General features: G+C 36.9%; 3 protein-coding genes, 1 long non-coding RNA gene and 1 pseudogene across 5 annotated transcripts; 1 reads left to right on the top strand and 4 right to left on the bottom strand.

Moving 5' to 3' along the window:
- Nucleotides 1-13,034: 13,034 nt before the first annotated feature.
- On the bottom strand, nt 13,035-14,306 carry LOC145086195 (putative F-box protein PP2-B12). The gene is made up of 3 exons (XM_079023940.1): nt 13,996-14,306; nt 13,715-13,833; nt 13,035-13,630 (listed from the first exon to the last, which is right to left on the bottom strand). The coding sequence occupies exons 1-3, from the start codon at nt 14,248-14,250 to the stop codon at nt 13,147-13,149; spliced, it is 858 nt and encodes a 285-aa protein (XP_078880066.1). The 5' UTR covers nt 14,251-14,306; the 3' UTR covers nt 13,035-13,146.
- Nucleotides 14,307-43,397: 29,091 nt separating this feature from the next.
- Nucleotides 43,398-58,131, top strand: LOC145089194 (uncharacterized). The gene is made up of 8 exons (XM_079027666.1): nt 43,398-43,647; nt 43,699-43,816; nt 43,862-43,920; nt 45,688-46,402; nt 46,515-46,906; nt 47,100-47,451; nt 47,513-48,288; nt 58,064-58,131. The coding sequence occupies exons 1-8, from the start codon at nt 43,398-43,400 to the stop codon at nt 58,129-58,131; spliced, it is 2,730 nt and encodes a 909-aa protein (XP_078883792.1).
- A 506-nt stretch (nt 58,132-58,637) lies between these two features.
- On the bottom strand, nt 58,638-63,000 carry LOC145086194 (TMV resistance protein N-like; annotated as a pseudogene). The gene is made up of 5 exons (XR_013700331.1): nt 62,342-63,000; nt 61,069-62,181; nt 60,239-60,500; nt 59,880-60,101; nt 58,638-59,752 (listed from the first exon to the last, which is right to left on the bottom strand). The product of XR_013700331.1 is annotated as a TMV resistance protein N-like (transcript).
- Nucleotides 63,001-64,799: 1,799 nt separating this feature from the next.
- LOC145090293 (uncharacterized) lies at nt 64,800-65,750 on the bottom strand. The gene is made up of 3 exons (XR_013701478.1): nt 65,659-65,750; nt 65,377-65,434; nt 64,800-65,083 (listed from the first exon to the last, which is right to left on the bottom strand). It is a non-coding gene; the product is annotated as an uncharacterized LOC145090293 (long non-coding RNA).
- Nucleotides 65,751-65,952: 202 nt separating this feature from the next.
- Nucleotides 65,953-66,921, bottom strand: LOC145089192 (uncharacterized). The gene has a single exon (XM_079027665.1). The coding sequence runs from the start codon at nt 66,919-66,921 to the stop codon at nt 65,953-65,955; it is 969 nt and encodes a 322-aa protein (XP_078883791.1).
- Between the last annotated feature and the right edge of the window lie 5,168 nt (nt 66,922-72,089).

The raw sequence follows: 72,089 nt of genomic DNA, 5'->3' as shown, positions 1-72,089 counted from the left end.
TGCCGCAGATGATCACTATGTTCCTCCTCACTTCTATAGTAGATAAGTATGTCATCGATGAAGACGATGACGAACTGATCCAAGTAAGGACGACATACACTATTCATTAAGTCCATGAATACTGTAGGCGCATTGGTCAATCCGACTGGCATCACCACAAACTCGTAGTGTCCGTAATGAGTTCGGAAGGCTGTCTTTGGAACATCCTCCTTTAGCACTCGTAACTGGTGATATCCGGGCCTTAGATGAATTTTGGAAAAGTAACTCGCCCCTTGCAGTTGGTCAAATAAATCGTCTATGCAAGGCAGAGGGTAATGATTTTTGGCCGTCAGTTTGTTGAGTTCTCTATAGTCGATACACATACAGAATGATCCGTCTTTCTTCTTAACAAACAAGATCGGTGCTCCCCAGGGTGAGAAGCTTTATCTAATAAAGCCCTTACTGAGCAGTTCATTAAGTTGACCAGATAATTCCTGCATCTCAGCTGGTGCTAATCGGTAAGGAGATTTGGCTACTGGGGTAGCTCCTGGAACTAAGTCGATTCTGAACTCGACTTGTCGTTGCGGAGGTAATCTTGGCAGTTCTTCTGGAAAGATGTCGGGAAATTCGTTTGCTATCGGAATGTTCTTTAGTTCTTTCGTTTCTAGGCTCGTATCGACAACGTGAGCAAGGAATGCACGATATTCCTTACGTAGATACTTCTGTGCTTGAATGCTTGAGATGATACTAAGACTCGTGTCGGCTTTGTCGTCGTAGATGATGAGAGTTTCGTTAGACGGGAGGTTTAGACGGACCGCCTTCTTGTAGTGCATGATGTCGGCACGATGAAGACTCAACCAATCCATGTCGATGATGACGTCAAAGCTTTTAATCGAGACCGGCATGAGGTCGATTGGAAATGAATGGCTATCTAAAGTTAGGGTACATCCTATGTATATGCTATTAGTGCTCTCAATTTTCCCATTAGCCATTTCTACAGTGAATGGTTCTTTAAGTGCATGTGGTTGTTGTTTAAGTAATCCTGCAAATTTCTAGTTTACGAAACTCCTTTCTGCCCCACTATCAAATAGTATGCATGCATAAGAGTTTTCAAGGAGAAACGTATCGGTCACCACCGTAGGGTCAGCAACTGCTTCCCCTTGGCCTATAGCCAGAACTCTTCCTGCTCCTCCTGCATTTCTTGCTTTGGGGCAGTCCCTTTTATAGTGGCCCACATCACCACATCCATAGCAAGCCTGGCCCACGCTAGTGCCGAGAACTTGGGTGATCGGCCTTGCCGGAGATTTGCAGAAACAGACAGTGTGTCCTTTCTTGTTGCAGTTGGAGCACTACATTTCTCGGCAGGGGCCGTTGTGGTGGAAGTTGTATTTGTTGCACTTTGGCAAACTTCCAGCGTACTGCTTCACCGGAACAGCAGCAGCAGCGGGAATTATCGTGGCATGAACCGCCACAATCTGCTACCTTTTGGCAGCTCGTTGTTTCTTCTTGTCATCCCAGAATTTCCGCTTATTGTTAGCGGGTTTTGGAGGGTTCGGAAATGGCCAGGGTTGTTGTTGATGATAGGGATTGGACTCCATGATCGATGAGTTGTTGTGCCAGTCGCTTGGCACTGTCGAAGGTAGTGGGGTTTGAGGCTAAAACATTCCCCTGCACCGGAGGCAATAGCCCCCAGATATACCTCTCTATCTTCTTTCCCTCCGTAGGAACCATGTTGGGACAGAGGGCCACCAGTTCACTGAATCTGGCGGTATATGCGACTATGTTGGAGCCCCTCATGGTTAGGCTACACAGCTCCTGTTCCAACTTCTGAATCTCGCCCCTCGGGCAATACTACTCAATCATGAGGTCTTTCATAGTTTCCCAGCCCATGTCGTTTTCCACTACAAGAGTGTATAACACCCATAAAATTTACGCCAAAATTTAAACTTTTAATACTAACAAAAAAGTCAAATAGTAATTGTTTTTAAAAAAACATTTCCAATTCATTTATCATCAGAGTGTCCCAAATAGATCATGAGGATGAGGAGCGGTACGGTCACGCCTTCGCCTTCCCTCGCTCTCCTGAAGTACCTGAAACAATAAGCTGAAAACTGTAAGCCCGGGGGCTTAGTGTGCTACCCCCAAAATACCAATACCACGCTGGTAGAAACCATAGCCATAACGATCAATCAAACAACATATATACTGGGCCATCGGCTGGACTGGTCCGCCCTACTAGGCCTACAGTCTATCTGTATCTATCCCGAGCCTTCGACATGACTGGTCCGCCGCGTGGGCCTACACTCTCCCCGGACCGCTCAGAGGATGTGTTGGCGTTCAGCACAAAGCAGGACCGCTTCAACCCAACCCACAAACAAATAATCATGTATGCATACTATCATATATGGGCACATACAAATAGCAAACATATCTATCTCACTGACCATTAATCATAGAGTTTCACTTGTAACTAGAGCATCGACCTAACAGGTCACTAACATACCAATCTTTACGGATCATGAAAGCATAACATACTATCTATCCTAATTCCAATCTAACAGATCAGAATCATATGTAGCATACCATGACAATCGATCTAACCGATCTCTAGCATAGCAACCATCCCTAACAGGATGAAATCTAACATGGCAATAACGAAGCAGCCATCCTAACCCAGGATGAAATCTAACATGGCAATAACAAAGCAACCATCCTAACCCAGGATGTAAATCATAAAGGGCTGGCCTTGGTGTCGTAGACCCTATCGATATAGTGAGGATAACTCACCTTGCAGATGTCGATTCGAAAGGTAAACTCCAACTATCGGATCACTTGACACCGGCTCCACCACCTACAACCATAGCACAATATACTCATAATTTCTTACACTTATGAGACACCTCATAACCTCCTAGTAAATTCCTGCTCAAGGTCAAAGTCCTCGGTTAAGGTCAACAGTCCATGTTGACCTCAACTCGCCGAGTACACTCGGCCACTTGCTGAGTCCATGGAGCACATTCCAACTCACCGAGTCATCGGAGTGACTCGTCGAGTTCCCTCGAATCCCGATCAATCCTTAAGGCCACCTGTCGAGTTTCCTCCTAGCAACTCGACGGGTACACACGCAACCATATCCTTGGTTAAACTCATCCGACTCGCCAAGTTTCATGGCCATCTTCATCTAACTCGCCGAGTTGTTCAAACAACTCGTCGAGTTCACGGCTTCCTTCAACTGACTCGCCGAGTTGTTCATCCAACTCGTCGAGTTCAGTGCACATCTTCATATGACTCGCTGAGTCTTTACAGTCATTTTAACATGCAGACGTCTTTAAGCCATGGCAAGGCCCCAAATTGCAGATCCAACTTCCTTAGGCCTGCTTATCACGTAAAGTTGCAAACTTTACATGCATGCATTGCTTCACAAGCTCATAATGCCAAAACCAAACTTTTAATGGGTGTTTATGGACCAAGGGAACCTTAATCTTGTCTAAAGCTGGGACTTTATGCTTGAATGCTCCAAAGAGGGTCCAGATCTGAAGTTACAACTTCATATCTAGCCCATAGATTGTCATACCAACTTGATACCCTCTTAAAACCCCTAAACTCATTCAAAGATAAGGTCTAGACTGCAATAACTGAGGGTAATGGTTTAATACCTTCCCAAGAGATGTCCACAGCAGAAGAATTCGGATCTCCTCCCAGCTCCTTGCTCCAAACACTTGTTTTCCCCAAACTTTTACACCAAAATCTTCTCTCAAAGCTTCAACACACAAGGCACACACACACACGAGTTAGAGATGCAAAGGGGGCTTCCAAGGAACTGAAAGAGGCTTGAGCTTCTTTAAATAGGGGTGCAACCCCGGGAATTAGGGTTTCACTTTCCAGCTCCTACTCGCCGAGTCCCACATGGACTCGCCGAGTAGATCACTTAACTCGCGATCCAACCCACTACTACTCGACGAGTAAGGCAACCAACTCGTCGAGTAGAGCCAAAACCCAAAAATATTATATTTAAAGTACTACCTAAGAGTCGGGGCGCTACAGAGTGAGTGACTTGGCATGGTTGTTCCACCACGTCAGGGATTTCTCCTCAAAGGTGCAAGCGGCAAACTTAACCTTACTCGTGGCAGGGCAGGAGCAAATCTCGAAGACTGAATCCATCTTCTCGAACCATTGCGAGAGGGAAATGACTTTGCCAGTCCCCTTGAAGGGTTTTGGCTTACAGTTAGTGAAGTCCTTGTAGGAGCACTCTCTCGACTCTCGAGCGCACAAGGATTTCACCTTGAGTAGAGTTAACAGGGGTTCCACCTCTGCTGGCATCAGTGGAGTGATATTGAGCCATGGCCGTAGCCACAGCCGCAGCCACTGCAGCATTCAGAGCTGCCGCATCGAATTGTGGAGGAGGTGGTGGTATTGGAGTTGGAGTAATTTGAGGATTACGCCTTGTTGATTTGCGAGGAGGCATCCTTCAACTATAAGTTTAATTGAAAGATGTACATGGTGGTTAGAATCAATTGTAAGCATGGTGAGAGTGATCCATGGGCTAAATCGCCATAGTCCAACAATTGAATGAGTGTATGTTTTGAAATAGAAGCACAGAAGAAAAGTAGAGGAAATACAAGAGTACTGATTTTTCCAACAGATTAGATAACTGTCAACATTACTGGTATTATTGATGTAACAAGTTCGGGAAAAACGACCTAGCAGTAGGTCTTACATCACACCATATGAGGGAAAATGTTGACAGATCTTAGATTCCTAGTTAGAGTACTTGGAAAGTAGGAATATTTCACAGACAAAAGCTTCATAGAGCACATTTCAGAAAGGCTATTCCTTGAATCAAAAGAAAAGATGTGCTAGACATCTTCTAACTACGATGGTAATTCCTCGCGCGAACCCTAAGATCTGCCACTTGACGAACCACTTCTTGAAGGTGTCGCTCATGAGCCCTCTGGCGAACTCGAAGTTCTATGAATTTAGCTCGGGAGGCAGCCAGTTGTTGCTGCAGAGTCTCATTGGTCCTTCTGGTCCTCTCCGTTGCTTCTTCAAGACGGCAAATGCGGACCGTGTTGACACCAGAGTTGGCATCAATTTCCATGATTTGGCTGATGGCTACTCGACCTTGCTCGACATTCTGAGCAATCCTACAAACCATGATAGGTAGGACTCAGTCAGCTGAGCCACCCTTGTTTATGTTGTAAAAGCTCTGGTCCCTGTCGTAGGGTAAAGTTTGACCATGTTCATTGCTCCAACGATTCAAGTTTGTTTCCCACAAGGGCGTGGGACCTTGAAACGCGGGTCAGGGGTTGAGATTTGGGGCTTGACCCACTTGGGGTAGGTTATTGACTTCAGGCTCGGAGTCAAAACCATCCGAGAAGCCTTCTGGTAGGTGATCATCCAAAAGAATTGGATGCTCATCTTCGGGCTCTTCTTCAAGCCATCCAGCATTGCCGTGGGGTGGAAAGTACGGGTCGCCATGATATCTATGCGAGAAAAAAGGGATAAGAATCTTATATAAATAGACGTACTACTTAAGATAATTATAAGATGATCTTTATCAGTTATGTCAATACTTGTGTAGTGTATACCAATTATATGAAGTCAAAGCAGGATAGACCTTCGAATAAGTGGCCCTAACTCCAAATCCACAACCAAAAAAGGACAAGAAGTAAATCAAAGGTCACAGATTCTGAGTCTATAGCACCTAAATTTCATATAACCTTATCGTATCTACTTAGCGACTATTGACCTACTTGATAGAGACCTTTTTAGTTCTCAAATATGTAATTATAGTAACACAAAATACTCCTATAGTATTTTAGACTTATGTTGTGTTCTAGTGTTTTCATTGTAGTAGTGTTGGTAAGTTTTTAGACTTGTTGCCATATCACAACCATTATTGGGCACATGCTAATCACTCCTCGGACCAGCATAGTTGATCAGGCTATGCCACTCCCAGGACTAACCATACATCCTCGAGCTTACTCCAGGAGCGGTACGATCACGCCTTCGCCTTGCCACGATCTCCTGAAGCACCTGAAACAATAAACCACAATTGTAAGCCCGAAAGCTTAGTGAGTTCCCCTAAAGTACCCATACACACATAATCATACACATACAACAAAGAACAACATACTATGGGTCCAATCAACCTTCCGGTTGGAATACTGTCGCACCCCAAAACTAAGAACGACGAAAACGTTCTGGGGCGGAGGACGTCATGTACGGTATCACAACACAGTATAATAGTAAGCAAGTAAACAACATCATCCATTGCATTAAATATATATATATATATATATATATATATATATATATATATATATATTTAATATAAGTGTGTTCTCTAGTATATAAGACACCAAAAAAATAAATCAAAATATAAGATGAGTCTTGTATGCGCTCCATCTTCTCAAAGGCTGGCATCGGTACCTGTCTACTGATGACCTGAGAATACAAGTTATTTTGAAAGAGTTTATCAGCATTAAAGCTGGTGAGTTCATAAGTATTTAGTGTCTATGTTTGTATCAAAATGATTGAAACGGTGTTTGATGTACGAATTTGTAAACGTTTGTAGTAAAAGTATGTGAAGGTTTGTAAGTGTTTGTAAAAGTTTGTAACTCCTAGAAAATCCTATATTTTCTACTAAATGTAGCCTTCTACCAAGGCACAACTGTTTTGTATGTTTGTTTCTTGTAAAAGTGTGTAATTTTCCCAAGTGTAACTATCATTATCAAAACATAGTTTGTACATTAATGTTTAAGTGAAGGAATCACCAAATAAATGTAAAGGGTAAATTAATGTAGTACTGTAGTGTTGTATTATAGGAACTATTGTTGTACTAACTACCTTAAACCGGATTTATATCAAGGTATTATGTGATTAATTGTACCATACTATCGACTGGGAAACACGACAATGTAAGTCGTCAAAAGGAATGACATTTGGCACCCGAAGACCTGCAGGTCCCGTTGTAGCTAGCAGCAAGGTGTATGATAGTCAATCTAGTATAGATTTATACGCAAATTCACGCTCTCCCTCCAGGAGATTCTAGTTACAACTCGGGCCATGACAACGAAGGCATGCTCCGATATAGTGGATCACATTGATGTTATAGTATACTTGTATATGTAATGTATGTACTTGTGTAATGAATGTATTGTTTCTCATCATAGTATCGTTGTATATGTTCTCATCATAGTATAGTTGTATATGTTCTCATCATAGTATAATTGTATATGTTCTCATAGTAGTAAGTAATGACTCATGAATGAACTGACTCTTGTGTGCTTCATTGAACTAGAAGTAGTAAGTAGTATAACCCTAAACTATACCTATTATATTTTATTAGTAAACTTGTTTGCATGACTGAATGTATTGAAGTAAGATCAAAGTCTTTATATCTATACACATATACATAATATATAAGTAAGGAATCAACGACACTCGGACAAACAACCGGATACTTTAAGACCACAATCAAACAAGGACAGGAAGTAAAGTGGGTTATGAGTTCTATGTCCTTCAAACCTTATTTATATAACTATATATGTAGTGGACATGGTTTTAACAATATATAAGTTTAAAAACTATAAAAGAAAGGTTTAGTATACAAAAGTGAATTTGATAAAGAGTTTGACATGTAAAGTAGTTTGATAAACCGTTTGGAGTCATTTGTTTGGTAAAACAGTTTAAAGTATAGAAATTCCATTTGTATGCTAGTTATTAATCACATGTGATTGATCTAATAACTAACATGACTCAACTTGTATCCCCCCCCCATAAAAGCATTTTAAAACATTTAATAACATTTCAAAGGTTGATTAAGGGGTATAAACTCACCTGTAGTGAGTGGTTTGGATGAACGGATGGTTTGGGATGCCAAGTGTCAAGTGAAGACTTGAGCAAACACACGAATCCTATTTATCATATAATAACACATATATGTATCCAATTAGTCATTTAAAAACTAATTAATCAAGTTAAGACACCCTAGGACATGGAAAAACTCTTTGATTCAAGTGATAAAAGTACCAAGGGTTGCATCTAACGGTTGTATAGCCACTTAAGGGAGTTTTCGGTCCAAGTGGTATGTTTCTTTTGGTTTTCGATCCATATGGATTTCGGTCCATATGGTTTTCAGTCCAAGAGGTTGGCCGAAAACTCTTGTTCTTTTATGCATAAGGTGATTTCCAAGGGCTTCCAACAAGAAAGAAGTGTTCTAGACTCAATACTTAGCATTAGGAAGGTTTAAAGTCATTTTGCACCTTTCAAAAGGGTTTTCGGTCTAAGGAGATGCACTAGACCGAAAACACCTTTGTTCTTGGATAAATGGATGTTTTCAAGGCTCTAAATTAAGTATCCTTACTAGATAACAAGCATAGGAGATAGATACTTACAATATGGAAGCAAAGAAGGGTGTTTTCGGCCCAAAACACTAATGTGTGTTCTTGGTGTTCTTGGTGTAACTAAGAACACTTGAAGATCTACATAAATGGAATGATTTCATGGATGAAATCATGTAAGATCACTAGATAATGGAAGAGATCAACTAAACAAGGAAGGAAACACTTACAAATCAAAGATTTAGAAGGAAAAATCGGATGATACTTGAGAGGATTTCGGTTCTTGTACTTGAAAGATTAAAAAGTCATAAATATGGCTAAGTGTCATATATATACTCATGGGGGTTTTCGGTCCAAACACCATTTGGGCCGAAAACTCCTAACTCTTGGAGTTTTTGCGAAAATGATGCACAATGAACCTAGGGCATCCTCTCTCCTTTGATTCCTTGAAGTACTAAGCTTTAAAACACTTAAACTAACTCCAAAATGCTTAACAGATAGCAGGAACAATCCTGATTTCTATTGAAGTGAATGATTGTTCAGAATAAAAATTGCGGGTTGTCACAAATTCCTCGGGCCCGCAACCATCAGGTTGGAATGCCAACATAATACGAGCCCAATCATCCTACCGGGATGGAATACTCTCGAACCACAACCATCGGGTTGGAATGCCCATACACCTATACGTACAACAATAACTATTATGGGTCCAATCATCTCACAAGATGGAATACCCCAGGCCCCTCAACCATCGGATTGGAATGCCAACACAATATGAGTCCAGTCATCCTACCGGGATGGAATACTCCTGGCCCACAACCATCGGGTTGGAATGCCCCACTCCCCATACCTACAGTAACTACTACTACTATGGGTCCAATCATCCCTCAGGATGGAATACCCCAGGCCCCTCAACCTTCGGGTTGGAATGCCAACCTACTATGAGTCCAATCATCCTACCAGGATGGAATACTCTTGGCCCACAACCATCGGGTTGGAATGACAACCTACTAGAAAATATACACACATAACAGGCAACCACATAATACTCTATAGAACCAACATACTAAGGCCCTATTATCCTACCAGGATGAAATACCGTCTACTACTGCTCAACATACATAACCCGCAGGTAACCTCCTACCAGCGTACATAAGGCAAGACCAACTATAGGTCTATAAATAACTACTACCCAACTACCAGGGCGCCGATCCAACAGAACTAGCCATCACTTAACTATCCATTTCTCTAAGATACTAAGCTAACAAGGCATATCCTCATATCATTATCCTATCTACCAGGATACTAGCATGCATATCATCACATAACATAACAAGCTGTAAACAACAATTCAAAGGGCCGGCCTTAGTGCCTTAGTGCCTTAGACCCTTAAGTACAGTGAGGATAACTCACCTGAAATGAAGAATCGAACCACAAAAGCACACACCCGAAGCACTGCTCCAAACTCCAACACCTATTGCCATCAATGGACCATTGACATAAATAACCGATCACCATAACACCCTTGGAGGTCAAAGTCAAAGTCCAGGCCAAAGTCAAAACTTCCTGACTGACCCTACTCGCCGAGTCAACTCGTTGACTCGTCAAGTCCTTAAACTCTGAAACTCTTAGTACCCAACTCAACTCGCCGAGTCACCCCAAGACTCGTCGAGTCCAACGACCTCCGAGTCCCATCCTGTTCAACTCACAGAGTTACCCTTCAACTCACTGATTCGGGGCTTTAACCAGAAGAGGTTAGGGTTCCGTGACCAGACTCGCCGAGTCCAAGAACAGACTCGCCAAGTTCAAGGCAATCTTCAACAGACTCGCCGAGTTGTTCTTCCAACTCGCCGAGTCCATGCACATGGTCATACAACTCGTCGAGTACGCCCATGTGACTCGCCGAGTCTCTCCAGTTCTCAATCCATTCAGAGGCTTTTTGAGCCATGCAGGGGCTCCAAACTGTAGATCCACTCTTCTAGGGCATGCCTCTCACGTAAAGTTGCAAACTTTACGTGAAAGCAAAGAGCTATAGGCCCAAATCACTCTAAGGCTAAGGTTTAAGACAAGGATGCTTCACCAACAAACCAAGGGCTGATACTTTATGAGGTTCTGGACCAATACAAGTCTAGATCTGTAGTAGCAACCTCAAATCTAGACCTCTAACCCGAAATAGATCCTTAACATGCCAAAATGTCCCCAAATCTCATTCAAGAAATAGATCTAGATGCAAAAGAGTCAAGGTAACAGCTTGTTACCTCCGAAATGTGCCCAAGCTGAAGTAGATTTTGGATCTACACCAATCCCTTGATGCTAGTCTCTTGATCTTCAAGTCCCATTCTCAAAATTCCTCCTCTAAAGCTCAATTCTCTTTATTAATGGAAGCTCACATGATTTCTAGGGTTTACTGACTCTCAAGGGCAATATTGAGGTTGAGGGGAGGACCTAAAGTGCTTTATATAGGGCACAACCCCTGGGATTAGGATTTTCTTTCTTTAGCACCAACTCGTTGAGTCCAAGCTTCCGACTCGGCGAGTTGATCACTTAATTCGCGACTCAAACCCGCTCCGACTCGGTGAGTAAGCGTACCTACTCGTCGAGTCCCTTCTTCGTAATTACACTTTTGCCCTTCATTGAACTTCTGAAATTTCGGGATGTTACAAGAGAGAGGGGCGGGGTATCCTCCCCTCCCTCCGTTCCCACACCCCCCTAAACCGCGGTGGCATTATAGTGTTCTGGTCGTGGATCCAGTTCCCGCACACCTCTTCCTGCCATATATCCTCCAACCTAATAATTAAAATTTAATTAAGGAATACGAATATTTGATTTTACCAAAATTTAACAATAAATATAAAGGTTTTTAAAATCTATTTTAGCCTAATTTAATAAAAGCCTACTTATTAAGAAGCAGAATTCTTTAATATATTATAATTATTGAATATTGTTAGTGATTTAATATATTATTATTATTGAATATTGTTAGTGTTTTACGATTTTTCAATGGAAACCATGACTTTTTCGAATAGATCTTGTAAAGAAGGGTAAATTATACGAATAGTCATTGTGGTTTTGGGGCAATCTACGTGCTTAATCCCTAAGACCTTTTTTTTAACTCGGACAGTCCCTATAATGTATTTTTGTTGCATGCTAGGTCGTTGATAGACCTAAAATGATTATATTATCCTTTTTTTATTTTTTGTTGTTTATTTCTTAATTATTTATGAAAAATGTTTAATAATAAGGTGGTCCCATCCCATCACACCCCACCCATTCTCGTCCTTCTCACTACCCCTCTGGTTTCCAATCTCTTGATAAACCTCCGACCAGACAATCACTAGGAACTGTCCCTTCCTCCGGCAAGCTTAAATACAAAACCAAATTCAATCACATTTTCAATCACAGTGTCTTATGATGAAACCCATAAATTGAGAAATCAAAATTGAAATTGAAATCAGAATCCCACTATCTCTCACATGTTATAGTTTTTGCATCTGAAACCACAAAAACTAAAATGTTTGAAGCCCAATAAATAATGAATCCTAGAAATTGACCATGGTTTCACAGACAAAGATAAATCTTTGTGAAGATGAAGAGGATTGATGATGTGAAATGGATGTTTGAAACCCAAAAACCTAGTTCCATGTGAGAGAAGAACATCAATGATGATGAAACTCATATGAGAAGAAGATCTACAAAGAAGATGATATCTGAAACAACATCGGGTGGATATGGTTCGTCGGAAGGTGACTGTAAGTACCAATGGTGAAACAAATGATGCAATCAATCAACCACCCAATGCAAATCGATTTCCAAAACCAAATCGATGAGGTTAAATTCAACCACTAAACTAAAACTCGATCTCAAATTGAAATCAAACTCAAAATTGACTCTGAAACTCAAAATAAACCTCAAACTAAATTTAAACTTGAAAACAAACGTAATGGGTGATATATGGTTTGTTTGGGACACCGACAAAGGAAAAGGGCGCCGTTCGGAGGATGCTTCATCTCTGCCTTCTCCGACGAACAACGAACGTCATCAATATGCTCTGATATTTTTGTTGGTGAACCGGTTGGCCTTGAAGGAAGGACATGAGGGAACCACCATCATTAGACGCTTGTGGCGGTGGTCGATGAAGGAAGACGACATGGATAAACCTTTAACGAAGAACACAATAGATGGTACTTGGGAGAAAATGTGTGATGGGGAATTAAGGACGTGGGAATGCTAGATTATGTTTAAGATTTTTTAATAATTATTTTATATAATAATAAATCGGAAAAGTGAAAGGGGTAAATAAAATAAAAGTAATACAATTATTTCATGGACCTAGCGAGCAGCAAAAATACATTTTAGGAACTATCAGAACCATCAAAGCTAAAAAAAAAAAACTCAATCTTAGAGAGCAAGTGCGCACATTGTCCCAAAACACAGACACTATTCGTATAAGTTACCCTGTAAAGAAATTGATGTGTACGGTGTACCGTCCAAATTATTGATCCCGAGAGAGATAGCAACAACTTCTATTTTAATTTCTCCAAGGAAAAATACATTTAACTTTTTCCCTATCCTGCATGGCATCCGTGATCCGTCTCAATCTTGACAGGTGTTTCTTATTTCTAGAAGTATTTCGAATTTTTTTTAATGTAAATCTAGAGTTTTTAGAACTATTTACAAAATTTACAAAAAGTAATAATAAAACTTCAAATATAATTCTAAAAAATTCACTCTTACTTATATATTTTATAATTAGGGAAATATCAAATCAATAAGATTACAAACAATACTTTACGAAAAAGTAAATTGCTTTCCAACTAGTTTCTTATTTACAGTTCTTTGGCCTGAACTCGATACCTTGAATAACAAGCCCGGTCTTCCAATTCCCTCCGTTCACCTCCGCCACACTCAACTCCAGTTCCGCCGCATCACCACCGCCATTAAAGTACTCTCCGATCTCAATCTCAAACCAACCATCTTCTCTTTGTTTCGGGCCATTCTCTTTAGAAGGCGAAGGCACATCCCAATTCGCAAATCCTCCTTTGCTAAACATCCCAATCCCTCTCCTTGATCGGAGTCCTCGTCTCCGCCCTGCTTCAGGGTCGAGATACACCATCCGGGTTTGACTCCGGTCGCCGTGAAAACCAATACAGACCTCCACCGGTTGGTACTCAAACCCATAAGCTTTCGATGTTGTTTTGAACACAAGAAGAGCAACGTAAGTGGTATCCGGGGAGAAGATTGAAGTATTGATTTTGCCGATGATTTCAAGCAAACTCACACTGATCAGTTCTGCTACCTCTCTGAATCTGTAATTCGAGATTCGAGGAGTTAAAAGAGGGAAAAGGATTTTTGAGGTGTTGATATCTTATAAGCGAGTAGCATAATATTACCTTGATTCTGTTGTTGGCGTCCATATCCAACAATTTGGGGAATCGGAAGAAGCGATTGATAATTGTCTCGCAGCTAACATGTAACATTTCTTCCCGCTACTTTTATCCAACCAGAAAGTCTGTTGAAATTGGATTCAGATAATCAGATCGATACATTTCATACGAGATCTCAGAATTTAATTTGATTTAATCATTTTTCGTGTTTACGAGGATTTGTAGAAGAATATGAAATTAACGAAGAGTCAAATGAAATGAAATAGGAGAGTTATTCAGAAGTTTACTTTGTTTCCTTCGTCTACGATGACTGGATGATCGCAGAGACGCAGATAAATCTCCTTCTTCGATGCGACTGAACCACCGTCCGCCGTCTCCGGCAGGTGCTCCGGCGGCGTGAAACTCTCCCAAACGCTGTCCCACTGTGCCGCCGAACGGAAAACGGAATTGACGGAGGACAACCGGGAAACATCTCGAGGGCTGGTGAGTGCCAATGCTTCAGCTACGAATCCTTCCGGCAACCTCTCGAAGAAATCCTCCATAGCTATTTCAGCTTTTTAACAAGTTTCGGAGATTAATGTTTATAACGTGGGTGGGGATATATGTTTATATTTAGAGTTTTAGACACGTAACGTCAATGGATGACGTGTTTAAAATGAAATATGGTTCATCTGAAAATTTATTATTTATCTATGATTATAATTTATAAAGTATATGAGTGGTATGTATAATCTTTAAAAATGGGGTTGAAATTTCATTTTATATTTTTTCGTGCTTGTTTTATGTGTATGGTCTTTCTTTAACAATGATATATTTAAACCGTTATCCCCGGCTTCATATCATTATATCATTATATGTGATTGTCACGTAGATATTATTAATTTATTATACATGATTATTGCCATCCACCAACAACTAGCGTTACACACTTATGGTACTTATGTATTTGTTCTTCCACGACATTTTGTAATCCTTCCATAAATTTTTATAGTTAGTTGACAATTATGCCCTTTCAAGGGGGAACCAAAGAGAATTAAAGAAGGTATTGTTGACCTGGAGTGGATAAAGGAAAAGAAAGAGTTTGAAAGAAACAAAGTATGGATACTAATAAAGCAACAAGAAGAACAATTTCGGAAAATAGGAAGGATGAAAATGGATTATGATCCGAAATCAACTTGTTTCGTGCTTAAAGTATATAATCAACAAGAAACTTTTTTCCGTAGTGACAAGAATCGATGCAATCAGATTTTTGTTTGTTATGGCTTATGCAGCTCACATGAAATTTAAAGTCTATCATGTTGATGTTAAATAGACATTAGACAAAACTTCAAAAAATGGTCCCTGTGGTTTTCAAAAATATCAAGTTTAGTCCCTAATTTCAAAAAACCTCACAGATCGTCCATGTGGTTTCAAAACTTTTAACATTTGGTCATTCCAACTAACTCCGTTACCATTTAGCCGTTAAGTCAGGGGCATTTTTGTCATTTCACTACACAGGGACCATTTATGAGGTTTTCTATTACTTTTTTTAAATAAATAAATTTAATATACAAGGGGTCCCACACTTCTCTCCTCTCTACAAGGGTCCCACACATCTCTCTCTCTCTCTCTCTCTCTCTCTCTCTCTCTCTCCATGTACACCGATCCTCCTCAACCTCATTCTCTTCTTCATCTTCTTCATGGCTTCCCCTATCATCTTTGTCTCTCTGTCATCACCCTTCCCTACCCACGAATGATCTCTGTTACTGCCACATGTCTCTGATGAGTCAACACTTATGGAATCATCAATCAACCCCAAACTAGTTCGTTCAATTGGTTTTTGACCAAACCGGGTTTTGTAATCTAGATCATGGTTTAGTTGTTCTAGTTTCCTTTCTTTTTCAAGTATTCTGTCACTTAAACTACTAGTGCTTTGGTTTCCATTTCCATTAAATTCGTTTTTTGCATCTGAACCAGAATTATATTCTTTCTTCAGATAATCTATCTCTTCCTTCAAATTCTTTATCGCTTCTTCTGTGTCAGACCTGACAAAAAAATAAAAGGCTCAACAATTTATTATGATGAAGGGTATTCACAATAGAAACACCAAAGGTTACTAAAAGACTAAGTATGAAGATTAATATGCAATATTTCTACAGTTTCTCGATGATGATGATGATGATGCTTGAATGGAATACCCAATTTCACACAGCCAGAGATCAAAGATGAACATCAAGTGTCAAGAGAAGAATAGAAGATAATAGATAGGAATACTAACCTGTCAAGCCGATGACGCTCCAACTCTACATTAATCTTTATGTAATCAATACCTTTTTCTTTTGAAGAAAACTTCTCTGGGTTTAGCATCGCCAAAAGGGTTCACCTTAGGCCTTGTCTTCTCTAATCCCTGTGGTTGCAATGCAGTCCGGCCCTCTATTGAACTGCCGGAATGTGAACTCGTGGGCCGACTGCTACTTTTCTTAGCATCAATTTCCAAATCCACCTTCTTGTGAACCAAACATTTCTCAGTCCCTGGGCCTAGCTGCCCCAAAAGGACTCGGTTTATTGGTGTGCGTTGATGGCTCAACTGGAGCACTTTCACCCTTTGGTGGATCTAACACCAAACGTCGGCGTTTTGTTGGTCGTTCCTGATCATCATCACGAGGCACAACTCCCCTTTTCCAACGATCGTCTTTAAAACCACCGGAATCCCGAAAACCAGGACCAAAATTGGAAGACCTGGTGAGTGGCATGGGCTCCTTGCTCACCGTCCAATTATCAATCTCGTCAGCTCTAGAAATCTCGTCATAAGTAGGCATCATAGGTTTCTTCGTCACTGCCCAATTATCGACCTCGTCTGCCCTAGATGGTTGATCATATTCTGAAATCCAAGGAGATGAAACTCTACGATCATCATTACACTCACCATAAGACTGTTAGCTTATCTCACCGGAGTTGTGTATTCGTGGAAAACAAGGGTCGATCAAAACAATAATAGAGGGTGTTTGGGGTGATGCGTCTTAACACGGGAGAGAGAGAGGGAGAGAGAGAGAGAGAGAGAGAGAGATGGGGTGGGACCCCTTGCATATTAAATATTATATATTTATTTATTTTAAAAAAAGTAATTATAAACCTCATAAATGGTCTATGTGTAGTGAAATGACAAAAATGCCCCTGACTTAACGGCTAAATGGTAACGGAGTTAGCGGGAAGGACCAAATGTTAAAAGTTTTGAAACCACAGGGACGATCCGTGAGGTTTTTTGAACTTAGGGACTAAACTTGATATTTTCGAAAACCATAGGGACCATTTTTGAAGTTTTGTCTAGATATTATTAATGAGAGTTTTGAAAGAAAAAAGTCAAGACTCATCAACCTCCATGTTTCATAGATCTTCTTTTAATAGCTACTACTGTTATGAACTATCAAAACAGAAAAAATTATGGTGTTAACCAAGCTCCACATGTCTGGTATGAAACTTTTTTCAGAATAATTAACTGATAATCGATTTAAACAAGACATGTACAATGTTAATGCAACTCACTTAGACGACACTCATATAAAAGATTTGTTGTTGGTACAAATATATGTTGTTGTTATTGTTCAATTCTTAATACTTGCTCTGATCTAAACCCTAATTATCCAAAAAAATTATCATGGTGGATCAATTTCATCAATGATGACCGATTATATGTATGTTGAAGAACACCAAGTAAGCCATTCAAAAAATTCTAACGAAATTATGGCATGAGTAGCCTCTCTTGTACAAAAGATCTAAAAATGAAAAATGTAGTTTACAAAGTATTAAGAAAGAAATAAAATTTGTGGAAAATGAATATTATATTCCAATACGGTGAGTTCTCTACTTGTCCAAGAAGTGGACCACATTTATATACATATTTAAAGCATAATACCGTTACGAAGAGTAATTTTTTTTAATTACTCTTTTGCCTCTTTTGTTTTATGTGTTGCCATTTTTTTCCTAAGTTTTTGTTTTCGACTTTTTTGGCTCAATTCTCTCGCTCCGCTTTTGCTTTAAACAATTTCCATTTCTTTTAATTTACATAAAGGGTCCTTAGGTTTTGTTGAATATAACTTTTTTGGTCTATTTTTGTTTTTTTATACATATTAAAGATTTTTGTAGTCTTTCCTGTGAGAGACTTGACTTATTTTAAATAAATAGTCTTTAGGTTTTGTTGAATTCGACATTTCTTTTATCCATTTTTGTTTTTTTATATATCTTAAAGATTTTTTTATGGAAATGGCTTAATTTACATGAATGGCCCCTAGATTTTATTGAACTTGACACTTTTGGTCTGATTTTTGTTTAAAAAAAAGGTTTTGAGCGAAGCTTGAATCACCTACTAGTTAAAGATAATATATGCACTAATAAAAAAGTTCATGTTTTGCTGTTGGCTTGAACAAAATGTGGTTATATGATGACATGATTGGTATTAACAAATAGATAACAAATAGATATTGATAACATTAGTAATCTTCAATGATTTGTAGAATAATAATGTGTAAGGAAATGTGATTATACAGTAACATGACTAGCATTTAAAAATATATATTGATAACATCAGTACATAAATTGACAAAAGAGATCAATAATATAGATAGTTTTATCCCTTCATCCGTTGTCTTCAATGATTTGTAGCCTCTCCTGATATGTTTTGATAAGTTTTTGAACGAGACGCATGCATTTGAGAACGGTGAGGTCTGAATCTTGGGATTCTAATAACAGTTGTTACAAGAGAGATTATCATCACATGTACGAAATTCAAGCACCAAAATGTTCATAAAAAATGATTAGTAGGTCATAGTGGTTGACATAGAAAAAAGTGTCAAATGCAGTTGGTTTTCATTGACGAAACTGAAATATAGTGGTTAAACCACAAAAATTACCAAATATAATGATACATCCAAAAATTATGACCCAAAAATTTCATTTTTAATATAAGTAAAAATAGTATTTCAAAAACATTGTTCATACATCACGATCGAATAAATATGTCAATCATCATATAAATTAGAGTATGTCCCATAAACAGAATCTATATGGTTTGTGCGATGTAGTCAACCCGAGCTATTCCCCTTGGAACCAGAGTACCTAAAACATAAACTAAAAACCGTAAGCACAAAGCTAAGTGAGTTCCCGAAGATACCGTATACAAAACATATCATATATGTGACAACCTGTAATTTATTCCGTCACTAAAACCGTCGTATTCAAATCATTCTGTTAACCTTTGCGTTAAATAAATTTTATCGCGACTTTTATTTTAGTTTCGTAAGTGTCGGGATGTGTCATGATCATTAAAATATTTTCCAAAGTTGTTTGGAAAATTATTATTTTCATCTAAATCGTGATTACGACAAATTTATCGGGTTCGACCAAAAGTTCCGTCTAACGGCAGTATCGGGTAGAATTCCTCCGGGCCACAAACTCAACCCCTATATAAGGGATTGAGTGACATCATTTTGAGGCTTTTACTCTCTCTCTAAAAACTTTCTCTCACTACTCTCTCTCTCTCTCTAAAATCCGAAACTTAGCCAAAATTATCCAAAACAAGCTCCAAATCGCTAAGGTAACTTCCCTAACTCATGAATTGGCATCTTAGACCTTCAAATTCGGGATTTTTATGAGGAATGGGACCATAAACAAGTGTTTACGGTCTTGGGACCTCCTTAGGCCGTGAACACCTCATATGAGGGTTTTGAAGCCTCAAAACCCCTCCAAAACAATTCTAGGGCTTAGATTCGACATAGAAACTTGTATGCATGGAATAAGGACCCAAAAATCATGACATTTGATGTATGAACATGATTTTACGGCCCAATAACCTTCTTGGACCGTAAACCCCCATGCATGAACCATAAACACCTCTTAAGGTGTTAAAAAATGCCCTTAAACACAACCACAAGCTTCCAAACGTGTCTAGGACCTTCTACTTCATCATTTGAAGCACCAAATCATACAAGAAGGGACCAAACATGAGTTTACAGTCCAATAACATGCTTGGACCGTAAACCCTCAATATTAGACATTAAACACCATTTTGGGTGTTAGTTTGCCCCTAAACACCTTCAATGAACTTCCATGAGTGCATATAACCTTATAACCCTTCAAGAAATGCACCAAAACATTCATAAATAGGAAAAACTAGAGTTTACGGTCCAAGAACATTCTTAGACCGTAAACTCAGCTTCCTAGACCATAAACTCTTCAAATGGGTGTTTAAGTGCCTTTATCACCTTGAATGGCTTGTATGTTGGACTAGAATCACATGTGATTAACCTACAACCACCAAAGCCCTTGATTCATGGACAAACATGAGTTTACGGTTGTAAACTCATGAGTTTAAGGTAGTAAACTCCCCAAGAGCATATCCTTAGACCGTAAACTCATTTCCCAAGGCCATTTCAAGTCCCGATCACTTCCTAAGCCATGGAATCGACCCTAGAACCTTCCCGTGTGCATTGTATGACCATTTGGCATCCAAGAACCCACCACCCATGAGTTTACGGCCGTAAAATCATGGGGATATGGTCAATGGGCCGTAAACTCCTTAAGGAGTTTACTCTTGAAGAGTAAACTCCATATTTAGGCCCTACACACCCTTAGATGCTACCCGGATCACTCCTAACACTTGAATTGAAGTGTTTTCACGTCTTGGAATGCATATTCATGTATAATTAGTGGTTCAAAGTCTAATTAGATACAATTGTATATCATTTCATATTACATAGGAACCTCGCGTGTTAACAAGCCCCGAACCAACGTTTAGCATCCAAACAGTCGCGTTTTCTCGTCTGGTGAGTTCATACCCCTACCCTTTTTCGATGTTTTTCACTGTTTTCAGGGGGAATACAAGCAAAGTACAAGGGATATTTGTACTTATAAACTTGTTTTACATGTGTCTGTTTCATAATTCATATGCTTTTAACACTGATAATCGTAACAGATAACCGTTTGAAATTGCAGGATAATCATACACATTATTTGTGAAATTAGTTATAAACTGTTATGTTTTATATATTTCACAAATGGTTTTCCATATTTTATCAGTTAAAAGCATGACATTTGAACCTTTAGCATAAAAGTTAGTATACTGTTTTGTCCTCGGTAACACTTCACAGAGATACGCGAGTGGAGGATAATCGTATTATTACTAGTAAATTTGTTAAGCCTATATAATTGGAGACACATCCTCAGTGAACACTCCACAGAGATACGCGAGTGGAGGACCGCAACCGTAACCAGAATCTTTTAGATAGGGAGCGTGACTTGAGTGTATAGATCTATACGGGGCTGACTACCCCCACACCTGGCTGCTAACTACAGCCGAACCGAAATGGTTCAAGGGTGACGAAAGTCATAAGGTGATGTGGACTACTTATTGCCATATCTAGTCTATCGTATGGTTATGGAACTCGCAATTAGGATAACAGAGATTTACTTAATAGTAATAATGAATAAAGTAATTAATTTACTTTGTAAATATTAGTTTTATATACGTGTTAAAACTAATACATTTCACAAGGACAACCGGGTTTTCATTATACATCTTTCACATTTGGTAACCAACATTCAGGAAAATATGGGATTTTCCTGGAGAAACATTTCTACATAACCAGAAATGTGTAACAAACCAGATAACTAAACTTTACATTTCACAAGGGTAAACATGTTTTCAGTGTACATCTTTACATTACATTTTGGGGATTCAATAACCAAATTTTAAGAAAATATGGGATTTTCTTGGTGTTAAACATTTTCAGAAACGGAAAGGAACTTGTACATTTTTCACAAAACAAAACCGCTTATGAACTCACCAGCGTTATGCTGATTTTCAAACTGCTTGTATTCTCAGGTCCGCATTAGACAGGTACCCGATGATTCCTCTTTGGCGAAGACGGAGTGCGTTGAAGACTCGTCTTACTGTTGTTCATATATACTATGTATCACACCTGTACAACTTTACTTTCAAACAAATGTAAACTTTTATATATGTAATGTAATGGTTGTTTATTTTACTTACTATGTGCATTGGATTTGATACTCAACATGGAGTCCACCCCGGAAATGATTTCGCCTTGGTTTTCGGGGTGTGACAATATAACGGACCTCGCCCACACTCGCATAATGAGCCCCGCCTAATGAGATACGGGTCCCACCCAAACTCACAATACGGGCCCCGCCCAAATAAACAAATATATATATATATATATATATATATATATATATATATATATATATATATATAAGCACATACAAGTAACACACAAACATGAAGTATATCAACATAACCACTCAAGGGTCGGCCTGGGTCTCTTAGACCCGCTAAACCCAATGAGGAAACTCACCCCGAAAAGCTGAATGAAACGAATGATCCCTGACTGCTGGTCCTACAGCTTCCCGGGCTATCAATTGCCAAATAAAAGCTAATTAACATTTGGGATCTACATCATAACCTGTTGGGCTATACTTAGTGGTTTATGCTTTGTTTTGAAAGTATTGTATGGTTTTCGGTGGGCTTAGTGTGTTTTCGGTAGGCCTTTTATGTTTGGGCTTTAGGTTTTCGTTTAGTGTGTGTGTGTGTGTGTATATATATATATATATATAGTGTGTGTGTGTGTGTGTATAGTCTTTTAAGGCTAATGTGTTTTTGGAGAGCTGGAGTTATTCACGGCTAGAGAGTGATTGAATGTACTTGAAAATTATTAAATAGAAGGAAGAATTTCATATATGCCCTTCTTAAACTTCAAAATATCATATTTGTCCAGCTTAATTTCTCAATATCATATTTACCCTTTACAAACTTTCAAAATATCATATTTGCCCAAATCCTTTTTATAGTGTTTTTAATATTTTATAATCATTTTTATACCTTAGCATTATTATAATAATTAAAAGTTTTACCCATATTATCCATACGTCTAAGATAATGGAATATGAACTTCTAAATTGTTGAAATGTCGTCCTCTTAACAAACAAAAAGATTCATCTTCAACCTACTCTGTGGAATGTATATTTTGATTGTTTAGTTTTTGTTGTTGTTGATTATTATAATGTCGTAGAATGAGGATATTTTAGATATTACCATTGATATTTTGATGTTTAAAAAGTATATATACGATAATTTGATATTTAAGAAGGGCATATATGATATTTTGATGTTTAAAAAGGACATATATGATATTTAGAAATTTTATGAAGGGTAAATATGATATTTAGAAATTTTATGAAGGGTAAATATGATATTTAGAAATTAAGTTGGGTAAATATGATATTTTGATGTTTAAGAATGGCATATATGAAATTCTCCCTAAATAAAATTGTGTGCATTCATTTGAAACGTGTTCTTGATATTTATTTTATTGCTTGTTTCGTATCATTGTTTGATTAACATTTTGCATTAATCAAACTATTGCATTGGTACCTTGATAGATCCGAGTATAAGGACTTACAAGTAGTATCAAAGCCTTAAAATCGAATTAAGGTTGTTTTGATTTCAAAACAATAGTTTGCTTGTGGTGTTTTTGGGTTGTGTTGGGAAAAAGAATTTGCTCTTCTTCGTGCTCATCATTTTCTTAGTGTTCTTCATTTATTTTGGAGGATATTGCATTGTAAAATCATTTTTGGCAATTTACCAAGTTTGAGATTCATTGAATAAGGAAATTCGATCAAAACCTCGACGATTTCGGCTAGGTCTCATCGTTTTTGGTGGATGGTAAACGTTCTCGGTAATAAGGAAGAGTTCTCAGCCAAAACATATAGTTCTCGGCCAACTATTTTCACTCAAACAATTGACTTTCATGGTTTTCGGTCAAACTAGTTGACTTTCAAGGTTTTCGGTCAAAGGGCATTTATCCTGGTTTTCGGTCAAAATCAATCTACACAATCATATTCCTCTTTTTGTTGTTAATAATGAGTTCTTACAATAGTACCAAAGAGGTTAGTGAAGCCTCATGTTCTCAGTCATGTGAAGGTAAAATAAATAAATACCGTGAACAAAATGAATTTTTAGTTAGAGAGGTTTTTCAGCTTAAAAATGAAATATATGAAATTAAGAAAGTAAATAAACCGCTTAAAGAAAAACTAGAAGCACAAACTAAAGATTTAAGCAGGATTAAAGAAGAATACAACACCAAATGTGTTCATTATCGTTTTGCCAAAGAGAAAATTTCTAACTTAACTGCCGAACTTGATGCATTAAAGGCTAAATTTAAGGATGCTGACTTTAATTTTAAGAAATTCGATGTGTCAAGTGAGATTGTTGAGTCAATGATAGAAATATAACTAAAGTGGAAAGACAAACAGGGTGAGGGTCTAGGGTATCACAGTGTACCACCTCCCTTCAATGATAACTATACTCCACCTCCTGAAACCAATGAGATAGAGACACCTACACAATATGGCCAGCCCCCTGTAACTGCCTCAATTAAGAATGAACAGTCTGCCCCAACTGTGAGTATTAATGTGAATAATACTAGTGTTTCTACTTCATGTGCAGATAAAGTAACAGTGTAAGATGGATGCGAGAAAAACAAAGATAATGCTAGTTTTAATGAAAACTCTTCAAAAACTAACTCTTTATATTCTGTTGCTTCAAAGTCTTGTGATAACACTGCTAACAATCTTAGGCCACATAAAGTTGTGAAACAATGTGTTTGTACTTGTAGAAATTCAGTTGGACGGGGACGAAGTTCTGAGCGTATTCTTCTTAAAAGATAAACCTGTTTTAACCGTGGAATTCCTGGTCATATTGCCAGAAATTGTCCAAATCATGCATATATCCCATATTTTACCCAAGGTAAGAGGAACATATCATGAGGAAGATCTTTCAAGAGAAACTCATCAATATCACGTGATGCTGACTGGAATACTGCCAAGACCAAAAATCAGGCTCTTAAGAACAAAAAGGTCATGTTTGACAAGATATCTAATTTGAGAAATAGTTCAGTCAAACCAAGATCAGTAAGGTCAAAGTCATCTAAACTCTGTGTTCAATGTGTTGGTAGGCATAAAAGATTAAGACTAATGGACTAGACAATGTGGACTTATTTGAACCTAGAAAACTTCATTTGGACTGACAATACGACGCTTGGATAGATTTAACAGTAAAATAGACAAGGAGTCCTATGACTTAAATTGAAGCTAACTATCATTTGGATCTGTGGATCAACACTTCATTGGTGTATGGATTTGTGTCCTTAATTCTTGTATTGAGAGGGGATGACTAAGGGGTTCTAATAAATTGGGTCCATTTAAAATCATTATTCTTTCTATCTTAGTCAGCCATATGTTGTCCCCTCTATGTGATCGAAAGATCCTGTAACTCCCGTATTTCGGGGCTAAGAATTAATGATGATGTAATAGTGTATGTCAACCTTTGTAACTCATTTTGAAGTAATAAAGAGGAATTATGTGAATATTATGTGAATTGTGTGCTTATTTGCTTAATTATTATGATTAATGAATTAAGGATAAAAATAAGCATCGAAAATAAATATCAAATAAAGTCGATATCTAAGGATAAAGTTGTAGTGGTCGAAACAAGGGTTCCGAAAGTATAAAGAATACCAAAATTCGAGTTATAACGAAGAAGTTATGACCTGTCGAAGTTTCGCGATAGAACCAGCACGACTCTGTATGACGTAAAAAGTGAATTTACGATAATGTGCTTTTTGGCAATAGTGATCTAAACGAAAGTCGTAGTGTTCGTTAAACTAAAAGTGTTCATAAAAAGAATGTAGCCCGAAACTCGAATTTTTGATCAAGTGATTTTTAGCCGAAACAACCTAAACGACAATCAAAGATTTCGTTAATAGTAGTTCAACGATAAAAAGACAGACGGAATCGGACGTCAGATGAAGAAGTTATCTATTTTTAACGGATTTTTCCTGTCCCGGCCTATTAAAAATATAACTTTAAAAATAAAGTCAAAATTAGCCAACGGAGTCTAAACAAAAGTTGTAGAGCTTAATTTCACCTACACATGGATATAAAGAACATCAAAAATGGAGTTTGTATGTGAAAGTTAAAAATTTTTAAATTTTTGGACACAAACTTCGAGGTTGTTCCGAGGGAGTACGCCCAACGTACTCGTGTGAGTGTTCACGATCCGAGATTCGCCACGTAGACCTACTCCATCTTGTGAATGCCACATGTCATAGCCTTGATGAGTCCGAGCTGATCCGCCCAGTACGCCCAACGTACGAGCGTACGGCAAGCGTACTCATTGATGAGGTGTTACGCCCCGCGTACCTAAGCATTATGCCCAACGTACTAAGGAGCTTCAGCCTCCTATAAATAGGAACCGAGGCCATCCGGATTTGTGTTACGATTTTTTGCTTCTTTCACCCTATACTTTCTTCAATATTGCAAGAAATGTCCATCAAAGTCCTAGTATCATTCCCGACACCTGAAGCAAGTTCCGAAGCCCCGAAGATCCCGAGAAAAAGAGTTTTCGAGCCGAAACTCTGCCCGCGTGAAGCCTGGTTTTTGGGAAAACATCCTGGTTTTATTGGAAAAGATTTTTTTAAGAGACGAGGTGTTGTCCAATCATTGTCTTATCAAGTGAGTGTATAATCACTTTCACCTTACACATAGATATGAAGTATTTTATATAAAATACGTGCTATGTGTAGATATGTTTTTTGTTGATTTGAGATGATGTTGAATGAATGTTTTATACATGTTTAAAATGATTTAAATTGTATATGTATTTTATATCTACAAACATGTTGGGTAAAACGTGGGTTGATAAAGAATGAAGGATGAAAGATGATATTGATGTTGTTGGCAATTGTGCCTAATGAATAACATTGCCAGCTGTGCTTAATAGAGAATAAAGGATGTTATCGTCTTGTCAGCTATGCCTAAATGATGTTATCGATAGCTGTGTCTAATAAATAACATTGGTAGATGTGCTAATTAGAAAATAAATGATGTTGTTGGCAGCTGCGCCTAATATATAACATTTGCAGCTATGCAATAGGCACAGATGGACTTCGTGCCTATTCCTTTGGTTAATCCTTAGGAATGAATGACCAAGGAATAGCTGATTATTTAGGGTGAATCCTTACGAGTAAAGAAGATAATAGGGTTTGGGTTGATTGTTTGATGTTTAAACATAATAAATTTATTTATTGTGGGCTGATAAGTTTATTGTTGGTTGATGAAATTAATAAATTTATTGTTGGTTGATAAAAATAAATGAATTTATTATTTATGGGTTGAAAACCCTATATGCTTACTAGGCTTCCAAGCCTAACCCACTCAGTTTCTTGTATTACAGGTAGTGGCAAGAGCATAGTTGGATGGCTTGACGAGAGATTTTGGATTATAGGCCAGTAGATGTAAATATCTTTTGAAAGACCTATACTATACTGTTTATGCTTTTGATCTATATCAAATATGACATCCCGAGGTTTGAATAAAATGAAATGCATTTCTTCGAAAATGCTTTGATAAATCTTTATCATGTTTTGTCTTGGGGACAAATTCCACAACACCTTTTGAAAGATTACTCTGATTTTATTTTAAAAAACATAAACGAAATCGGTCTTTTCTGGCTAAGAAATTTGGGGATTTCACAGTTGGTATCAAAGCATTAGTTTAAGCGAACTAGGAATTTGTAGGATTTCTAGACTTAAACTTAGAATGCTAGGTGATGGTCGTGAGATGAGTGTCTACCATATTTTAGACACGAGCACTAGATTATTTTAGGAAAGATGCCTAAAATGCTTTTACGTGCTAAATGCTATATGTTTGTCATATATGATATTATTTGTTCGGATCTATGGTCTGTTGTTGTAACACCCGTTAAAATTAGGTCAATAACAAGCACATGTGATTATGCCAATCATGTAATGTGATTTTGTTAAGCTAGTAATGTGATAAACATACTATAAATTCTAATACAAGTATGAACTTTCATACATAATTTATGATACAACTCAAAGTATAAGTCCATACGATTACAAAGTTATAGAGAACGTCTAAATCTGACTTCGCGTGAAGAAGTTATGATAAACCCTAACACTATAAATCTCTATAATAAGAGGAATTTAAAATACACTAATAATTAGCTATTGGAATTTGAAATAAAGTTGTAGTACTCGTAATTACCTACGCGTGGATATAAAGAACGTCAAAAACAAAGTTCGTATGCAAAAGTTACGACCTTCCGAAGTTACAGTTGTCTGAGAGCATGACATGTGTCAGAAACCCTAATCTGACTGGACTCACGACATGAGCATCAAAACTCACGATGTGAGGAGTCAAAACGCCACATTTCAAAGCTAAAAGTCTACGAAACGATAACCCAAAAGCTCACGACGTGAGCAAGGTTTTCTAACGACGTGAGGACGCTGCAGGACACTATTTGAGGCTAGAAAACACACGTTAAAGCTACGGGATGACTCTTGCGATAGCTCACGATGTGAATCTATCATTCTCACGTCGTGAGAGGCAAAAAATCATCCTATAAATAGCAAGTCCGACCTCCTCTCTCCTTACACCATTTCTTTTCTCTCTCTCTCGCTTGCTGAAGCCGTTTCGCTTCCCGAGCCCCGACGACCTCGTACCATTGATCGTTTATGCTTAGATTACATAAAATCACGCTGCTAAGGTGAGTTTCACGGCCCCACTTTTCAATATTTTCAGGGGAAAACACATGCTAAATATTATATATATGTTATTATTATGTCTATATGATAGTATATTCGTGTCGGTATATATAGTTATATTAACCGGGATATAGTTATTTTAAATATAATATTTTGAAAATATACAATTTTTATCACCTTGTTAGTATGTTATTATACTAATGTAGATCTTGAGTTATACTTCGGATTTTGATATGGTTGCAATCATGTCTCTCAATAACTAATTAAGGTTAGCCCTGGAAATCTCAAGATATATCTTTTTTTTTATTAATGTTGGTTTAGTTACTCAATGGATCTTCTTGTAATTTAAGGTATTTATGACAACTACAAAGAAGCAAAGCAAGCTTGATGTTCTTCATGAGCAGGGGATGCTCCATTGTAATTTAACTCTCCTGATATTTTTATTGATTTATATACCATTTGTGTCAATTGATTTATTTGATTAATAACATCTTGGTTATATGTATCCATATGTAACTAGCTGGGTGAATTGTTTGCTTGTAAAGATAAAAAATCAAAGGACTACTAATGTAAAAGGAGTGTCATTCGATAATTTGGTAGACAAAGAAAAAATGAGTAAACAGGTAACATTTTCCAACTAAGTTCCACATTGTACTGTTGTGATGAAAGTATAAGCAGTAACATATCCACACAGATCATGGTGTGTGAATTTTCTAGATTGTGAGAAAGAAAAACATTTTAAGATGTTATCAACTCAGCATGTCTACTATTTTGGTTGTTGTTGTCTTTTTTATATTTGGATAAACTCATGTTTTAGGTGTTTTTGGTCTTAAGTTATTCAGATTCATTTGCATCTATAAAATAGAATTATATACTTGAGCCCTAAATCTATACTTGCAAATAGAGTTGTTGAAGTTCTATAAAGGTTCATTTGTTTTACCATTTGAAATTTCACCATCAATTGCATCATGTAACTATCTCAATGTATTGTTTTATCTTTAAATTGTTCATTCATTGTTAAACCAATGTGTGGATATTACTCCTTTACCGATTTATGCAACATTGTGTTATTGTCTCAGGTGTTGGAAAAATGAATTTTTTTGGAAAAAGCATCCCAAAAGTGATGATATGTTCCACCTTTTACTCTACATTCATGGATGTTTACTTCTTAGTAGAAAATTTCAGTGAATGACCAAATCTTTTTATAGCAATCAACATAGAGAGGGCAATCCATATAAGACATCAAAATTTGAAAAATCACATGATCAATGTTTATCTTTACACGAAAGCACCTGGTCAATTTTACTTTTCAACATTAATGTTAAAATAGCTCTAATTGAATCTGTGGAAAGTTTTTTTTGTCACATCAATTAGCAACAATAGGAACATAAGCTGTTCAAAGCTTGTACATAGTAAGCAACTGTGATGAGAAGATTCTTTCAGCAACGAGGGTAGTATCGCTCACTCCTGAAGCATCATAACAGTAACCAAACTGTTTAAAATCAATTTATTTTCACGAAGATTTAACCACCAATTCAATAGTACGTTTTGTCTATGAGGAAGCACAACCAAGGCATGAGTCTCAACAATCCAACAACATGAATGTGTTTGAGACATGTGCAAGATATGAGCCAACAATAAGTCATTCATAAAACAGGTTTTTTGTATAATGATTTCAATCTTACAATTTATAAATATTTATTCTTAATTTATGTTTCAAATTGATACTTAGGAAATGTTTCAACTTTAATATTTTATCGTTCATATTATTTATACTATTTTTTTTTCAACCTTGATGTGCAAAGTTAATTGGATTTATTAAGTTGTTTTGGTTTTCAAATCATAGTAATATGCTTCCTTTTAAAAGAATATAATATAATTAATTTGTATTACAATAATGATTTCACATTTATTTTCAAATTACATTTTAACCATTGTGGTTAAAGACGGTACTAAGAGGATTTCAAGTAGTATTTATTTTTTTCACTAAATTTCATAATCCAAGAATGAAAACTAAAAGTATTTTTTAAATGTGTGAGAATATTAATTTTTATTATATATTAAAAAACAAGTCATGTGTTGAAACTAAAAAAAAATGGTAGGGCTGTTTAAAAGTTATTCTCTAGGCATTTTTTTTAACCAGCACTTACTAAAATTTAGTAACATTGTTTAATTTTAATATAAAAAAGATCTTGGGTAGATATTATCTTTTTTCTAATAATTGATTAGGAATGAAATTTGAATTTTTTTTGGTTAAGTTAAAAGAATGATTGAATCACTCTATTGATGAAAAATATCATGGGTAAATATAGTTTTTTTTTTCTATTTTAACTATCCAAATGTTTATTAATATATACTATATAAAATTTTCAATATTATAAAAACAAGTATAGTTTGGAATTTTTTAATAATTTAACACTAAAATTTTGCCTTTTTTGTATGAAATCATTTAACTAAACAAATAATCTTCCAATTGTCTTTTTTTAAATCATTACTAAACCTAATATTATTTGAAGAAAAAATAAACAGATTAAATTAACTTTTTTAACGATTAAACAAAAATAAATTAAAAATGTTTTTATAAAAGATGGTCAATTCAAATCTATTTCTTTGCCAACTAAATATACTATTAGAGTGTTTCATTAAATAACCATAGGTATGAGACTAATGTATCGCATTAGTTTATTTAAAATAAAAAATTATATATGAAATTATAAACATTTGAAAGCTTGAATTTATAAGAAAAATGAGAAAAACATTCAATTCTTAAAATTAAAGTTCTTTTTTTTCTCTTTTAAATTTAAATAAATAATTCAGATAAATAAACAAAGAAAGCTAATGAGACTTTAATTTAATAATTTTGAAATTAAAAGGGAAATTCATTAATGAAATTGATATTCATTTCTTATTACATTTAAATACTATATAGAATTTAATAAAAAAATAAATATAATAAGAAAAAATCTTATGACATAATGCATTAGAAGGTGACAAGTGAAAATTTTATTTTTATTTAGTACACAAAATTTTTTGGATTCCGTAGGATTAACTAGATATTAAACATTGTATTTAATCTACAATAACAAACTTTTATAATTAACAAAAAAACAAATACATATTCCTACTTTTAACCTAAAACGACTTTCATATGTTGCATCACCTACCATTCCATAATACACTATACCCTAATACGGTATTAAAATATTAAAAAAGAATGATTTTTAACATAATTTTATATTTGTTATGTTATAAAGGTAAATTTATATTGGATTGGATAACGCTTTATTATTTAATGCTAAATCATAAACTCTATATCCAAAATCCTAATCAACAAACAAGAAACACAAAATTTATGTTCGAAAAGAAACTATTTCTCGATACACTACATGTTCTTTGTAATTAAAAGGTTTCTGAAACACAACCATTCATCGAAAGAGCATTACTCACTTAAATAAAACTATCTAACGCCCACCAAAGATAAACCAATTGTCAAAATGAATTATTATCCAAATAAAAGTATTCACATCCTAAACTACAAACCCTGAACCCTAAAAGAGAAACCCTAAACCCTAAATAATAAACTATGAATGAAACTATTTTTCAAAATGTCATACGATTATTTACATACATTAACGATATATTTAAATGGTGAGTGATATTTATAATGCATTTTGTGTTATTTAGAATCATATATATTATCATGAAATAGATATGATCTATTTTTGACAAAATGAATCTAACATATGAAAACACATATCCAACCTACACAAAAGTGACAAATACATTCTTCGTCGAAAAAAATGAATCGTTGAGTGAAAACTAATGCTTAGTGATATTTGTCGATACATTGTTTTTTTATTTTTAACATGACATGTTCCTAAAACAAAGTAATCATTAATGAGAATACAAATGAGTATATATGTAAAAAATATAAATCACAATGGTAAATGAAATCCGTTGATATATTTCCCAACTCTAAAAAAACCTAATAGCCTTTAGAAACTAATTTCTGAAAGAAGTTATTCGCATCCGCCGCTTAGCGCGGGGTAAACGGCTAATATATATATATATATATATATATATATATATATATATATATATATATATATATATATATATATACCCTAATAAATAAACAACTTACTGACACTAGTCAAATTCTTATGCGTTTAGACAAATGACATTTTCTTGATTTTTTAATTATCTAATATTCCATATGTAAATTTATTAGAATGCCACATTTAAATTATTAAAATGCCACATGTAATGCAGACAAATTGTTAAAGACACGTATATGTAATTGTTTATGTTTCCTAAATTAAGTCCATATACAGAGCAACAAAGATACTTGCCAACTGATTAGCCTTCAATCACGGTGGATTGAAGGCTTCGATTTCAAAATCATATTGGTTCCATTTAACCAAATATTCTACGTGTATGGACTATGTACTTATATGGAATGTTAAATGGATTTCTATTTAGAATCGCATCAATCATGCGTAATTGTTCATCTTTTACTTATAGCAGGTAATAATTTCCAAAAATTTCTTTCAATTACATCTATATACATAATACATTCATGAATCGTTTCCTTTCAGTTTCGTTTATATATGCACGAGTCGTCTTCTTCACGATGGAAATCAACTGTCTTGAAGAATCTGCATTACCATCCCAACAACTACATATGGTTAGTATTATGCCCATTTATATATGCATGAGTCATTTCCTTTTAGTTTCAATTCTCTTTTTTTAACACAGTGTAACAAGGCCATTTGTATCATGTCCGCCAATCTCAATTTCTTTGTTTGAAATATTCAACATATTATGCCTTCTGTATGAATGTGTTGTAAACAATAAAAGTGAAACACATATGACTTTTTTGCTCCAGCTCATAGGAAAGTGCGGTCAATAAACAACCGTCTTAGAAATTATGTAGCCATCTACATATAAAAAAAGGCTAAATATTACCATAAAATGCAATGGAAACTGAAAGGAAACGAAGTAATATAAAGTTTGTTTAATTTCTCTGTTGGAAATATTGAACATATTATGCCTTCTGTATGAAATAACCTAATGTTTTGTTATGTTATTCTCTAAACTGTCTAGCAACTTATTGGTAATATCACTTAAAACATCAAAGCGATTCCTAGAATGTATGCTCTTTTATTTATTATTTCATTCAATCTAAAATAAGTATATCCTACTATACATTGTTTTTACAGCTGATTATCCACTAATCACTTTCAAAACACATATCCAAACACTCCCCATATACAAAAAAAACTTATCTTCTCAATCCCTGTGTTACAGGGAATCTTGATAAATCAGAGTAGGTTCACAACATTCATCAATTTTAAATAATGAATTTGGAGGGAAAATGAGAAAAGGAAAATAAGTAGACATTTAAATGATTGGTGTCTTGATACATTCAATCAACGTTTTTTTGGCTTGACATATTAAGTCATTTTGTCCAAATTAAGTCAAAAGGTAACAACCATATTGCATTAAGTGCTTAACTTATTAGCTCAAAAACTAACAGGGGCTATTAAGTATTACCTCAAAACTTTTTAGCAATTGCTGCTATCCAGGCTCTATCTTTATCATTATATGCATAACTAATGCTAGATGCCAACAACACAAACCCTGTAATCTTGTCTTTAGAGTTGTTCCCTTTAAGCAAAGGCAAAATCAATACACAACGTGTCTCTTCAGGAAGCATGTCCCAGTGCTCAGAATCTGATTTTTTTTAACCACAATTCATTACTTTTAAAGGGCTAGCGGCGCAGCTTGTTGCCCGTTTGCCTTCAATCGATATGTATTGAACTTTTATGTTAAATATTAATTAATCCAAGTTATTACTAAAAAAATGTTCCAACTAAAAAAATTTTATCAACTACAAATCTTTTGAACCATATGATAATTCATCTGATTTTTGAGGAAAGTAAAGGGTATCTGTCAAATTAAAGAGGCCAATACGTTGTATTTTTTAATGAATAAAAGGTAAGTCAAACACATAGACCTTCTTTTTATTATTTTTTTTTTAATTTTTTTACCATTAAGGACGTGTATATGTGAATAACACATATTTAGCAACAAAGCTATACATTGATGAGCAAGTTGAAGAAATTATTGATTTCAAAAAAAAAGTTTGATTACGTTTCAATCAAGTCCTTTATATATTACTATCAAACTAAATATAATTTTTATTGATATTATACTTACACTTTATTTGTAAACATGTTTAATGAAAAAGAAAGTGGATCGGCTTCTTCATGTTCTCGTGCTACAACGTCTTCTATCATGTATACTATACATGATGACTTTATGAAAAATACTAGATTCTACCAGATTTCCATGATCCACGAATCAGATGAGGTACATTTACATTATTAAATCTTAAATTAGTAATACTTAATTTTCCTGATTCAACACCATTGGTTATTACTAAACATAGGGGAGTTATGCCATCATTCTTGGAACAATTAAGATGTTTGAAGATAATCAACAATGGTACTATCCGTCTTGCAAAAACTGTAAGAGAAAGGTTCATAAAATGCCCCTTAAACAGGCCAATGTTTTGGATCATGTGGTTGAGAATGAATCATGGGTATGTACACAGGAGAAATGCAAAAAACAAGTCATAGTTGTTGAACCAAGGTATAATAAGAAATTTTATATTCTTTCATTATTGTATTTATCTAATTTGTATGGTTTTTTTTTGTTTAATACCTTAGTTTTATGCTCAAAATTCGAGTACAAAGCTTGGTGGGAGTAGTGACACTTACTCTATTTCATCGGGATGTTAGAAGTATTCTAAACATTTATGCATCAGATTTGATAGAAAAGTATGAAAATATATATATATATTATAAAATCCATTATATAAAATTCATAATTTATTCTAATCATTTCTACATTTTAAGTCTAATTTTGTTTAATTTACTTTTTTTAGATGGGTAAGACTATTGGTTTTCCTGTTGAGATTAATGAACTTAATGGTAGAAAAATGGCTTTCACAATTATAGTTAAAGGCTTTGCCTCTGGAAGAAAATACATTCGTAGTTATAACATATCAAAGATAAGTCATGATGTTGACATAATTTATGCGCTCGAGAAGCTTGAAAAAGCAAACCACATTGAACAGGTTTAACTACAAATAAGTCTTAATCCATTTACAAATTATGTTTTATATACTTGATATTTACCAATCTAAAATACAATTTACAAACTGTTATATAGGACACTGAAACTGAGTCTGTTAATGTTGTGGTCTTAGATTTCAACTCTCAGGATACAATTGGTTTTAAGGTATAATTTTCTACTTTTTTTTCTTTTCATTCCTTTTACATTACTCATATCTCAATCATTAACATATGTTAATTCTTGCATTTAAGGGTTCTGCTTCCTTCGTTGCTAATAATACTCCTATCTCTATTTTTCCAAATACCATTTCAATGAGTCCATCAACCAACCATGACACCACTAGCCTGCTTTCACCAACTACCAATGTGAAACGTAAACTTATAGATGTTTACGATCTTGAAGATACCGTTTGTGAGTCATCAACAAAACCTTCAAAAAAATCCCGTGGAATCAAGGAAACTGTTGTGTCCACCGAACTATTGATTCCTAAAGTCGCGAAGTGAGATCTTATTAACGTTTCAAACAATTTTCAGTTTTTCGTTTTTTATTTATCATTCCAGTCCAACATCAATTTTTAGGTTTTATGGTTTGTCAAGAATACTTTCGTTGTTGGTTTCAGAAATTCTGTTTTCTTTCGTTTTATGTTAAGAATGGATTTTGATTTCCTTATTAAATGTTGTCGTTTATTTAGTTTTAAATTGTTACTCTGTGTATCATAAATATGGTGGATGTCTTTTTGTGTATGGCTGTTTTGTTATTAATAATTCCAACTCTCAATATTTATCATTTTCATGTAATAATCAAACTTATACATCAAAATTGTTTACAGCTGAAACATAAAGGTGCTTACTGCTTCCTGATGTTGGGTTTAGCTTTAACCTTTAAAATACAATATTACCATGTTTCAGGTTTGTTTTCTTGTGCAAATAGAAAACATAACCAAAAAAAGTAGTGCCCAACTCCCATATCTAAAGTCTAATGGTGAATCCCCATTATGAAAAGTTTAAGACCCTAACACGTTCATTATATCTACTATGTAGGGGTATTAGTTTTGAATTTCTATTTCATCATAAACATGTTTTTATAAAATGTTAGTAAAATGCTTTTCTTCAAATAAATGTCTAAACAAGCTTTTCATTAATTAGAACTTCAATAGTATCTGTATTTATACAAAAAAAAAATTGTCCTCAAACTCCAAAGCTGAAACCCTCATGTGGAGATAAATGTCTAAAAAATAGTTCAAAGAGTAATTTACAACCAATAAAACAGACAACAAACTAATACCCTACATCAACCTATCCATAACCATTCACAAAACCATTTCCTACTACAACCAACAACCCACACTCTAACCAAAATAAAGCTGACCCAATAAAAGGAATACTCCAAAAACATAAAGCGCCAACTCCATATCCTCAATAGCTTAGAAAAAACTCAACACTCCCAATTCAAAAACCCGCAAAAAACCACAAATAAACTCCCCAACAGAGCACTGAAAACTAACTCAATATGAAGCAAAAAAACAAATTATTTGAGACTAACCTCAGTGCTACCCTGGTTCAAACAAACCATTCTCTCATCCCCCAGATTTTTATTACTAGCTTCAACCGCAACTTTCTTCATTTTGTAATCTCCTTTAGAATTAATAATGTAATTATCGCCAAATGAATTAACAGCACTAGATCATAGATCATATTCTAAAGAATATGATTCTAATGGTATAAAGAATATGATTCCATCAATATTTTCCTTTTGTATATCGATGCTACTGATGCCCTTCTCCTATCTGTTCTCTTTTCTACTCGAATTCTCACTACTTTTCCCACTATGCCCCTGCATTACCATATTTCAGAACATGTTTCTTAACAAGATATCCACAAACGTTTTATAATGAATAAAAGGTAAGTTAAACACATATACCTAAACCCACCAAATATTCAGCACAAAATCTGGCTAAATATTCTCCAGTTAATAAAAAAATCTGAACCTAAATTGAAAACTTCATTAATTAATAACTTTTTTTATAAAACAAACCTTAACAATTCATGTTCCACTACGTCTGCCCATCTGAAATCCTTTGTCGATCACTTTATTTCCATCTCAGCACCCATAAACTCCGACTGTATTATCTGTGATTTCCTTCTATTGTCGTTGTTTAACGAACCCTTTAAAGTTCCTTCGATCTTCAACTGTACACGAGACGATCCAAAGCGCACCTCACATTCCGCTTAGGTCAAGAATCAATATTCATAGATACAGTTTCAACGCCTCCTTCGTTGCTCACGGTGTTGTTTTACTTTTTTATCCTCATTCTTTACATAAACCCTTTTTTATATTTAAACTTATTAATAAATAAATATACATTTTTAACTTAATCTGACTAAACATATATCACGAAAATGTGTCTTTTGATGTAAAATAAATATTATAACTATTAAATAATCACATTCTCTATGAACTTTTGATAACGATTCGATAGATCTACAACACAAATGGTAAACTCAAACTAAATAGTTGAAAACTTTATTTCTATATTATATACGTTTTTTTTAAACCCATGAATCACATCAAAATAATATATACCCTCTATTCTTTTTTTTAATAGTCAAACTTGATTTTAAAAATGTCTTTACGATGAACAAATTTATTACAAAAACACATATCTACGTTAAATGATTTTAAGTATAGTTATCTTAAAAATTTAAGATAACTAATGTTTAATATTGAAATTTGATCTTTTAGATATGATAAAATAAAACTGTTAAAATAATTTTTGAAATCATTGTTAAGCAAAAAAAAAAATTCAAAAGTAAAAGAAAGTAAATAAACTTTCTATAAGAATCACTATAGTTTAATTTTTTTATTTCTTTTTTTTTCCTGGTTTAACTACCGAAATGTATTTTTTTTCCAATTAACTACAAAAAGTTTGTCTTTTTTTTTTTCCCATCATTTTTATCGAATCCAATAATGTAGATTAAATTTAAATATATAAATACAAATTCATTATAAGAAGTCCACGTCTATTTATTTTTATTAAATATAAGCTTCAAATTGTGTTAAATTAACAATTTTTGTACACGTACCTATTTTTATAATGTGTCAATTTTACTAATTCATAATATATACTATCAATTTATATAACATTGGTTTATTGTAGTTTTATTACAACATCTATTGTTTTTTATGATATAAACATCGTATGGATTCAAATGATTCTAAAGACCGGCGCAAACAAAAAAAAATTAAATTTTGATAGAAAAAAAATCCAATGTCGTGTCCACCACTTGAATTGGTAATTTTTTTCAACCTGTCCATTTTGTTTTATTATCATTACTTTTTATTTAACTTAATTTATAAAAATATTGATTAAGTCAATTTGTATTCCACATAATCAATAAATTATATTATTAATCCGGTAGAGTATTATATATTAAATGTTGTTTTTCCTTATAAAAATAACTACTTTACCGTATATAACATATCCTTATCAACATCTAACCATTTCATTTTATTCTATATATCTTGCAGGTAACAATAAAAATATAAATTCAAATATTTCAGGTGAATATCAGCATATAAGTTTTCAATCTATTTTGGCTTTTAATATTACAAGTTCATTATCCAATGATGCTAAAGATAAAAGAAAACTTAGAAAGTTATATTTGGATAACAAAAAATGTAAGGATATGACCCCCACGCCAAATGGTATATATATATATATATATATATATATATATATATATATATATATATATATATATATATATATATATATATATATATATATATTTTCTATCATGCATTTATAATTACTTTGCTACTAGAGTAGTGTTTTTACATAAAACTTTTAATTTTGTTGATTAGTTTTTTATTTTCTATTAATCTTTTGCGACATAAATAATGCATATTCCCTTATAACATTCTTAGTATTTCACAAGTAACAATTTTTCCGATCAACATTGTTTTGATTTTTTAATATTTTATTTAAATAAATTTCTTATATTTCATTTTCGATGATATAAATATGCATATATTTTTTTTCTTCGTATATATGTTAATTATAAATGTTTTGAGGGTTTTAATAATTTTTTCTTATATATTTTTCTCAGTGCTTACTAATAACAGTAGCAGAAGTCAAACCATGTCATCAAACAAGTTCAATAACGTTACCGGGGACAATCAAAATGTCAACCCAAACATTTATAAAGATAAGCGAAAACAAATAAAAGATTATTTGGATAATAGAAGATTCATTCAGACTTGCACCACACCAATCGGTAATATAATGTATACTTAATTGCGTAATAATATATTCATTTGTTTATTATGTTTGTTTTATTTTTTTGTAATAATTAAAATATTTTTATTTCATAAAGTATATGGAGTGTGCTCAGCAATGTTTCAAATCTACTTCCAATTATACGACAAAAACTCCGTTATCTAACATTACCAATGGTATATCGTATTTTTTTTCACATCAGTTATCCTACTATATAAGTTACATAAAATTATATCTATGCATTGTATACAATTTAAATCATACTATTATCCTTTTTATTTCAAAATTCAATACTGGCATTTATACTTTCAATGTGTGGACACAAATCATTTATCCTTATCAACATCTAACCACTTCAAATTATTCTATATATCTTGCAGGTGACAATGAAAATATAAATTCAAATATTTCAGGTGGATATCAGCATACAACTTTTCAATCTACTTTCACTTTTAATATTACAAGTTCATTATCTAATAATGCTAAAGATAAAAGAAAACTAAGAAAGTTATATTTGGATAACAAAAAATATAAAGATATGACCACCACACCAAATGGTATATTTTTTTTTCTATCATGCATTTATAATTAGTTTGCTACGAGAGTATTCTTTTTACATAATATTTTTAATTTTGTTTATTAGTTTTTATTTTGTGTTAACCTTTTGCGACATAAATAATGCATATTTCCTTATAACACTCTTAGTATTTCACAAGTAATGGTCATCACGATCAACATTGTTTTCATTTTTTAATATTTTATTTAAACAAATTTCTTATATTTCGTTTTTGATGATATAAGTATGTATATATTTCTTTTCTTCCTATATATGTTAAGTTATAAATATTTTGAGGGTTATAATAACTTTTTTCTTATATATTTTTTCAGTGCTTACTAATGACAGTAGCAAATGTCAAATCTTGTCATAAAGCATGTTCAATAATGTTGCCGGTGACAATCAAAATGTCAACCCAAACGTTTATAAAGATAAGCGAAAACAAAGAAAAGATTATTTGGATAATAGAATATTCATTCAGACTTGCACCACACCAAACGGTAATATGCTATATATTATATAATTTATCTTTCATCCATCTAATGTATAATTAATTGTCTAATAATATATTCCTTTGTTTATTATGTTTATTTTATTTTTTTATATTAATTAAAATATTTTTATTTCGTAGCGTGTATGGAGTATGTTCAGCAAAGTTTCAAATCTACTTCCAATTATACGACAACAATTCTGTTATCTAACATTACCAATGGTATATCTAATTTCTTTTCACATCAGTTTTCCTACTATATAAGTTACATAAAATATTATGTATGCATTATATACAATTTAAATCATACTGTTATCATTTTTATTTCAAAATTCAATACTAACATTTATATTTTCAGTGTCAGGAAATAGACAATATTCTATATTGTCTAATGATATGACAGCCATATCTTCGTTAGCAATCACTCGAGATAATTCTATCAGTTTATCTTTGAGAAACAAAAAATCAAAAAGGAAGATCTTAAATATATCTTATATTACCATAGACTTAACATCAGATGAACACTTAAATGTTCAGCATAATCATGTTCAATTCATTTTGGGTATCTCAAAAGGTAACACTAATGATTATATATAAACTATTACTCATTTCAAGAATAATATATTTATATCTTTAATCAAGTTTTTTTAAACAGATTATTTCGACCATGGTCATCAGAGTTTTGTGTGTACGAGTTGTCATGCAAAATTATGGCAAAATGAAGCCCTTAAAGGCAATAAAGATGGTAACAAAACATCTTTTTCAATGTGCTATGGTAACGGAAAGGTCGAGCTTCCTGAATTAAAAGAAGCACTTGAAGATTACCAAAATTTGTATCGTTCTGTTCATCCCAAAGGGAAACATTTTTTGAACAACATTCGTCTGTTCAATTCGATGTTTTCATTTACATCGATGGGTGGAAAAGTTGATTCTTCCGTTAACAAAGGCAAATGTCCATATATTTTCAGACTTAGTGGTCAAAATTACCATTGTATGGGCAACCTTCTACCTATAGATGAATCAAAACCAAAGTTCTCCCAACTATACATATATGATACTGACAACGAACTTTCAAATAGACAACACGCGTTCAGGTATATTTTCATGTTTATTTTTTATAACAATCCTTTTTTTCATTATACTTATTTACCTACTAAATATTAAATATAATCGTCATTATTAACAGTACACAAAAAGATGGGTGCAATTCAACTTCTCAGCAACTTGATATCGAAATCATAAGATTTTTGAAGGTTATGTTGGATTCAACAAATGAGTTGGTTAAGTGTTATAGAATGGCAAGAGATTGTTTTAATGCAAGTCCTAATATAGATCTAAAGTTACGTCTTATAGGAAGAAGACAACAAGATGGAAGGACATATAACCTACCTACCACTTCTGAGGTTGTTGCTTTAATTGTTGGTGACATTAGTAATTCAATTGATAATAGAGATATCATCATAAAAACTAAATCAGGCAATGTACAACATATAAATGAATTGCATCCTGCTTACCTTGCTCTTCAATACCCACTGCTCTTTCCTTATGGGGATGATGGATATCGAGTTGACATCCCTCATAGAGGTGTTACGTGTTCAACGAATAACAAACGATGTAACTGTACAATGAGAGAATTATTTTCTTATAGGATTCAAGACAGAGTTAATATTTTCTCATTAATTCTGAATTCAAGAAGGTTTTTTCAACAATTTCTGGTTGATGCTTATACAATGATTGAAAGTGGGAGGTTGTATTACATACGAAACCAACAAAAAGTTCTTCGATGTGAGTCCTATGAAACTTTATGCAGCGTGAAAAACAATGGAAATACAGATATTTCGAATATTGGACAGCGTGTGATATTGTCTTCTTCTAATACTGGCAGTGCACGCTACATTATGTAAAACTATTTAGATGCCATGTCACTTTGTAAGTGGTTTGGCTACCCAAATTATTTCATAACTGTAACATGCAATCCAAAGTGGCCAGAGATTCAAAGGTTTATTGCTGACACAAACCTCAAACCCGAAGATAGACTGGATATCCTATCTAGGTTGTTCAAAATGAAGCTAGATTCATTGATTAAAGACTTAAAGAAAAATTCATTATTGGGTTCGGTCGAAGCAAGTTGTAACACCCTGTTTATTTATTAGATAAATAAATAAATTAATGAACGAATGGAAGCCCTAAAATAAATAATTATTTATCAAATGATGGTCTTGTAGAGCTAGTTGTCACATTTTAAGAGATTGGGGGTTAAAAGTGTAAAATCCGAAATTAATTAGTAAGTATTAATGAAGGCAGGGGTTACTTAGTAAAATAAGGGACTTCTTTTGTAAAGGAATTCCATGGATGGGGTTGAAAGGGTAACTTATGTACTTAGTTTGAAGAAAGAAGGAGACGGAGGGGCTGGAAATGCCATTATGGCAAACAATTTGGAAATGGACGGGAGTATATAAGGCACCATTGCCTAACCCTAACCCAAAACGGGAGGAGACTTCTCCAGCCGTCAGCCCCCTTCGTTGCTCTCGGACGCCGCCACCACCACTCATGACGTCGGTGCCAACCCGTCTACACCGGAAAGAAAGCTAGGCCGTCGAAGGATGACTTTGTGGATTGCCGACATCGTTCCCCGAGCAGTTACATCGCCGCCGCCCTTTCATCTTCCTCATACTTCGTCATCATCATCTCCTGGCGTGCGACGCTCGTCGCCGGTGCTACTCCAACCATCATCGCTACCTTCTGCCAGTGGAAGTCGTTGTGGAGTCGCTACCATCGTGGAAAGCCGTTGTTTCCCGCTATCTCGCGCCACCATGGCCCCAGCAGCTGTTCCCTTCCGCTGCACGCCACCAGGTGGGGGCTGTTCAATCTAGAGTGCGAAGCTGTTGATGATGATGTTGTTAGGTGGGCGTGATAGGCTACCTGGAGATCAAGAAGAAAACCCACCATGGCCGCCGACCATGGTGGTTGCTGCCTTGAAACCGTTTTCCGTCACCATAGGCCACCGTGAGGTGGTGGCTATGTGAGTAAATCCCTGGATCAGTGTGTTTTGAAGTTGGATGCTTAGTGATTGGCCAAAAATCGTAAAAGCCGCCATGCACCACCGCCGGCCACCATTAGGTGGCTGTGTGTGTGTTTACTTTGCTTAGTGTAGTGTGTGTACACTTTATTGTTAGTATCTTCTTTGTAAATTGTAAAATGGAATAATGAAAGGAAATTCCACCACTTTAAGGTGGTGGCTGCCGCCACCGGCCGCCGTGTCGAGTGGCGGTGTGCTTGCCTTGTGAGTTGACTCGATTGGGGATGCTTGAAACCCTAATGGGCCCAATGAAACCAAATGGGCTTAGTGAAAACCCTAATGAGTCTAATGGACTCTAATTGACCCAATAAAACTCTAATAGGCTTAATGACATTCTAGTGGGCTTAATAGGCCCAATAAAGCCCTAAATAACCTAAAAGTCCAACAAATTAATTAATGGGCTAGTATTTGGGATGGAAACCCTAAGTAGGGTTTGGAAAACCCTAATGCCAATAAAATCCTAATTTTGAGAATCATTGGAACACTCACGCGGGAATTATTTAATAAACTAAAATAATAATTAATAATCATTTGCAACTAGCTTAAGGCAATAATGGACTTAATGGATTAAGTTCTTAATGGTTTAAGTAAGAAACACTTAACCGTAATCATCATTTCATGTGAAAGCCCTAATCTCACTCGGGCCTTGAATTGGGACTTCCTATCGGGCTTTTGCGATTCGACTATTAGTGGGCCATCCAAGAACAAGTTAATGGACCAAAGTAATTAGATGGGCTTTAGGATAAGGCCCATGTGAGGACTTAGGCCCAATTTGGAAAATTGGGCCATAAATGAGCCATAATTGGACCTTTATGATTATGTTATAATGGGCCATGGGAATTGGATTGGAATAATTGGATGGGCGTTAAGGAAAGACCGTGTAGTGGTCTGGGCCCAATTTGGAAAATTAGGCCATATGTTGTGCTTTGGCCCATGATTTGACCTTGGGCTTGTAACCCAATTATTAATTGGATGTATTATCCTAGCAGTGTTAGATGTTGATCATGAGTTAGTATTGCATGTTAGTGATGTATGCCAGTTGATATGCTAGTTTGGTAGGTCTGTAGGACTACCTGTGATATTGTCTGATTTCCTGTATGTGTATTTATCTATTACATGTCGACATGTTATGTGGGATGGGTTGAGGTTATATTGCTCCGTGCGGTAGCCAACAAACCCTAGAGTATTCCAGATATGAGCTGGGGGCCCGGTAGGCATTCCAGACTCATACCGAGGACTCGGGAGCATTCCAGATACGAGTTGAGGGCCCGGTAGGCATTCCAAACTCGTACTGAGGGCTCGATGGCATTCCAGATACGAGCTGAGGGCCCGATAGGCATTCCAGACTCGTACTGAGGGTCCAGGGGGTAATCCAGCTTATAAAGTTGTGGACTCATTGCATGCTGTTCAGTTGTTATGATATGTTATTTGTTCATGTATTATTGGACTGTATGTGTATCGGTATTTTGGGGGTAACTCACTAAGCCTTCGAGCTTACATTTATTGATTATTGTTTCAGGTGTAGTAGATGACCGTAGGAAGGCAAAGGCGTGATCGTACATATCCTCATTTTCATGGATTTTATGATTTGATTTTGGGGATACTCTAATGTTTAAACTATTTTGAAACCAAACTATAATAACTTAACGGTTCTTAAATGTATTAAAAAGTTTTAAATTGGCTTCAATTTTATGGGTGTTACACAGGTAATTTATATTAATAATGCATTGTTAAAGTGTTTTTATATATTTTGTTAATATGTTTTTTTATTTTTCAAAATCTTATAATACGTCTCTATGTAAATAAATTTTCAGTTGTTTATACGGTGGAGTTTCAAAAGCACGGCCTACCTCATGCTCATATATGTCTATTTATGCACTCTGATTACAAGCTCCCAACCATTGAACATATCGATCGCGTTATTTCTGCTGAAATTCCAAACAAAGACGACGATCCAGAATTGTATGCACTTGTCAGCGAGTTCATAATGCATGGTCCTTGTGGTGGTGATAATCCTAAATTCCCATGCATGATTGATAACAAGTGTTCAAAAAACTCCCCAAAGACATTCACAGAGCATACTTCGGTTGATGAAAATGGTTATCCAATATATAGGAGACGTAATGATGGATCTTTTGTTGAAAAGTCTGGTGTTAATTTAGACAATAGAAGTGTGGTTCCATATCACAAACTGCTTTTGAAAAGATACCAAGCTCACATTAATGTTGATTGGTGCAATCAGGGTGGTTCCATCAAATATTTGTTCAAATATATTAACAAGGGCCCTGATAGGGCTACTGTTGCGGTTGTACCAAGCAACAACGCAGATGATAAAGATGATGTAGTTGACGAAATAAAAAACTACTACGATTGTAGATATTTGTCTGCATGTGAAGCTTCGTGGTGTATATTCAAATTTGATGTTCATTTCAGGACTCCTTATGTTGTGAGGCTTCCTTTTCATCTTCCTGGACAACAAAATGTTGTATACGGTGCTGACGATGATATTGAAGATGTCCTCAATAAACAGTGTGTTTCTTCTTCGATGTTCTTAGCTTGGATGGAGTGTAATAAACATAATAAGGAAGCACGCAAGCTTTCTTATGTTGAATTTCCTACCAAGTTTATTTGGAAATTGAAGGAACGTTGTTGGAAGCCAAGAGAAAAAGGATTTTCTATCGGTCGAATTCACATTGTCTCTCCTAATGTTGGCGAAGCATATTTTTTTGAGAATCCTTTTAAATAAAGTCAAAGGTCCGAAATGTTTTGTAGACATTCGTACGGTTAATGGACATGTGTGTGCTACTTTTAGAGAGGCGTGTTATGCTCTTGGACTTTTGGAAGATGATAGGGAATATATTGATGCAATTGAGGAAGCAAGTCTTTCAGGTTCTAGATATTATTTGCGTTATTTATTTGCAACTATGCTGAAGTCTAATAGTTTGTCGAGACCGTACTTTGTCTGGGAAAAAACTTGGCAATACTTATCAGATGAAATTCTCTACAATCAACAACTAAGATTAAAGGCACCAGGTAATATGTTATTTTTCATTATTTAAATTAATTTTTTACTTAATAATTCTTACATAATATATTATATTTATTGAATAAAATTTATTATATATTTTTATATATTTAACTAAAACTTATTAACCTTATTATTATCATTAAGTTTTAATTTTATATAGTTATATATCTATAAAAATTAACTTGCAAATTTCTACAGGTTTATCGCTTGATGAGGATCAATTTAAGAACTTGACACTTTATGAGATTGAAATTTTTTTACTCCAGAACAATTCAACCCTCAAAGATTTTGATGGAATGCCCTACCCTGATCATGAGTTTACATCTTCTTCAAATAATCGATTGATTACTAAGGAGCTAGATTTTGACAGGACGACTCTATTGCAAGAGTTTTATCAGCTACTTGGTTCATTAACAGAAGAACAAAGAGGTGTTTTCGATGATATTATCACAAATGTTAAAAAAAAGGAGGTGTCTTTTTATTTTACGGTTACGGAGGTACAGGGAAATATTTCTCTGGAAAACATTATCCGCTTCTTTAAGATCGGAGGGTGAAATCATGTTAAATGTTGCTTTAAGTGGTATTGCTTCCTTATTATTGACATGAGGTAGGGCAACGCACTCTCGATTTATAATCCCTTTAAATCTTACCGAGGATTCGTTTTGTTCTATAACGCCGGAAAGTGATGTTGCTGAATTGTTAAAAAAAACATCATTGATTATATGGGACGAGGCACCCATGATTCATAAGCATGCCTTTGAAGCTTTGGATAGATCTTTGAAGGATATATTGGGTTGTCGTCTTCGTAGCAACTCAAAATTGCCATTTGGAGGAAATGCAATTGTTTTTGGAGGTGATTTCAGAGAAATTCTACTTGTTGTTCCTAATGGAAGTAGACAAGACATCGTCAATGCTTCAATAAGTTTCTCCTATATTTGGTCAAATTGCAAGGTCTTAAGATTAACAAAAAACATGAGGTTAAGTCTTCAAACATCTAATATTGTAGAAAGAGCCACATTTGCAAACTGGATTTTGAATATAGGTGAAGGAAAGGTTGGTGGCTTAAACGACGATGAATCAATTGTTGATATACCAGATGATATTCTCATTACAGATTCATCGGATCCTATTGGCTCATTAATTACATTTATCTATCCTTTTATTGTTGAAAATGCCAATAATCCGATGTTTTTTTTTCGAGAAAGAACAATCCTTGCACCGAAAAACGAAGTTCTTCAAGAAATAAACAATTGTTTGTTAAAATTATATCCGGGAGATGAAAAAGTATACTTAAGTTCAGACAGTCTTTGTCAATCGGAGTTTGTACACGATGATTTTGATGAATCTTTATACTCTCCTGATGTTCTAAATGGCCTTAGACCTTCAGGTATGCCAATTCATAAATTGGTACTAAAAGTCGGTGTTCCAGTTATGTTATTGAGGAATATTGACCATAAATATGGTTTGTGTAATGGAACAAGTGAAACGACCCAAAAATTTCATTTTTCAATATAACCAAAAACCATAAATCTGAGTATCCTATCATAAAACCACACACTATGTTTCTCAACCATAATAAAATACTGTGAGGAAAACTGTATCATAACTTAAACATATCATAATCAAGAAACTGAATCAACTCCCAGGATAAAAACTGAAGCTGTGGTGTGTGCGATGCCATCATCCCGAGCTCTTCCCTTTGCTTGCGGAAGTACATGAAACCAAAACTGAAACTGTAAGCACGAAGCTTAGTGAGCTCCCCCAAACTACCACATACCATGCAATAACATATAAAGCACATACTGGGGCCTTGCCCCCTCCATCGGACCGAAGTCCGAAGCTGACTGACTGGGACCTTGTCCCCTCCATCGGACTGAAGTCCGAAGCTGACTGACTGGGACCTTGTCCCCTCCATCGGACCGAAGTCTGAAGCTGACTGACTGGGACCTTGTCCCCTCCATCGGACTGAAGTCCGAAGCTGACTGTCTGGGACCTTGTCCCCTCCATCGGACCGAAGTCCGAAGCTAACTGACTGGGACCTTGTCCCCTAAATCGGACCGGAGTCCGAAGCTAACTGACTGAACATAGCATAGCATAACATGTCAACTAGCATAAACACATACATCCTGTCTAAGCCACGGAGGCGTCAAACATACTAACTACTGTATTGGACCGGAGTCCTGAAACTACTGCTAACTGAACGGGCCGGCATTGTGGCCTTAGACCCTGTTCCTACTGGAAGGAAACTCACCTCGTGAACTGGCTGCTGTGTGTATGGCTCTGGAAGCTAACTGCTGCTGCTCCGGTATCTCCCCGGCTACAAATCCATAACACACTCAATCAAATGCTAATCACTGCACTGGGGTAAAATGACTCTTTTACCCTTGGTCAAAGTCAACTCTCCTGATCAAAGTTAACCCACAGTTGACCTGACTCGCCGAGTTGGGCCGCCAACCCGCCGAGTCCCTATTCTCACTTCTCAACCCTACTCACTGCTACTCGTCGAGTATGGCATCAACTCGACGAGTTCCCTTTCGAATCTAAAACTTCAGGCAATCTGCATCCGACTCGCCGAGTCGTATGAACAACTCGACGAGTTGTTCTTCGGGCTAAGAAGATTGCCTTGGACTCGCCGAGTTGTATGAACAACTCGCCGAGTCCATCCATTATTGAGTCTGACCTCAAACTCGCTGAGTCCACTCTACCACTCACTGGTCCCACTCGGCATCACTCAAAAGGGAAAAATCGGGGACTCGCGACTCGACTCGCCGAGTCGTTCTCCCGACTCGCCGAGTCGTTCTCCCGACTCGCCGAGTCGCTTGCATGCAACAACTCAAAACTCGATTCCGCTTGAATCTAGTGTATAAAACTTATAGATCTGGACTCCCTTAACTCGATTAGCACGTAAAGATTCTATCTTTACGTGCCCATATGCATCCATGAAGATAAAATAGCTCAAAAACCATAATAAAGGCTAGATCTAGGGTTTTCATGCAAAGTATCATCAAAAAGGAAATAGATCCGGGCTCTACAACTCCTAAATGAATAGATCTAAGGATATCTCGACCTATTAGGGCATCCATACAATCATAAGGCTTGAGAAAAGCATCAAACTAGATCTAGAAGAGTTCTAATGGGGGTTTAAAGCATAAAAGGGGAGGAAATCCGAAGGATACCTCAAAGAACTCTGATTTGCCCTTGGATCCTTGCTCTACACCTCTTCTCCTTGCTCCTATCTTCTTCTTCTTCTTCAAGCCTTCAAAATTTCACACAAGGACACTTAGATCACTCAAGGATGGATTAGGGTTTTCTCACAGCTCTCTGAGGGTGAAGGAGGCGAGATTGGGGGCTATAAGGTGGTTTAAATAGTGAGCAACCCGGGGATTTAGGGTTTCTTCCAGGCAGGAAGACTCGCCAAGTCCCGAATATGGACTCGCCGAGTCGCCGACTAACACGTGCTCGAAATCCCGTCCCTACTCGGCGAGTCAGGCTATGAACTCGTCGAGTCCCTCTTGCAACCTTCTAAATAAATACTATGGAATCATCATACCGGAGACGGGTCGTTACAATTCTCCCCCACTTATCTCAGACTTCGTCCTCGAAGTCTGCTACGGCTGAATCTGCAAATATCTCTGGGTAGTGCTCTCTCATCTCCTCCTCAGCCTCCCACGTCCACTCAGACCCCTTCCGGTGCTGCCACTGCACCTTCACTAACTGAATTTCCTTGTTCCTCAAGGTCTTTGTCTTCCAGTCTAGAATCGCGACCGGCCTCTCAATATAATTCAGGCTGCTATCAACCTGAATATCCTCTAGGGGAACGACTGCTGACTCATCCACCAAACACTTCCTCAACTGAGACACATGGAAAGTGTTGTGGATCTGACTAAGCTCCTCAGGAAGATCCAACCGATAAGCAACCCGACCCACCCGGGCCAAAACCCTGAAAGGACCAATAAACCTGGGACCCAACTTGCCCCTCTTCCGGAACCTGATGACACCCTTCCAAGGTGAGACCTTCAGAAGGACCATATCACCCACCCGGAACTCCAAGTCTGAACGCCTCCTGTCGGCGTAGCTCTTCTGCCGACTCTGCGCAGTCTACAGTCTACTACGGACCTGCTGGATCAACTCGGTCGTCTTGAGCACCACCTCTGTGCACCCGATGACTCGCTGACCGACCTCGCCCCAACAAATCGGGGTCCTACACTTCCTCCCATAAAGCATCTCAAAGGGAGGTCGATCAATGCTTGCATGATAACTGTTGTTATACGAAAATTCCGCTAACGGAAGATAAGTATCCCAACTGCCACCGAAATCTAGAACACATGCCCTGAGCATGTCCTCGAGAGTCTGTATCGTCCTCTCGCTCTGCCCGTCCGTCTGAGGGTGGAAAGCGGTGCTGAAATGGAGACGAGTACCCATCTCGTCATGAAATCGCTTCCAGAATCTGGATGTAAAACGGACATCTCGATCTGACACCACCGATACCGGCACTCCATGACGTGCCACAATCTCACGCACATAGATATCGGCTAACTTTTCTGCCGATATACTCTCCTGGATCGGGATAAAATGAGCACTCTTCGTCAACCGATCCACTACTACCCATATCGAATCTACTCCTCGTGCGGTCCTGGGAAGCTTGGTAACAAAATCCATGGTGATCTCCTCCTTGAGGCCCTCAACCTGAGCCTCCTTGATCCGCTCCAACAATGGAGTGATTACTGTCATCCTCAAACACAGATCTCTGATAGGGGCTGCCGACACTTTGCGGCTTAGGGCGTCGGCCACCACGTTGGCCTTCCCTGGATGGTAAAGGATCTCACAGTCATAATCCTTCAGCACATCCAACCATCTCCTCTGCCTCATGTTCAGACTCCGCTGATCCATAAGGTACCTCAAACTCTTGTGATCCGTGTAGATAGTACAATGGACCCCATAAAGATAATGTCTCCAAATCTTGAGGGCAAACACAACCGCCCCCAGCTCTAAATCATGGGTAGGATAATTAGCCTCGTGAGGCTTCAACTGTCTCAAGGCGTAGGCTATCACATGGCCTCGTTGCATCAACACTGCTCCCATACCTATGATCGAGGCATCACAGTAGACTACGAAGTCCTCTACTCCCTCTGGCAAGGTAAGGATCGGAGCCTCGCACAATCTCTGTCTGAGGGTCTCGAACGCTGCCTGCTGCTCAGGCCCCCAACGAAATACCACCGACTTCTTGGTCAGTCGGGTGAGCGACACTGCTATCTTGGAGAAATCCTGAATGAATCTCCGGTAATATCCTGCCAACCCTAGGAAGCTCCGAATCTCAGATGGAGACTTCGGGACCTCCCACTGCATCACGACCTCTATCTTGGCCAGATCTACCAAAATACCCTTCTGGTTGACGAGGTGACCAAGGAACTGCACCTCGCGCAACCAGAACTCACACTTGGAGAACTTTGCGAAAAGTCTCTCCCTCCTCAAAACCTACAGCACCTCCCGCAAGTGCTCCTCGTGCTGCTCCTGCGTCTTGGAATACACCAAGATATCATCTATGAATACTATCACTGACCGATCCAGCATCGGCCTGCACACGCGATTCATGAGATCCATGAACGCGACTGGAGCATTAGTGAGCCCAAATGGCATCACCACAAACTCATAATGACCATACCTGGTCCTGAAAGCAGTCTTCTGCACATCCTCATCTCTAACCCGCATCTGATGGTAACCGGAGCGTAGATCGATCTTGGAGAACCAAGACGCTCCCTGAAGCTGATCAAACAAATCATCTATCCTCGGAAGTGGGTAACGGTTCTTCACCGTTACCTTATTCAACTCCCGGTAATCTATACACATACGATGCGATCCATCCTTCTTCCTCACAAACAGGATCGGCGCTCCCTAAGGCGAACTACTCGGCCGAATGAAACCTTTGTCTAGAAGCTCTTGCAGCTGCGTAGACAACTCCTGCATCTCAGGGGGAGCCAGGCGATACGGTGCCTTGGCTATCAGAGCCGCACCAGGGATTAGATCGATCCTAAACTCAACCTGCCTCTCAGGAGGTATTCCCGGTAAATCCTCGGGAAATACATCCGGGTAGTCTCGCACTACCGGAACATCATCTACTGCTACCTTACCCTTCTCCCGAGCATCTACTACGTAAGCTATATACCCAGCGCAACCCTGCTGGAAATAACGTCTCACTCTCGCGGCGGAACAAAAGGTCGGTCCACGTTGTGGCCTCTCGCCCTGAATCACTAACTCTCCCCCACTGGGAGTGCGAACCCTCACTAACTGCTGCTCACAATCAATCACCGCCCCATTGGGGCTCAGCCAATCCATGCCTACTGTAACCTTATTCCCTTGCAAGGGAATAGGAACCAGATCCACTGAAAACTGCTCATCAAACAACTGAAGTGAACACTCTCTATATACTCTGTCGACCCTCACGGTCCTGTCATCTGCTATCTCAACCTCTAATGGACAATCCAGCTCCCCCGGAGCTCTACTAAATCTCTTGCTAAGCACAAGTGATACGAATGATCGGGTAGCCCCCGAATCGAATAATACCATAGCAGAAATGCCGTTCACAAAGAACGACCCTATACAAAACATATAATCATAAGCAACAATCAATCAGTAAAATAAAGATGAAGGGAAGAGACATACCCGTCACCACATCAGGAGTCACTCGCGCCTCCTCTGCTGTCATCTGAAACGCCCTGCTCTTCGCCACTGGCGCCTCGGCTCGGCCCTGCCGGCCATCTGTAATCCTTAAAGTAGCAGGAGCAGGTGCAGCCACCTTCCTTGCTGCAGCTAAGCTCGGGCACTGGGACTTTTTATGTCCCCTCTGATTGCACTGAAAGCAAATCAGATCTGATGCTGCAACGGCAGTAGCAGGGGCCGTACAATCCCTGCTCAAATGCCCAATCCGACCGCACTTGTAGCAGCCGGAACTCCCTGCCTTCCACACCCCATCGTGCATCTTCCCACACCTTCCACATCGACCGTGGCTCGGCTGACTCCTGGACCAGTGATCGGAAACCTTGGGCTTTTTGCCCGAACTGCCTGTACCCGAAACCGCCTCTGGTTTCCTCTTCTTCTCCATCTCGAGATCAATCTCCCTCTCCCGAGCCCTAGCAATCATGCCATCCAGCGTTTTACAGCTGGACCGGCTCACAAACTGGCGGATATCGCTCCGCAACATCTCATGATAACGGGCCTTCTTCATATCCTCATCGGCTGCATACTGAGGAATGAGAAGAGCCCTCTCCCTGAACTTGGCGGTGATCTCCGCCACTGTCTCTGTAGTCTGGGTGAGGTCCTGAAACTCTCTAGCTAACTGCTGCACCTCAATAACCGGTGCAAACTCCATCCTGAACCTGGTAGAGAAGTCAGCCCAGGTCATGGCATCCAATGCTGCATCATCTCCAATGGTATGTCTGACCTCCTCCCACCAATCTCGTGCCCTGTCCTTTAGAAGACAGGACGCCAATCTGGCCTTGTCCCCCTCGGGACACCTGCTAGTGCGGAAAGCGTTGGCCACATCCGCCAACCATCTAGTACTCGCTATGGGGTCCCGCGCCCCATGATAGTCCGGAGCTCCACATGCCCTGAACTCCCTGAATGTAAGGGTGCGCGACCCCATCATGGCCGCCACCTCGGCACGGAAGGTGCCCAATCTCTCATCCATTAGCTCTAGGATACCCTCCTTGATCGAACCGAAGATCACAGGAGTCTACTCTATAATGATACGAGTAATCTCTAAAGAAAGAAACTCTCGGGTCTGCTCATCCATACGCTCGTCCCCCGAGCCTGAACCTGATCCCTCCCCGGCACCTCCACTGCCGGCTGCTGGTCTCGAACGCAAAACCACCATGCTGAAACACATCACAACGACATCAGAAAACTGAAATATCTCGAGGGATCATTGATACTACAACTAGCTTCCTGGTCTTGTCTCGGCCTTCCTTGATTCGAGTACGGATCCTCTGCTTTCAGTAGTACGGGCCCATACTACCTTCCACATCTATCCGTACTTTCCTCAAGAACTGCCTTGACTCCACCAAGTCACTTCTACTACTACTGATCTCTGCTACTCTCATCCTAGGCTTGCCCTAGGGAAATCTCTGACTCCACTCAACCAGTCCTCAGCTGCTGAAGGCCTCCTTATAATGCTAATTAGCCACCACCTGAACACCATCACATGTGACGAGGCTCGGATAATCCTTCAAGTAAAAGACTCGTCCCTATAACGGTTGGACTCAGACAAGAGCTGCGCAATAGGGCCAATTCCAACACTCTGAGATTATTCAACCCTGATCACATGTGGTGTGACGTGTTCACCTAATGGCTAACTCCCATCACTCAGAGTCCCACAAAGCACAAAGCAAGCAGCATTCGAACACAAGAACTACTCAAGCAATCCTATCCCCATAACGAGGAAACTGTACTAGCATACAATGCTAAGCTCATACTATCAGGCATAACCTAAACAGACTATCCTATTGCTGTCTACTCAATACTAGCATGCAATACACATAAAGTTGTAACACATAAAGCAGGCACATAAGGCATCCTCCTAGATCCTTAGTCCTATACTAGCATGATGTTCTACTGAAACTGAAACTGAACAAATAACTTGTATGGGTAATTTGGGAGTACTTACTTGAGCTCGGCTGATCGCATGCACCACACCCTTATCTTGTTTTTTTTTTTAAATTTCTTTCTTTCTAAGTGCTTTCAAAATTCTTTAGAAAACATTTTCTTTTTTAAAAAATCTTTTTATCTTCCCCTTAGTTTGAGTTCAGATACACCCAGAAGTGTATCCGAATCCCTCAAACCAAGGCTCTGATACCAACTTGAAACGACCCAAAAATACGACCCAAAAATTTCATTTTTCAATATAACCAAAAACCATAAATCTGAGTATCATATCATAAAACCACACACTATGTTTCTCAACCATAATAAAATATTGTGAGGAAAACTGTATCATAACTGAAACATATCATAATCAAGAAACTGAATCAACTCCCAGGATAAAAACTGAAGCTGTGGTGTGTGCGATGCCATCATCCCGAGCTCTTCCCTTTGCTTGCGGAAGTACCTGAAACCAAAACTGAAACTGTAAGCACGAAGCTTAGTGAGCTCCCCCAAACTACCACATACCATGCAATAACATATAAAGCACATACTGGGGCCTTGCCCCCTCCATCGGACCGAAGTCCGAAGCTGACTGACTGGGACCTTGTCCCCTCCATCGGACCGAAGTCCGAAGCTAACTGACTGGGACCTTGTCCCCTCCATCGGACCGAAGTCCGAAGCTGACTGACTGGGACCTTGTCCCCTCCATCGGACCGAAGTCCGAAGCTGACTGTCTGGGACCTTGTCCCCTCCATCGGACCGAAGTCCGAAGCTAACTGACTGGGACCTTGTCCCCTAAATCGGACCGGAGTCTGAAGCTAACTGACTGAACATAGCATAGCATAACATGTCAACTAGCATAAACACATACATCCTGTCTAAGCCACGGAGGCGTCAAACATACTAACTACTGTATTGGACCGGAGTCCTGAAACTACTGCTAACTGAACGGGCCGGCATTGTGGCCTTAGACCCTGTTCCTACTGGAAGGAAACTCACCTCGTGAACTGGCTGCTGTGTGTATGGCTCTGGAAGCTAACTGCTGCTGCTCCGGTATCTCCCCGGCTACAAATCCATAACACACTCAATCAAATGCTAATCACTGCACTGGGGTAAAATGACTCTTTTACCCTTGGTCAAAGTCAACTCTCCTGATCAAAGTCAACCCACAGTTGACCTGACTCGCCGAGTTGGGCCGCCAACCCGCCGAGTCCCTATTCTCACTTCTCAACCCTACTCACTGCTACTCGTCGAGTATGGCATCAACTCGACGAGTTCCCTTTCGAATCTAAAACTTCAGGCAATTTGCATCCGACTCGCCGAGTCGTATGAACAACTCGACGAGTTGTTCTTCGGGCTAAGAAGATTGCCTTGGACTCGCCGAGTTGTATGAACAACTCGCCGAGTCCCTCCATTACTGAGTCTGACCTCAAACTCGCTGAGTCCACTCTACCACTCACTGGTCCCACTCGGCATCACTCAAAAGGGAAAAATCGGGGACTCGCGACTCGATTCGCCGAGTCGTTCTCCCGACTCGCCGAGTCGCTTGCATGCAACAACTCAAAACTCGATTCCGCTTGAATCCAGTGTATAAAACTTATAGATCTGGACTCCCTTAACTCGATTAGCACGTAAAGATTCTATCTTTACGTGCCCATATGCATCCATGAAGATAAAATAGCTCAAAAACCATAATAAAGGCTAGATCTAGGGTTTTCATGCAAAGTATCATCAAAAAGGAAATAGATCCGGGCTCTACAACTCCTAAATGAATAGATCTAAGGATATCTCGACCTATTAGGGCATCCATACAATCATAAGGCTTGAGAAAAGCATCAAACTAGATCTAGAAGAGTTCTAATGGGGGTTTAAAGCATAAAAGGGGAGGAAATCCGAAGGATACCTCAAAGAACTCTGATTTGCCCTTGGATCCTTGCTCTACACCTCTTCTCCTTGCTCCTATCTTCTTCTTCTTCTTCTTCAAGCCTTCAAAATTTCACACAAGGACACTTAGATCACTCAAGGAAGGATTAGGGTTTTCTCACAGCTCTCTGAGGGTGAAGGAGGCGAGATTGGGGGCTATAAGGTGGTTTAAATAGTGAGCAACCCGGGGATTTAGGGTTTCTTCCAGGCAGGCAGACTCGCCGAGTCCCGAATATGGATTCGCCGATTCGCCGACTAACACGTGCTCGAAATCCCGTCCCTACTCGGCGAGTCAGGCTATGAACTCGCCGAGTCCCTCTTGCAACCTTCTAAATAAATACTATGGAATCATTATACCGGAGACGGGTCGTTACAACAAGGTTGCGAGTTATAGCATTGGGTAAGCGTGTTATAGAAGCAGAGATAATTTCTGGAAGTAATATAAGAAAACGTACGTTTATTCCAAGAATGTCACTGATCCCGTCGGATAAAAAGATTCCTTTCACATTTTAGTGAAGACAATTCCCACTTGTTGTATGCTTTGCGATGACAATAAACAAAAGTCAAGGACAGTCGCTATCAAATGTTGGTTTGTTTTTTAGACAACCAGTGTTTACTCATGGACAGTTGTGTGTTGTATTGTCTAGAGTTAAAAGCAGAGACGGATTGAAAATATTAATTTTAAACAACGAAGGAAACTCTACCAATAAGACATCTAATGTTGTATTCAAAGAAGTATTTGGAAATTTATGATTTTAAAAAATTATTTAGAATATTTCATTAATGATTTTTTTTTTTTTTTGTATTTTGGTTTCAATTACATACTTATTCAATAAACTCTTCACTTATATGTGTTGTATTATTTTAATAATTCGTTGATGTTCAAAATTTTATATTATTTATTTCAAGAAACCCGTGTAACACACGGGTCTTACACCTAGTATATATATATATATATATATATATATATATATATATATATATATATATATATATATATATATATATATATATATATATATATATATATATAACTTTGGACGGTGTATATACAAAGTCGTGTAAAGTAGAATTTATAAACTTTGGATGACATATATCCAAAGTCATGTAATGTGGGACTTATAACTTTTGGACCGCGCGTGTATATCCAAAGTCATGTAAGGTGAGATAGATAAATTTTGGACAGTGTATATCAAAGTGGTGTAACATAATTAAAATATACAGTAACACAATTGTTAAAAATCATGGTGATCACTATGTATAAAGGTTCTTTGTGGCTTCAGAGATACTTTATGCTTATAATGGTTCTTCTCAAAATTGTCTGTGATGCATGGTAGTGGGAACTTGTTTTGGGTTATTCGTTTTTCTTCTCGAGACATAGTTGTATATAGATGAATCTTCTGATCCAAATCCAATGATTTTCAGACTTTTCAGCGAAGAAATACCATGTGGAAGATGACTTATACCAGTACCTTGTACATTTAACTTCTTTAAACATGTTAAGTCACCTAGTTTCTCCGGCAGTTTCTCTAGTTGATCACAGTAGCGAAGGTTAAACTCTCTTAGACTTGTCAATTTACAGATGCTACTCGGTACATCTCTTATCTTGCAAAACGCTAGACTTAGTTCCTCCAATGATTCTAATAGGCCAATATTCTCGGGCAACTTCTTTAGAACCTTACAGTATGCAAGGAGCAGAGTTTTCAGATGTTTCAACATACAAATGCTGTTAGGGAGATATTTGACAGGTGTAGACCTTAAATTTAGCAATTCTAAACATTCTATATGGCCAAGATCTTCGGGCAATTCCTTTATTGTAGAACTTTCAAGGTTAAAGTCTTTTAGACGTCGTAAACTACATATGCTTTGTGGCAGACTCTTGAGGTTTTTGCACCAACTGAGGTCTAAACAAACAAGGTTTTGAAGATTTCCAATTGATGAGGGTAGTTCTTCGAAGTCATTCCTTGAAAAGTTAAGCTCGAAAAGTTAAGCTCCAGCAAACTATAGTTGTAGTGCCCAGGAAGTATATCTGGGAGCTTCGATAGATATAAATAACTTAGATCAAGAACTTGAAGTGATTCCAGCTGTTTGATAAATGAAAGAGATTCGAATCCCCTGCAATGATTTATGTTTAAGTAGACAAGCCTTCTAAGACATCCAACGGGCGTGTGAGGGTGTACCAAATAATAACATTTTCCAAGATTTAATTTCTCGAGATTGGGAAATAGGCCACAATCAAGGATCATTAAATATGAATGACTGAAGTCAAGGAATCTGAGGTTTTGAAGGACCTATCATATGCAAGAAAGAAAAAGAGATTAGTATTGCAGTAATAAGCAACCAATAGGATGATGTATAGCAGTAAAATGAATCATGCACAATTAACTCGGTTAGATATAAACTACTAAGATCAATAACCTGAAGTGATTCCAGCTGCTTGACAAATGAAATATAATCGAGTCCATGGCAATGACTTAAGTTTAAGTAAACAAGCCTTCTTAGAGATCCAATTGGGGTGTGAAGTTCAACCAAATGCTTACATTTTTCAAGTTTTAACTTCTCCAAATTCGGAAGTAAGCCACAATCAAGGGTCGTCAATTTTGAGTAACTGAAGTCTAGGAATTTGAGGTTATTAAGAACCTATCAAAAGGAAGAAAATTAAAAAAAAAAAAAAAAAAAAAAAAAAAAAAAAACATCAATAAGATTGCAGTTACAATTAACCAAAAGATATATATCAGTAAAAGGAGTTAGACAAAAGAAAGAATCAACCATTCTACCTTTCCATCTCCCTCTTCCCATAGTCGTTCGATTCTGCTATAAGGCATTTCTAGTGAAACCAGATTATCTGCTTGAAATGTTCTTGGTAAACAGAAATGAGGATATCCTTGCCAACACAAAAAGCGTAAGGCATTTGGGAAGTTTCTGCCAACTTCAACCTTGGTAAACAAATCATGGGTCTCAGAAACCATGTAAAGAAATCTAAGCTTCTTCATGTTTTCAAAACCAATTGTAAGAATATTATTGGAAACGAAGATTCTTCTCTCCACCCTGTGGAAATGTGTTGGTTGCTAGAGCTCTTGTGGCTTCCATAACCTGTAATCCATGAATAGCTAGTAACCATGAAACTTTGGTCATAACTCATAACTAATGAAGGGAAAATGACCTACGAGGCTAATGAAGTTTCCAAACCATTCAAAAAAGCTCAATCATGTTTTGTCTGTTTAGAAAAACCAACAAACTTAACATTTGTCTAAAAAAGATCAATTATGTTACATTTTTATTCAATTCTATGGAAATCACCATATTGGAAAAATGACTTGTAAGACCAACGAAGTTTTAAAACCGTTCGAAAAACCTCAATAATGTTTTGTCTATTAAAAAAAACTCAATGGATTTAACATTCTGAACAGACAAAAAATGATTGAGATTTTTTGAACGGTTTGTAAACTTCATTGTGTTTTTCTAGACAAATGTTAAGTTTGTTGGATTTTCTTGAACAGACAAAACATTATTGAGGTTTTTTGAACTGTTTGAAACCTGAATTGGGCTTTTAAGTCATTTTCCCAACTAATGAAAGCTTGTTAAGTTTTTCCACATGTAAGTAAACATCATCCTTACCAAGTCATTGGCCAATACATCTTCAATCTCCCTTCGAATCCACAATCTACTATGTCTAAGGGGCTCATCAGGATGCAGACGACGAACAATATTTCGGCCCATTTCTGCTATATGATCATGCATTCCTAACCGTTGATAAGGAGAAATAGTCATGAGAGATTTTTGCTCAAGAACTCTCAAACCATTCCTGGCATGAAATCCACAACTTTCAAGTGCTCTAATTGCATCATCTTTCAGCCAACCTTTCAATAAGCATGCAACATCCAGGAATATTTCCTTATAATCATCTTCGAGGCCAGTATAACTTATTTCCAACTTTTCTTGAGTTTCCTTCAATGGAATTGTTTTTAGTCTATTGAGTGCATCTTTCCATTCAAGCTCATCTTTACCACAAAGAAATGAACCCAAAACTCTGATCGTTAAGGGAAGACCAGCAGCATAATGTACAACTTTGAGAGATAGATCGTTGTACCTTTGAATTGGAATATCTCTACCAAATGCATACCTACTGAAGAGGCAAATTGCTTCTTTATGTGATAACAGACTGACATCATGAATCCACATAACTCTGTATGCTACAAGCACTTGTTCATCTCTTGTAGTAATGATAATTCTACTTCCGGATTTCAACCAGTTAACCCCACCAGCTAATGCATCCATCTGGTCTAGATCATCCATGTCATCTAGAATAAGAAGAACTTTCTTACCACTCAACATCTTTTTCATCATGCTTTTACCATCATGAACACTCCCTACAGTGATTCTTTTATCATTTAAAACATTGGAAAGTACTTGTTCTTGCACCGATTGCAACCCGGATAATGAGGCTTTTGCAACTTCTCTGACATTCTCAACAAAACTTTTGCCTTCAAACTGAAAGTGTATTTTGTCAAAAATAGCTCTGGCCAAAGTGGTCTTTCCACCACCTGCAATCCCCTTGATCCCAATGATACGAACATCTTCAGCACCAGTTTCCAGAGATGAAACGATATCATTTATCCGGCTCTCCATGCCTACTAATTTTTCATCAACATTCAAATTACTGAAACGTAACTCCACTGAAATCTTTTCAACAATTTTATTGATGAGTTTAGCTTCATGCCTATAGAATATCCCACATGAATAATTAGGTAACAGTATAACATACAAATTACAGTCATAGTTTTATAATACAAATTTTAATGAAACTTTTGCATAAGAGTTTCTGCAAAAACTAGAATAAAATAAAATAAAATATTGTTGAAACATGATAAAAGAATTACCCATCATCAGTGTTCCTCAAATCCCACCCAGCCAGATTTGATGCTTCTTCCAGAACCTCTTTCCACTTCTTGAGTTCTCCCTTCTTTTTATGTTTGGCAAAAGCTTTTCCAACACCCCCAAGTTGTTTGCGGATTTCAGAGGGTTCTACATCGTAGAACACAGGGTAAGCAATCTGCTCGGGATTTTTTTGACATTCCATTATCTTCACAAGCTCATCCAAGCACCAAGAGGAAGATGCGTAGTTCTTTGAGAAAATAATGATGTAGAATTTTGAGTCTTGAATGGATTTCAAGAGCTCAACATTAATCTTTTTTCCTTTCTCCAGACTTTCATCATCCTTGTAAGTGTGAATTCCTTGACGTTGAAGAGCAACATAAAGATGATCAACAAAACTCTTACGCGTGTCTTCACCACTAAAGCTCAAGAACACATCATACCTGTAGCTATGATGAATGAACAATGTTGAAGAAGACGCCATTGAAGGTATGCTTGACAAATCCTATACTAAATCAAAAGAAAGATTGAGCAGAGACAATGGATAATTGCAAATCTGTAGATGTGAATTGAGGTCAACGTGATGACTTTTCCTGGAAAAGCTATGGAATATGGTGGTTCCTCGAGCGTATGGAATCAAACCATATTTTACATTTAATATCTTTTTGTGTCTAGGTTTGTCGGTTCCTAGGATAATGCCATAAACATGGAAGTTATTGTTTATGATAATAATCCCTCAAAATATGGTCGTCGATAGAGACATTTTTGCCCCTAGACATCATGCATTCTTGGTTATTATTCCTTACATCATCATTCATCATCGCATGGCTTTCTTTTGACCATTATACCCCTGAATAGTATAATATCGTAATACATCTTCGGCACTGTTATTCCTGATATGGTTTTGACCCTTTTACCACTGAAGTAACACGAAAACGAAGGTTGATTATATTACATGTGATGCCAATTTTTTTTTAATGCATTCAGATGTCTTCATGATATTCGCATTGCTGCAATCTTGGTATGGTTTTATGCTTCTTTGGCGACGAATCATCATGTCTTACAGGCTGTTTGGCCAGTGAAATTTAAAAAATTATGAATTTTTAAAATATGAATTTTTAACATGTTTGGTAGGTTGTGTTGAATTATAAAAATAATCATTAATATTCAATGTTTATGTTATAAATAATCGAACCAAGAATAATTATTAAAAACATTTAAAGGCTATTGAATATTAATCAAACATTACTAATATAATATGAAAGCACAACACCAATAATCATGATATTCAGTAATTGTCCACCATTATTGATTATTCCTAACAATACTAATAAGATAAAAGAACAACACCGGTAAATACACAAAATCAAATCATATATTCAGTTAGAACATAATAAATAATAATAGATCAATTTCTCAAAAAAAACAATAGAAAAATAATAATCGCAAGAACGAGTAATTTTGTATTTAAATAAAATTATTATTATTTTAAAACACCTTAATTAAAACAAACTAAAAAAAACAATATATATATATATATATATATATATATATATATATATATATATATATATATATATATATATATATATATATACATACATACATACTAACCATTTACCCGCGCTAAGCGACGGGTGCGAGTAGTTTTTTTCAAAAAATAGTTTCTAGAGGCAATTAGTTTAATTGGATGTTGAATATAAGTAGGGGTTTTTTTATTTAGAAATGTATGTATTTGGGTTAAAAGTACATTGTGTTATTAGGTAAATTGTTTTCTTTAGACGAATAGTTTTTATGAATTAGGGCTGTCAAATTGGGGAAACATGTCGTGTTTGTGTCTACCACGACACAGACGTGATATCTTGTTTTTTTCATTGACACAGAAATAAACCCATTACAATACGACAAACACGACATGACACTAACATAAAATAACTATTAGTTTGGTTTTATTATCTGGTTAATAGATTAAACTGGATCGAAGTATAGTAAAAAACATTTCGGTCCATAAAAGATTAGTTACCGCATTCAATTGTCACCAACATATTGGTAAAAGAAAAAAATTATCTACTACCTAATATATCAAAAATAAATGTGTATTAAAATTCATTAATTAAAACAATTTTAAAATAAATATATACTTGACTAAGTATAGTAAAAGACATTTCAGTCCATAAAATATTAGTTACCGCATTCAATTGTCACCAACATATTGGTAAAAGAAAAAATTATCTTATAAATTTGTGTTTTTGTAAGATAAAATGAATATCGATAAATGGAAAAAATAGGACAAAATAGATATATCTATTTAATTTAAATATAATTTTGCAACTAATGTCATTATATAATTATATAAGCCAAGAATACATAACATTAAAGTTTGAAAGGCCAATTTATTGAAAAAAAAATAAAACCAAACATAATAATGAAATAAACAATTATCAGGTATACCTAAGATTTTTGACACAATAATTTGAAAATGCACCAGATCAACAACATTAATCAATTAGAAACTTAATAAATATATTAAAAATCCAATACGTAATATCATCATCCACCTGAAATATTGATCAACTTTCAATTACTACAAAGCTAGAATTACGTTTCATATTTAAAATTAATATAGACAAAAAGGAAAGTATAAATGGGGGATAACCTGTATCTGTTGAAGAAAAATAGTATCCAGGGCCATATTCAATGGGCTTCAATGATTATGGCTTGTCGATTTCTCTTCTTTGTGCTAAAAACTAATATACACAAAGACAAACTAAATTAGGGGAAATACAGACCAATAAATTCACATGTTGATAGAGGCAAAACAACTCCGGTGTTCGGGCATCATTGGTATCAGCATGATAATTGTTTAAGTGTAGCAAACTATCCCTTAATGTTAATCAAGTATTTTCTGTAATTACATAATTATTATTGATATGAAATTTGACACATTTCCTTTAGCAAAATCACCCCCTTATTTTATACTATTATTACTGAGTGTTAATTAAAAAGAAAAAGAAAAAATTAAGTGGAAGAAAGCTCTTACATTTGGAACTTGAAGAAGGACCAGAGATACTAAATTGAATTGACAAATCAGAACCAACCTGAAAAGAAATGATAGAAATTGAAACATTACTTAATAGATTAAAAATAACTTCAACCGTAAGCCCCCAATAGTCCAAATATATTAAGAAGAACAATAAGTACAACCAGCATAATAGGAAACAACAGAACAACTCCAACAAAAAAATATCCAACACACTCCAGGGGATCACCACCGCCAAGTATTAGAAAACATCACACCAGCAAGGAGGAAAAACATACATACCCCTTATGTTTTTCAAACCAAATCTGATGAAAAATAGCTTCCACTTCCTTTGGCTCCTCTTCCCCTGTTTCTTCATAAACTAAGAATAAAATAGAATCAACAAAAAGCACAAAATTTTCGTGCATTCGTTCCGGGTACGAACTCCTCAATTGGAACGACAACGTAGTTCGGATCATACGTGCAAATCGCTCGACCTTCATCTTCAATAATCATATTATGCATTATAATACATGCTAGGACCATTCGCTTAATTCTTTCTTTATCCCAAAGTCGTGTAGCATATTTCACTACATGTCATGTTTGCTTAAGGACTCCAAATGCCCTCTCGATATCCTTTCTCGCTGATTCCTGTTTTTTTGTAAAAAATTTTGCTTTTTCACTTCGAGGAACTGAGTATGCCTTCATCAATGTAGAATAATCCGGGTATATCCCATCACCAAGGTAGTAACCATATTTGTACGCGTGCCCGTTTACTGTGAACGTCATATCAGGTGCTTTGCCGGTCCAAATATCGTTGAAAAGTGGAGACTGACCAAGAACATTAAGGTCGTTGTTAGACCCCGCTACTCCAAAAAAGGCATGCCATATCCACAAATCTTGAGATGCAACAGCTTCTAGGATGATAGTTGGTTCACCTATATCTCCTCGAGTGAACTGACCACGCCATGCAGTTGGACATTTTTCCCAAGCCACATGCGTACAATCTAGACTGCCAAGCATACCGGGAAATCCATGCCTCTCTTCATGAGCCGAATATAATCTCTCAATATCACGTTGAGTAGGTTTACGCAAATATTCTTCGTGAAAAACCTCATAAACACATGCAGAAAACCAATCTACACATTCAACCGCGGTCCTCTCGGATACTTTCAAGTATTCGTCAGATGCATCAAATGCTATACCGTATCCCAAATACCTAAGAGCAGCCGCACATTTTTGTATACTACTAAAACCCATTCTTCCTCTAGCGTCGGGTTTTTGTTTGAAAAAATCATAACGAGATTCTAAAGCATTACTAATACGTAAAAATATAGCCTTATTCAGACGAAAACGACGTTCGAACGAGTCGTCATTATAAAGACAATTATCGGCAAAGTAATCACGTACCAATAAGTCGTGTGCGGCTTGGCGATCACGATTGACGACCGCCCTTGTACGCGCTGCATTCGAACTTTCTTCGGCGTGAACGTGTTGCACAACATTGAAGAATGTCTCGACGAATTCTACGTCGTCATCCGAGTCAAAACTTTTTAAAAATTCCATATTTATCGAGGGATCCATGGGTGTAATTGAGTGTAGAATGTGTATGTATGTGTATGTGTTTTGGTATTAGAAGTGTTTTTATAATTGAGTTTGAAAAAAAAAAAAAAAAAAAAACGGCCAAAATAGCCGTTCAACGGCTCCAAAAACCAAACACCAATAGAAATCTTCGTTTGAATCCGTTGTCCCGACCACAAATTGCAACGACCACGGACCACCACGAACCACCGGGACGGTGTGCACGTCTGTGGTTCGTGGCCAACTAGACCACGGTCCGCTTCATGAATAGTATACCGGTTAGCCTTATGGAAGTTATTGTGGAAGTGATGTGTTGTCATGTTTTCAATGGTTCAAATATGTGTTGCCATATATATATATATATATATATATATATATATATATATATATATATATATATATATATATATATATATTGTGACAACCTATAATTTATTCCGTCACTAAAACCGTTCCCGTCGAATATAAACCGTCGTATTCAATTTGTTCTGTTAACCTTTGCGTTAAATTAATTTTATCACGACCTTTATTTTGATTTCGTAAGTGTCAGGATGTGTTATAATCATTAAAATATTCTCCATATTTGTTTGGAAAATTGTTATTTTCATCTAAATCGTGATTACGGTAAATTTATCGGGTTCGACCAAAAGCACCATCTAACGGCAGTATCGGGTAGAATTCCACCGGGCCACAAACTCAACCCCTATATAAGGGATTGAATGACATCATTTTGAAGCTTTTACTCTCTCACTAAAAACTTTCTCTCTCTACACTCTCTCGCTAGAACTCGAAATTGGCCCAAAAACCCCGTTTCAAGCATCATTTGGTAAGAAATCCATCCTAAACTTGTTGTTTAACTTGAATGGTTTGCAAATTCTTGTTGGAATCACCCAAAACACATATGAACATGTGTTTACGGTTTGGGGACCCTCCCAAAACCGTGAACACCTCATATGATGGTTTTGAAGCCTCAAAACCCCTCCAAAACACTTCTAGGGCTTAGATTCGGCCTAAAAACTTGCATGCATGAACTTAGGACCCCCAAATCGCATCATTTGATATATGGACATGAGTTTACGGCCCAAGCATGTTCTTGGACTGTAAACCCTCATTCATGGACCATAAGCTCATGTTAGTGAGTCAAAATGCCCTTAAACACCTTCAAATGCTTCCACGGGAGTGTAGAACCTCATAATCTTTCATGTGATGCACCTAAACATCCTCAAAGGCATCAAACTTAAGTTTACAGCCCAAGAACATTCTTGGACCGTAAACCCACCTCCTTAGGGCGTAAAGACCCCCAAAGGGTGTTAAGGTGCCTTTAACCCCTTGAATAGCTTGGTTTTGGACGTAGAATCACATGTGATTGAATTACAACCCCAAAGCCCTTGATTCATGGACAAACATGAGTTTACGGTTGTAAACTCATGAGTTTAAGGTAGTAAACTCCCCAAGAACATCTCCTTAGACCATAAACTCATTTCCCAAGGTCATTTCAAGTCCCGATCACTTCCTAAGCCATGGAATCGACCCTAGAACCTTCCCGTGTGCATTGTATGACCATTTGGCATCCAAGAACCCACCACCCATGAGTTTACGGCCGTAAAATCACGGGGATATGGTCAATGGGTCGTAAACTCCTCAAGGAGTTTACTCTTGAAGAGTAAACTCCATATTTAGGCCCTACACACCCTTAGATGCTACCCGGATCACTCCTAACACTTGAATTGAAGTGTTTTCACGTCTTGGAGTGCATATTCATGTCTAATTAGTGGTTCAATGTCTAATTAGATACATTTGTATATCATTTCATACTACATAGGAACCTCGAGCGTAATCAAGCCCCGAACTGACAACTAGCATCCAAACGGTCACGTTTTCCCGACTGGTGAGTTCATACCCCTACCCTTTTTCAATGTTTTTCACTGTTTTCAGGGGGAATACAAGCAAAGTACAAGGGATACTTGTACTCAAAACTTGTTTTACATATGTTGTGTTTCACATTACATACTTTTAACACTGATAATCGTAATAGACAATCATTTGAACTTACAGAACACTCTTACACATTATTTGTGAAATACGTTACAAACTGTTATGTTTTATATTTCACAAATGGTTTTCCACATTATAGCATGATATTTGAAATTTGAACATGAAACTTAGTACACTGTTTTGTCATCGGTAACACTCCACAGAGATACGCGAGTGGAAGATCATTATGTGTAACAGGATCTTTCTATATTATTACTAGTAAATTTGTTATTCCTATAAATTGGAGACACGTCCTCGGTGAACACTCCACAGAGATACGCGAGTGGAGAACTGCACCCGTAACCAGAATCTATTAGATAGGGAGCGTGACTTGAGTGTATAGATCTATACGGGGCTGACGACCCCACACCTGGCTGCTAGCTACAGCCGAACCGTAAGGTTCAAGGGCGACGAAAGTCATAAGGTGATGTGGACTACTTATTGTCATATCTAGTCTATCGTATGGTTATGGAACTTGCAATTTGGATAACAGAGATTTACTAAATAGTAATAATGATTAAAGTAACTATGTTTACTTTGTATATATTAGTTTTATATACGTGTTAAAACTAATACATTTCACAAGGACAACCAGGTTTTCGGTATACATCTTTCACATTTGGTAACCAACATTTAGGAAAATATGGGATTTTCCTAGGGTAACATATGTACATAACCAGATTCGTGTAACAAACCAGATAACTAAACCTTACAGTTCACAAGAGTAACCATGTTTTCAGTATACATCTTTTACATTACATATTTTAGATCGGTAACCAACATTCAGGAAAATATGGGATTTTCCTAGGGTAACATTTGTACATAACTAGAATCATGTAACAAATTCAGATAACTAAACTTTACAATTCACAAGGGTAAACATGTTTTCAGTGTACATTATTTACATTACACTTTGGATTTGATAACCAACTTTTAAGAAAATATGGGATTTTCTTGGCGTGTAACTTTTTCAGAAACAAAAAGGAACTTGTACATTTTCAGAAAACAAAACCGCTTATGAACTCACCAGCGTTATGCTGATTTTCAAACTGCTTGTATTCTCAGGTCCGCATTAGACACGTACCCGATGATTCCTTTTGGCGAAGACGGAGTGCGTTGAAGACTCGTCTTACTTTTGTTCATATATATACTATGTATCACACATGTACAACCTTACTTTCAAACAAATGTAAACTTTTATATATATGTAATGTAATGGTTGTTTACTTTACTTACTATGTGCATTGGATTTGATACTCAACGTGGAGTCAACCCTGGAAATGTTTCCGCCTTCGGTTTTCAGGGTGTGACAGATTGGTATCAGAGCCCTTGTTTATAGTGAATAAAGTATACCAAACCTTACATGGTATAAGACTATAAACACTATGGGGCCTAAGTGCTCTGAACTAAAAGTATACTTCAAAATATAAGTATTTTCAAAAGTATACAAGTATACCGAACCGTCGAGATCCGTAACTACAAGTAGAACAAAACATAAGTAAATGGGTGTTGTATGCTACAGTTAAACCTGGGCAGTTATGTAGTCATGTCTAGGATCAATATAGCATGGCCAACTATATTCATTCGAGACACGACCAACATGTGCTTGGGAGTGACTGTGGTGTTCAGCATGGCTAAAACATAGCCAAATACCACAAACATCGAGCCAGTGTTGTAGCGAATCATGAAAGACTATGGGAGTATTTCTCGAGCCAATCCTTTGTAGAAATCCTCATTCACGCATTGTTCCTTGATCATTCCTTTAGAAATAATTTATCTGTTTCGATAACTCTTTCCTGCTTTATCACTTATTCGGAATGTATATATCTGTCATATCTCTTGATTCAATTCAGAGGACTTATCATCCTCTCTTCTTGATCTTATTAGATCAATATGCCTCCAAGAAAGAGACCCAGCTCCAAGACCAACAACCCTCCACCACCACCTCCTCCTGAAATCGACCCTGTGGTGTTTCAGACAGCTGTTACCGCTGCGGTTGCAGCTGTTATGTCTCAATTGAACACCGGTGGTTCCGGTGGTTCGGGAGGTGGTACTCAAACCCAAAATCAAGAAAGCAGTCAGGGACACCGAAAGGAGGGTTCCTATAAAGATTTCATGAATGCAAAACCTACATCCTTCGATGGCACTGGAGGTGTCATTTCCCTTTCCTGATGGTTCGAGAAAATCGAATCCATCTTCAAAATCCGTGCTTGTTCGGAATCCGATAAAGTAAAGTTCGCAGCCTGTACCTTTATTGATAAAGCTCTGACTTGGTGAAATGGCTTAGTCAAATCCTTGACCCTACCTGTAGCCAATGCCATGGGTTGGGAAGCCATGAAAGAACTCCTCCTAGCTGAATACTGCCCTCGGGGCGAAATGTAGAAATTAGAGCACGAGCTCTGGAACCTGAAGATGAAAGGTTCTGATATTGCTACATATACTTCTAGATTCGATAATCTTACACTCCTCTGCCCGGGAATGGTTACCTCAGAAAGTAAGAAGATAGAGAGGTTCATTTGGGGGCTGACCCAGCCAACCAAGGGAAATGTCTTAGCTGCATGGACGGATACGTATGATAGCGCCAAGAGTTTAGCCCAGACCCTGATTGATCACAGTGATGATGTTGAGGAAACAACTACCACTCCTGAGCCGACTAAGAGGAGTGGTGAGAAAAGGAAATTTTGGAAGAAGAAGAATGGTCAATCTACCCAAGGGTCCTCAAAGAAACAACAGACTGTAGCAGTCCATGCTGCTACTACCCCCGTTGTTGCTGCTTCTGTTGTGGGATCTACATCTCAAACACCTACTAGCAGATATGTTGGTAACCTTCCCTTATGTGACAAGTGAAAATACCATCACAATCGCGGCCCCTTCCGCGAACTGTCATGCACCAATTGTGGTAAAAAGGGGCACACGATCTGATTCTGCAAAGCACCAGCCCAATCAGCCAATCAATCTTCTGGAGCAGGTGTTGGTCAAGCCTGCTATAATTGTGGAGAAGTTGGGCACTTCAAAAGGAACTGCCCCAAGAAGGTGACAACTGATAATACTAGGGGAGTCCTAGCCATGGGACGGGAGGAAGCAGTCGCCGATCCCACCGTTGTTTCGGGTACGTTCCT

This window comes from Lactuca serriola, chromosome 2 (assembly GCF_051521515.1).
Source record: "Lactuca serriola cultivar US96UC23 chromosome 2, Lser_US96UC23_V15, whole genome shotgun sequence".
Lineage (NCBI taxonomy): Eukaryota > Viridiplantae > Streptophyta > Magnoliopsida > Asterales > Asteraceae > Lactuca > Lactuca serriola.
The sequence above is the reverse complement of the archived record's forward strand: the minus strand, read 5'-3'. Positions and strand labels throughout refer to the sequence as shown.

Excerpts from the sequence above, each read along its gene's own strand:
- LOC145086195 (XM_079023940.1), bottom strand. The coding sequence starts at position 14,250 with ATGGAGGATTTCTTCGAGAGGTTGCCGGAAGGATTCGTAGCTGAAGCA. Across the intron at positions 13,834-13,995 it reads TCGTAGACGAAGGAAACAAA|ACTTTCTGGTTGGATAAAAG; the intron begins GTAAACTTCTGA and ends CAATTTCAACAG. Across the intron at positions 13,631-13,714 it reads ACGCCAACAACAGAATCAAG|ATTCAGAGAGGTAGCAGAAC; the intron begins GTAATATTATGC and ends CTCGAATTACAG.
- LOC145089194 (XM_079027666.1), top strand. The coding sequence starts at position 43,398 with ATGACTTTGTGGATTGCCGACATCGTTCCCCGAGCAGTTACATCGCCG. Across the intron at positions 43,817-43,861 it reads CACCGTGAGGTGGTGGCTAT|TGATTGGCCAAAAATCGTAA; the intron begins GTGAGTAAATCC and ends TTGGATGCTTAG. Across the intron at positions 47,452-47,512 it reads CGCTTCTTTAAGATCGGAGG|GGCAACGCACTCTCGATTTA; the intron begins GTGAAATCATGT and ends GACATGAGGTAG.
- LOC145089192 (XM_079027665.1), bottom strand. The coding sequence starts at position 66,921 with ATGGAATTTTTAAAAAGTTTTGACTCGGATGACGACGTAGAATTCGTC.